General features: G+C 35.7%; 5 protein-coding genes across 6 annotated transcripts in view; 2 read left to right on the forward strand and 3 right to left on the reverse strand.

The window, feature by feature from the left end:
* Positions 1-2,925, reverse strand: part of LOC141832145 (uncharacterized) — a 5,590-nt gene extending 2,665 nt beyond the window's left edge. For both annotated transcript variants that reach the window (XM_074719633.1, XM_074719632.1), the window contains exon 1: positions 2,643-2,925. In XM_074719633.1, coding sequence (XP_074575734.1) covers positions 2,643-2,765 — 123 coding nt within the window. In that variant the 5' untranslated portion in view covers positions 2,766-2,925. The remainder of the gene's footprint in view (positions 1-2,642) is intronic.
* A 3,369-nt stretch (positions 2,926-6,294) lies between these two features.
* On the forward strand, positions 6,295-9,139 carry LOC141832586 (protein FAR1-RELATED SEQUENCE 5-like). The gene is made up of 3 exons (XM_074720069.1): positions 6,295-8,475; positions 8,799-8,927; positions 9,038-9,139. Exons 1-3 carry the CDS (start codon positions 6,295-6,297, stop codon positions 9,137-9,139), a joined length of 2,412 nt encoding a protein of 803 aa, XP_074576170.1.
* A 1,908-nt stretch (positions 9,140-11,047) lies between these two features.
* LOC141831587 (protein ENHANCED DISEASE RESISTANCE 2) lies at positions 11,048-42,948 on the forward strand. Its single transcript, XM_074718977.1, has 22 exons — positions 11,048-11,445; positions 12,016-12,090; positions 12,280-12,333; positions 12,778-12,843; positions 13,802-13,857; positions 13,975-14,051; positions 14,853-14,975; positions 16,610-16,644; positions 17,553-17,653; positions 17,723-17,818; positions 20,146-20,210; positions 20,645-20,716; positions 25,238-25,405; positions 25,667-25,869; positions 25,967-26,027; positions 30,797-30,972; positions 32,151-32,255; positions 32,767-32,814; positions 39,114-39,257; positions 39,347-39,442; positions 40,684-40,785; positions 42,642-42,948. The coding sequence occupies exons 1-22, from the start codon at positions 11,203-11,205 to the stop codon at positions 42,738-42,740; spliced, it is 2,265 nt and encodes a 754-aa protein (XP_074575078.1). The 5' UTR covers positions 11,048-11,202; the 3' UTR covers positions 42,741-42,948.
* A 1,224-nt stretch (positions 42,949-44,172) lies between these two features.
* Positions 44,173-54,334, reverse strand: LOC141831561 (26S proteasome regulatory subunit 6A homolog). Its single transcript, XM_074718944.1, has 10 exons — positions 54,187-54,334; positions 53,950-54,066; positions 53,087-53,194; positions 51,266-51,457; positions 50,874-51,065; positions 48,360-48,478; positions 46,844-46,931; positions 45,455-45,574; positions 45,073-45,213; positions 44,173-44,386 (listed from the first exon to the last, which is right to left on the reverse strand). Exons 1-10 carry the CDS (start codon positions 54,292-54,294, stop codon positions 44,309-44,311), a joined length of 1,263 nt encoding a protein of 420 aa, XP_074575045.1. The 5' UTR covers positions 54,295-54,334; the 3' UTR covers positions 44,173-44,308.
* A 1,281-nt stretch (positions 54,335-55,615) lies between these two features.
* Positions 55,616-57,655, reverse strand: LOC141831375 (brassinosteroid-related acyltransferase 1-like). The gene is made up of 3 exons (XM_074718729.1): positions 57,188-57,655; positions 56,718-57,116; positions 55,616-56,113 (listed from the first exon to the last, which is right to left on the reverse strand). The coding sequence occupies exons 1-3, from the start codon at positions 57,653-57,655 to the stop codon at positions 55,616-55,618; spliced, it is 1,365 nt and encodes a 454-aa protein (XP_074574830.1).
* Positions 57,656-69,197: the final 11,542 nt, after the last annotated feature.

A 69,197-nucleotide genomic window follows, 5' to 3' on the forward strand; every position in this document is an offset into this window, starting at 1 on the left:
CATCTTTAAGAAGGAATTGTAGTAAAGCATGTCAATCGAGTTTCCTGTGTCCATGGGTATCCTATTTACCAAGCAGTTGACAATCTGGAGTGTGACACAAGAGTATCTCTGTGATTTGTCATTTAACATGCACTGTCTTCTGCCGAGAAAGTGAGATCACAACTATACTCTGATGCCACACTCAAGGAGATGTAGGTAGGCCTCTTTTTTCATAAACATTGGCCTTCACATTGCTCGACCTGTCTGCTATCAAGCCCTATGATCAAATCAGTCGTCTTTTGGACCGGCTCTCAAGTTGTCTCCCCCTTCCTCAATGCCTCACCCTTGAGGAAGTGGTGTAGGTTGATCTACTACATTTTTAAATCTTCTGCCTTGGGCGCATGCAGTCATCAGTGTCATATCCATGTTCATTGTGTTCATGTTCAATTGTGGAAAAAGCAAAAATTGGTGTGATCTTTCTTGTCCTTGATCTCGATAGGATTTCTGACAATGTAGCAATCAATGAGATTCCCTCTGCTTTCTCAGGCATTAGGGGTCTTGCTCTAAGTTCTAGGACTGTATGTCCAGTTGTGGACTCTGAGGCTCCTCCAGCCTATGAGGCCTTGCTTCTGACATCTTGGAATTTGCAACATCATCTGTTGTAGCAAATCGACTCACTCACTCCAGCATTTCTACATAGTTTCACAAGGGGTTCTTGTATTGTGAATGCAGGAACTGTGACAAGTGCAAGGCAAATTTAAAGGTTGCAATTAGCAATTTGGAACTTTAATTGTCTACTCGCCAGGCTTTGTTCAAGAATTTCTTCAAGATCCTTATTTGGGACTCATTACCACCTTGCTTTAGAGACATCAGGTTGTTGACAAGTCAGGCAACTCATCGGCTGCCAATGAAGTAGGCTTTAAAACTTCAAGTTAACTCCTCAAAGCTGACAATTTGTCCCATGAGTCAGTGCACAAACAACTTTTGAGTTACCCCTTGTAATGAAGTTGAGAAGACTAAGCACATAATGACATATGTGATACTGGATATGGACATTCTCACCCTAAAGGTGTGCATATGTTCAATTGGGTCACTATTCTCATCGTATGTATCCATACTAGGCACCTGAAAGTTCTTCAGATTATGCTCTTCCTAAATAGCCCAAGAGTAAAATTTCAATCCTACCATGGCCCTAGTTCCTTGGATCAACTAGTTCTGGAGTTATGACTTGAAAGATTGCTCAACCTGACCTTCAAGAGCAAGTTTTATCCATTTACGTGCTTCTAGCCTCTTCTTTGACCCAGAACCTAATAAGTTTCCTAGAGTATTATTGTTAATTATGAAGAGAAATGAGGGATCATCAACTCCCATGTTTCTTTATCAATGGCCATCATTTTCTTAACCTCCTTTGTGAAATCGAGGAGGTTGGGTCCTCTGCCCCATTAAACTTAAGCCCCCCACAGTGGCCACTCGGGTTAAGGACCAAGGTGGCTTCAAGCTTGGATGCTCGCTAGAATTATGAGATTCCATGCCAGGCTCCCTCTACCTGGCATACCAATCTACTAAGGTCGAGATTAATAAATAGTTCATCGCTTCGAATTGGATTGCCAGATTATGTCAAGTATAAGGTTGAGCTAGAGGAAAATGGCTGAGGGATGGAATCCATGGTGAATGGGTGTTAGAGAGAGTTTGATTGAGACAAATCGGTTAGGGCCATCCTTCAGGTTCAACCAAGGTGGTCAGGAAGAGGCTGACATAGACAAGGTAGATTCATGAGCTGAGTCTATTATCTCTCACTTGGGGAATAGAATCCCTCTTCCTATTGCCTAAGGCCCGTATTTATAAATCTTCAGGTTCACATTGTCAGATGTTGTCACGTGCCTGAGCCATGATGTCAATTGGGTTGTTGCTTGTCCTGACTTTGTCATTAACCTGTCCTCACAGATTGATGACCTGGGAAGGCATTACAAGGCTTTCATGGTAGCGCCTATTACACTGATCAAACAGGTGGGAGCACAAAACAGGTCACATGTTGGAATCCTATTTATTTTTAGATCGTGGGGGTGTAAACACCTGTGTAATCATCATATTCAGTTGGCGGAATCCTGTCAACTAGCAAATGAATAAGTTGATCGTCATTTAGGGTAAATCAACTAGGCTCTATCATCGACAGCATGGAAATTGTAGCCTTATGTCCACAGTGCTGTTACAGACCATTCTTATTGTGAAACATGAAGTTCCAACACCAGGGAGACTTGAAGCTGGTTAAAACCAAGATTAATCAAATCTCTTTTTTCAGAACAGTATTGAAGGGAAATATAGCTGCTAATAAGTTGCGACTATGCAATAAAATTGAGAATCAAAATTGCTTCCCATGGTGGTACACAGAAGAATAACCCAATAAATTCATTGTTCCACGACTTCAACACTCGGATAACTTGCAAAACTGATGTTACAAATCCACTAGCAACTTGGTTCTTGAAAAAGAACGACGCAAGTACCGTTGCATTGGATCTCAGCATACTAAAACACAGTACAATCGAGTTCGTAACAACCGGATAGCAAATGCAAACATGAAAGAGACAAAAGAAGACGAACTTGAGCACATGCCCTGAAATTGTTGAGAAAGAAAAGGGGGAAAAATACGAAAGAGAGGTGCTTACCGGGTTCTGGCGGTGTGCATCGAATTGACTCTGGAACGCGCCCTTGACGAATCGCTCGCTGGTTTGAACAAACCCCTTGATACCATCCAAGACGGAAGCGATCTGCTCCATCTCGGAACGCATAGAACCCAGAGAGATTGGCAAAAAGGAGCACTAGCAATGGATTCCTTCTGTTTGGAGGAGGAAGAGGAAAGGAAGGCCCCGACGCCTTCTACATGCTTCGGTCGCCCTTTCTCTCTGCTCGGCCGCTCTACTCGCTCCCCTCACTCGCTCCCTACGCCTACTCGAATCCCTAACTTCTAGCGAAATAAATAAGACAATTTTTTCACACTAAAATTATATATTTTAAAAATAAATATTTTTGAAATTGATGATCCCAACGTTATTATACAGTCGATCTCATCATTTATAAAATCACGATCATTTATAAAAATAAATAAATCAAAAAATAAAAAATAAATCAAAAAAAATATAATTAAAAAAACATTTAACGCCTCGGGCAATGTTCAACGGTAAAATGTGAACCTATTTCAAAATTAATTGATCCTGAAGTTAAATATTTAAATTATAAAAAATATATATTGAATAAAATTTTAAAATAAAAGTAAAAGGGCATCTTTTATTAGTATTTATATCAGAAGAATATTTTAATTTTAAAAATATTAACATAATTCTCATCTCATTTTTATCCTAAAATTATTATTATTTTTATATTAATTTTTACCAAACTATGATAATATTAAATAATTTTATCCAAAATTAGGATAATGTATAGTGATTTTGATTTATAATATAAAATAATTTGAATAAGAATATGGCATATTGAACAACACTAAATAATATAAAAATATTTCATGTGCAATAATTTTAATAAAGTAAGAGTAATTTTACTTTATGTTTTAATTTTGGCTGAAATTTCTATAATCAGAAGTATATTTTAGAGACGAAAAATGAGTCTACAACTAATCATCACAAACATTCAGAAGACTAAATAGACCTCTAATATTATAGAAATTAATAAATAATTAAATTTTGACCAAAACTTAAATGAATACCAAATTAGAGATAATAATATATAAATTGTTAACATGGGACTATAAAAGTAAAATGAATAGTTTTAAGTGAGTGATTTATTCTACCTATTTTTAAAAAATTATAATAATTAAAGTATTACATTTACAGCTCTACTCATTCCATCAAATTCATCTTCTAAACTTTATAACTGCAATATAGAATCACTGCCGTGATAAAATGGTCTCATCGAGCATCCATATGAAGGGAATAAGAGTAGAGTCAGATATTATTCTATCTAGACTTTAGTTTAGAGGTCCTACGGAGTTAAATAGGAACTATAATTAAAATTTATGATAAAAAAATAAAAAATATGTATGAGAAAGGAAGATAATTTGGAAATTTTCGATCAATTCAGATTTAGCTCAAAGATTATAAAATTCTTGACTCCACCATTGGAAGGGAAGGGATCATTGGATAGCCATCGGAAGGGTAAATGATAGATCGACAAAGATTCAACTAATATGTGATGCATGGGGTTTGAGTGATAGGCCAATAGAACTTCTCGTCGACTTAGAAGAAAAGAATCCCAAAGATAAATCATCCACATTACTAAGAGTAGAAAAGTTAAATATACAAGCATATGAAATAAATTATTTAAACACATTTATGTCATCACTCGATAACAAACTTGATAGGGATTTATTAGAGTCTTAACAAATTTAAAAGTTCATAACAAATTTACTGAAACAATAGACTTAATAATTTATATTGCATATGTTTCTTATTTATTATTTAATGTATGAATTGATATGACATTAATTAATCAGAAGATTGGTTCAACTAGAACTCGAATTTCCTAATTTTTTTAAACGTCTTATTTTATAAAAAACACAAAAGGGGGAAAGGCTTAATGGATCTGGATCTCCAATAGAAAACAAACATCTGGAAACGGGCTCAACGTCATTTTAATTAAACCGTGGGTTTCTGTCCAAAAGCACTGTTCTTTGTTGACTTGTCCTTGTCCCGGGGTAATGGTACAACGGTAGAACATCCGAATTGTGATCCAGAATCCGCGGTTCGATCCCCAACTACGATGTATTTATAGGAATTTTCTTTCATATGGGGAACACAATCAAAGGATGTTGGACATCTGGATTGGCCGTCGTATGCGCTTCTCGATTTACCCTGGTGGTCGGTGAAAAACTTTCGTGAGACTGAATCGGCCACCCTAGGGATTGAGTCCATGAGACTGATTGAAATTTATCAATTTTTTTTTTGTTGACTTGTCCTTGCGTTTTGGAGTTGGATTGGTAATGCTCTATTAAAGCAACTCAACTAGTCATCTCGTAAGGTTTCCTACTTTCCACCTAACGTTTTTTTGTAAATTTGGCATTCGGTATAATCGGAAAGTGAAGATAACAACGACATTTTTAAGTCCATTATTTATTTGAGAATTTTTTAAATATAAATTTACTGTAATAGTTGAGTTTCGAATTTTAGATATTAATCTATTATTAATGAATTTAATCATCTCATTATTATCTCTGGAACTAATATATTTTTTTGAATCGAAAAATAATACATGAAAATGTAATATGAAAATGTAACATGACATACTATACTGCATGAATGTGAGATCCATTGCATGGATGTGGAACCCAAATCTATAGTGTGTCATGTTGCATTTTTATATGGTATATCATTGTTCTTTTGAACCTAGATGAGATTTTACAATTGAGTTGTGAACTTTAGATGTCCGATCTATTATTAATAAATCTAATTATTTTGTCATTGTCTTAACAAAAAAGCTACTTGTCACAATTGATTCCCGTCACAAATTTGTGACGGGAATCTGCACCGTCCGATCTTAAAATTTGGATTAAATCTAAACCATAGATTGAATGGATGATTTACGTGAGGGAACACAAATTCGACCGTCGATTGAATAGGTTTCCCGTCGCGGGAAACCAGCAGCAGCGTAGCACGCCGTCACCCGTCGCGGGAAACCAGCAGCAATGTAGCACGCCGTCACCCGTCGCGGGAAACCAGCAGCAGCGTAGCACGCCGTCACCCGTCGCGGGAAACCAGCAGCAGCGTAGCACGCCGTCACTGAGAGAAGTAGCCGAGATTTGTTTTCCGTATTCTTTTCTACAACGTAGCACAGGTTTCCCGTCGCCGGATTTTTCCATATTCTCGTTGAGAAATCAGTTTCAGATCGCATTTTTGGTTTAAATCGGGGACGATTTTCACTTGATGAAGCTTGCAACTGTATCGTTTTTTGTTAATTTGATTCTGATGTTCATGTACTTCAGAAACCGTAGTGGTTGATATGTGACTTTGTGTTCTTCAAGAATATCAAATCATGCTATTGCCCTTTTTTTGTACTTTTCCTGCTGTTTTCTTAGTCTTTTCTTTCCTGACATTTAGTTCATTTTGTGCCTAATTTTGATATTGTTCTTGCATATGGTTATGTTAGTGAAACTGTATGCTGTAGATTATGTTATTGAAACTGTATGCTGTAGATTAGTTCGTTTTGTCAAAGTGTGCAGTTTTCAAGCGCAGGCGCTTCTGCAAAATTACAACTTCAAAGTTCATTGGATGCTCTTTCTGGTGGCTGGATTAAGTCTCTTGCAATTTCATGGAAGACGCGAGTGATTCTGTTGAACAGATTTCGGTGGAAAAGCCGTTTGAGACAGACGAAGAAATTGAAAAAGAGAAGATAGAGGAGCCCAAAATTGGAATGCTATTTGATTCCTATGACGAAGCTTACTTGTATTATAGCCGATATGCAAAACAAGAAGGGTTTGCTATTGTGAAAAAATCATTCACAAATGGAGCAGATGGGAAGTTAAAGTATGCATGTCTGTCATGTAATCGCGGTGGAAAGGCAAAAGTGACAAGTAACCCGGTGAAACCACGTCCCCAAATAAGGATTGGTTGTCCAGCACGTGTTAATGTTGGCTTAGGACATGATGGGAAGTGGAGATTGAACCAGACTATCTTGACTCACAATCATGGTCAGAGTCCATCAAAGGTCAAGTACTTAAAGTGCAATCGGATCATTGATGAGCATACAAAAAAAAGGCTTCAGTTGAATGATGCAGCCGGGATAAATCTGAATAAGAGTTACGATGCCCTGCAAATCGAGGCAGGGGGACCTGGTAGCCTATCTTTTTCTCAAAAAGATTGTCGCAATTATTTGGATAGACATCGACGCTCATTGCTCGTTGAAGGAGATGCTGAGGCAATGTACAAGTATTTCATAAAGATGGGAAAAGATAATTCTGATTTCTTCCATGCAATGGATATGGACGATGAAGGTCGACTAAGAAATGTATTTTGGGCAGATGCGAGGAGTCGGGCAGCAGCGAAAGAGTTTGGTGATGTTGTTACATTTGACACAACATATTTGGTTAACAGATATGACATGCCATTTGCTCCATTTGTAGGTGTTAATCATCATGGGCAATCTATCTTGTTAGGTTGTGGATTGATTTCTCATGAAGATACAGAGTCATTTTTGTGGTTATTTGAGACATGGAAGACATGTATGTGGGATTGTCCTCCGAATGCAATCATTACGGATCAATGCATGGCCATGAAAAGTGCTATCGAAAAGGTGTTCCCATTGGCACGACATCGGTGGTGCATTTGGCATATCATGAAGAAAATACCTGAAAAACTGAGCAGATACAAGGCTAGAGAAAAAATTAGTGGTTGTATGCGTAGAGCAGTGTATAATTCACTGACAGTCGATGAGTTTGAGAGTGTTTGGCATGCATTCATCCAGGAATATATCCTTCAAAGTAATGCATGGTTAGATGGGTTGTATGCAGAACGGAGAAGATGGGTGCCAGCTTATCTAAAAGACATATTTTGGGCAGGGATGTCTTCTACGCAAAGAAGTGAAAGTATGAATGCATATTTCGATGGTTACATTCATTCAAAGACGACACTGAAGCAGTTTGTAGGACAGTATGAAAATGCATTGGCAAAGAAGGTTGAAGCTGAACATCAAGAGGATGTGAAGAGTTGGCACAGTTTCATCCCGTTGATACAAGAAGCGGATGAGTTGGAAAAGCAATTTCAAAGTGTTTACACGAATAACAAGGTGAGGGAGTTTCAAAAAGAATTTGTCGGTAAACTGAATTGTTTGTGCTCAAAGATCATGGAAGGTGTGAATATGTCTGAGTTTGAGGTAAAGGAGTTGATTATGTTTGGCGAAGGTGAAGAAAAAGTGAAGAAGGAAGTGGCTTACAATGTTCATTTTCATGCTGAAACGAACGAAACCTATTGCACCTGTCAACTGTTTGAGTTCAAAGGAATGGTCTGTAGGCATCAATTGTTGGTATGGTATTATATGAGGATTCAGAAAGTGCCTGACAAATATGTGTTGCGGAGATGGTGCAAAAATATCAAAAGAGCTCACTCTAAAATTCCGATTAGTTATGATAAGTCATCGAGGGGAATTGAAGCACAACGTCGTGAAAACATGTGCAACCTCTTCAAGGAGGTTGCTGATTTGGCAGAGGAATCAGTAGAGAAGTATAATTTGGTGATGACACGGGGATGTCAACTAAGACAAGAGTTGTTGATAGATTCGCTTGGGCCTGACAGATTAGGCTCAAAAACACCTGATGGTTCATTTTCACTTGAAGCGGACCTTACAAGTACCCAAGGGAGTGCCAACATACTTGATCCGAAAGTTGTGAAGCGAAAAGGAAGGCCACGTTGTAATAGGATACAGGGTTCGGTTGAAAAAATCATCAGGAAGAAAAGGGAAAAGAAACAAATGGCAGTGCTCAATAAAAAAACCAAGGTACAAGTTCTCATCTCTTCTACTATTATGGTTCGTTTGAACATCTCTTCAACTTCTCATTTTTTTACCTCCATCTGATTTCATTCATGCATTCACTTGGTTTATTTTGACATATTTTTCATTGTTTTGAATTTTGAATTTATGACATATGATTATGTGGCTTTGATTCTTTCATTCCGTGCAAAGAATGTCCGGAAAGAATAAAATGTTGGACTGACAATGTTGAGCTAGACTTTAGTGAGAATGACCAGAAAAAATGTTGCATCTCTTCATTGTCTTTCAGTTGCATTTTAGTTAAATTCCTTTTCCTGTGCTAATTACAGGTGGTTCAGGAATCTCAAGACAATATGTTTAATTCTCAAACTCAATCAAGTTATGTGGGACTATCAATGTGTTCAAATATCATGCCCCATAGTGATGCATTGAATGAAGATTATGATGTCAATACTCAGGTAACTGCATTTTTATCGAAGCTTCGAATTGAGCATCGTTCAAAATGTTTAGTGATGCACCGAGTCTGAACTTTTCTGCGAATTGCTATGCATGATTGAATTTCAAACAGAGTGCTGGTGATTTTAGCAATGGACAGAGTGCTGGTGGTTTTTCAGGCTTTGGTGGGACTTGTGGACCTGCTTCTGAACTGTTCACACAGATGAGGAAGTAACTGATGTTTCACATTTGCAAGCTGACCAGCAGAGAGCAGGTTATGGTTTTCAGGAGACAGACACTAAGTCGGTGATTTCTCTTAACAGAAGCTGTTGTCGATGTGAGTTTAGCTGTTCTCGGTGTTTATTAGTGTTTATTAGTTTTTAGCTTAACAGAAGCTGTCGGATTCTCAATAAAAAATTTTTGTGCGTAATTTTATCTCACATTTCAAAAAACATCTAAGGAACACCACGAGATATATACTAAAATGTAATTGAGAACAACAAATAAAGAGTAATATCTCCATGTAAAACAATGGAATATGTCATATGAGAAAGAGTTACACTTTCAAAATGAAAAAAAATAAAATCAAGGGTCGTGGTCCAGGCAGATAATTCTGGCCGTTCGAACAGCAGATGAAGTACTTGTCATTACAGTAGACTCATGGGTACTTGCCATTATCCGTGCCATCAAGTACATCATTAGCAACATTGTAGTCTCTGCTCGCGTTGGCCTCGGAGATTTAATCTGCCCGAGTAATCTGCGCACTTCCACTGAGTCTAAGACTTTATGAACAAATGAAAGAGCAATCATATCAATTTTTTTGGGAACTCCCTTAAGATATCCTCTTTGTCTTTCTCTGTCCATGTAGGGATATCAACCAATACGCCTGGAAGATTAACATTCTTTATCACATTCAAAGACAGAGAAAGTAATTGTGCCATCAGAACAGAGAATAACACTTCCCGGCTTCACATCATCGGCTAGCTTCTTGTAGCTCATGCAGATCATGTTGGAAACGCCTTTGATAGTGTAATCAGTGGGAACGACGACCTCCCAGAAATGTTTCAGTTGTACAGGTTTCCCGTCTTTCAGGAAACCAATTCGAATCTCCACACCCTGCATACAAATAAAGCGGAGAGTCACTGTCTAAAAGACCAAAAATCACGAGTAAACAATAAAAGAGAACAACAAAAAAGAGATCGACGCAACCGCAAAGAAATAGAAATCGGTGGAAATGAAGAGAGTGAAGAAGCTTCTAGCCTTGGTGTCCAGCACGACGGCGCAGAGGAGGCCGGTATTCTCCATGCTGCGGTGAAGGTTATCGAGGGTTTCCTGGTGGTACTCATGGGAGTCGTGGGAGAAATTGAAACGGCCGATCGATGTACGCAGCGAACGCTGCTGCTAGGTTTCCATCTCTCTCGCCGTCTCCCAGTTTCCTCAAATAAATCACTCATTCAAATCGACGGTTTAGATTAATCTTCTATTTAAAAATTAAACGGTCCAGATTCCCGTCACAAATTTGTGACGGGAATCTGTTGTGACAAGGATGACTTCTCTTGTCTTAAAGCTAATATATATTTTTTAAATAGAGGAGATCCGAATATCTCACACAGTTAGGTCTACATTCATACGTAAAGAGGTAAATTAGATAGGTTGACAGGAGAGATGATTTACTTCGTGGGATCAATCGTATGGAACTGTTAGGACAATGGATTTATTTTTTATTTTTATTTTTTGAATGGTTGAAGAAGAGAGAGAAACTTACTTGAGAAAATTGCTAAGAATCGATTGTCCAATCCTATAAATAGACATGAACCAATTGGGTTACGCCACGATGGCATGTGGGGGCATGCATCTCTACCCCATGCGACTATGCAAAGTAGTGTGGAAGTAGCGAACCGGGCCGAATGTAATCAAGGATGGTCCCCCTCCGATCGAGAGGGATCCCAGATCTCCTGTTTCCTGAGGACCATGCACCACCGGATTGCCTCGAACGATTGGTCGAAGCATGCATGTAGTCTTTGAAATGACTCCTACCGTGTCATTCTCGACGGCACACGTATCCCACTCGGTTTTGAATCGTATCAATGACAAATGGCAAGTTGGATGTGACAACGGCTTCTACCCGCTGGCGGAAGAAGAATACTAACGCCGAAAAGGAAGAATCAATTATAAAATCTCTCGGTTCTGATCTCTTTCTCCGTCGAACCATCCTCCGTGGTTTTCCTCGGTCGCTCCGCGAATCGCCCTCCGTAGGGCTTGTCGGCGCCAGGGGGAGGAATCGGGATCGCTGCTGTGATGGAGGAGGAGAAGGCGACCCAGGCGGCGGTAGCCGCCGAGGCGTTATCCGACAAGGAGGGGCACGGATCCGACGGTAGCCCCCTCGTCGGTGGAAGCGGCAGGGAGATCCACTATGGCGGCTGGGTCTACCACCTGGGCGTGAACACTGTCGGCCATGAGTATTGTCATCTCCGATACCTCGTCCTCAGAGGGACGTACGTCGTCATGTACAAGAGGGACCCCGAAGAGCACCCTGGCATCGTGAGTGGAATGAACTCTTGATGGATTCATTCATTTTCTGTTCCTCAAGTTTTCGTTGTTAGGATTGTTATTTTGCCGAGTTAGTGTTTTGGGCTGATTAGCTTTTCTGCGGACGGAATTGTTTCTACAATGCATTTACTGTCGGTGAATAATTGGACCGCCTTCGATGAATTAAGTAACTTCTGTTTTCTGATTCTTTAATAAAAAGTGAAGTAACAAGGAAATTGATACTTAATTGTGATCTTGATATGGTAATATGCAAAATCCTGTGCCAACCCGAAGCGTTTGCTATCGTCCGTGGAAGTTTGGTAAAAAGTCTGCGGTCACCCTGCAAACAAAAGCTTGTTGCCATAACTTATGCTTCGGTTAAGTCCATGAAGGAGCTGTTCTTGGACTTTGCTATCTGCTTTGATATTCTACTGTTGAGATGACATTAATTAGTAGTTAGATATGAATCTGAAAGTGAATCTGACTACTATTTTCTCTCTTATTATGCTCCATGTAAGGTTACATTAGGTATGTAGTATCAGTATATTTATGTGTGCTTTTCCTTTTTTGTTTTTGCAACAGAAACCAATTAGGAAAGGAGCTATAAGTCATACTCTCATGGTTGAGGAGGTAGGGCGCCGGAACATCAGTCATGGGGTAATCCTCAAACTTTCATCTTTCACTCAAGGGACAATCAGCGCGTGGTCTTAGTGATTTGCAATATGTTTGAAAAATGTGCAAAACTCCAGTATGCCTCATGATATCTGTTTCTTTGGTTGATCTTTTTCCCTATGTGAAGTCACACAATTTTTCAAGATCTCTAATCTTAAGATTACCTTCTAGCAGGAACTGTATGTTCTGAGGTTTTGCAATCGGTTGGAACAAAGAAAACTGGGAGAAGTAAGCTAATGGTCTATTTAAATTGATTTTACACAATGTGTATATTATGTATATATAATGATATTTGTTTTTTCAAAATGCAAAATTGCAGTAGGAAATCTAGTTTATCCTTCTAAAACTCTATGGCTACAAAAGATTCCATGACATTGAACTAGCCACCTCAAACAGTGATCCAACCTTGTATACTGTAGTTTTAAATGAAACAATGGCAGAAGTGTATTTCTCACTATATATACATTATTCTTGGTCTTATTTTTTTTTCATTTTCAAAATGTTTAGTTCTTCACAAATGTTACCTTCTTTACCTTCTTGTGTTAGCCTATTCTCCTATTCCTATTCATTTCAGCTGCATATGTTTCTATTAAATGCTCTTCACAGAAGAAAAATGATCTGACCTAGATATTTGATGCTGACTGTGCAAGTTGATTTGTGCCTTCTTACTAGATTGCTTGTGCTTCTGCTGGAGAATCACATAAGTGGATGGAGGCATTTGAACAGGCTAAGCAACAGGTATGATAATACGAATGCTGTTCAGTGTTTTGTTTGCTTATATACAAACTGTATTTTACTGACATAACATGATTATTTATATTTTACAAGTAAGCCAATCTTGTTCATCGAATTACATATTAGTCCTCCACACAACTTGGCGATTCATGTAACTAAACCAAATAGATGGAACAATCATGAATTGATGACGACGACGACGGTATTAGTCTTTGCACTTTTTTAGGAGCATAATGTATGTTCCAAACTTGTTATAACTGTAATTCATTGATGGATCATGCAGATATTTAGTGAAAAAATCAACAAATTTGTTCTTATAAATCACGGAGGCTCTTGCAAATTTTCAAGAAACCAATTTTGTTAAAAAAAAAAGTCATGATCAATCTCAATTTTGGGCTTTTGATATGCCATTTTATATAAAACCTGAAACTTAGAACTACCAATATGTGACTAACCTACTATGCCAATAACACTATTAACTTTAATACACTTAGCTGTAAGAAATGTAAAATTTCTTTATGAGCATATTTGTATTTCCATCTTAATGTTTGAATTAAAGTGGCATATGTATAACTCATAAAGTATGTCAAGAATGAGAAGTTAAAGATTCTCAAGAGACTAATATCTCAGCATCCACATTGCATTTACATAAATAATTTGTAGCACTATCTACCAATTTTTTTTGACTGAAGATTCAATTCATTTTTGAGAACTTGGAAATTTCATGCTAATGCCAGCCCTGAGCTTTAGCAGCACTTCACAATCAAAAGTCATAATCCAAAGAAATTACATGGCAATACTATTATTCATTTAAATTTAGGCAGATGGGTGTCTTCTTCTCTTCTTATCTTGCATGCTAGGAAGAATCATTCCTTAGATAAAGTTATCAATGCCGATATAGTCCTTGCATTTCTTTTTACTTTCCCCCCTTGTTCCAATGCTCGCATTATTTCTGTGGCAGGCTGAGTACAACTTGTTGAAGGGGAGTACCCGCCAAAGATTCAACATGGATGGGGAGTATGTTTCATTTTCTTATGTGACATAATTTTAACAATTGTCTGTTTCTAACTAGATCTTACATTGAAGATATTTCCTTCGTGTTCTCATGTCTCATAGAGTTTTTTATTCAAATAGGTTTAATCTTGAAGGGCATCGTCCCCGAGTAAGGCGATATGCAAAAGGCTTGAAAAAATTGATAAAAATTGGTAAAGGTAAGCAAAGCTTCTGGATGTAGTTCTTTACTTTTCTATAGATTTTATTGTAAAATGGAGTCCTCGCCAAATGATCAATTTAAAATGCATTCTGCTTCATATATATCACTTTAAACATTTATCATAAAGAAAATAAATAGATCATTCTGCCAAATGATCTTTGTATCATTTATTCAAATCACACATGTTTATATCCACAATATCACATTTAAACATTTTTCATAAAGAAAATAAATAGATTAAGAAGTGAGTCATTGGAGCCACTTGCTAGAGCCAAGTCCATAGATATGAATATTTTTTAACACGTGAGCTGAAACCCTCACCAGTATAGACCAAACCCATGCATCCTGTGGCGGACAAAAGTTTTGATCATATAGCTAGACTCAAAGTTTTTACCTTAGCATTTGTTTAATCATTTTTATAATAGTCATTTATTCAGTTTGGTATTCACATTTGAAGCAATTTACATTTAAGATATGGTTAGTTTGCAGGACTAATCTATGTACCATTTAGTAATTGTCGCACTAACTTAACAATGTACTAAAACATGGGTTCAAGATCTCAACTATAACATAGAAGAAACGTAGTATATGAATAAAATCAATATTAAATATGGAAGGTGAAGAATTCTTACTATGGACATACATTCTTAGTGAGCTTGGTTAAGGTCCAATTTTGTTGTACAACAGCCATCAGGAGCTTTGAGCATTTAAGCTATGCATGTGAACAATAACAATAATCACATATCATATGTTTCTAATGCTAATTTCTTCAGTACATTAATGCTATTTGTGGTTACAGGTCCAGAAATGCTTATTCGACAATCGTCAAGTCTTGGAAGCAATACGAGAAGAGGGGCATATTTTGAAGGAGATATGGATGTGATTGAAATGCATGATTGGAAATGTGTTCGGACTGTCAATGGTACCTTTCTCTGTCATTGCTGCATTCATCTAGAGACAAAAAGAAGCTTATAATAGGTACCATAGGTAATAACTAATGAGCTTGGAAGTTTCAAAATGGATTCAAGAGATATATGCATAGCTCAATCCTGTGATGGCATCTACAGGTTAGGATCTTAAAGGCATATTAGTGGGAACTAGGATTAACCCCTATAAAAGGAACACAGATTAAATTGGCAAATGATTGTAAGTATATGAAATTTACTAATTAGAGAACATGATCAGTTGGAAATACATTGATGGAAAAAAATTAAATGAAATCTTAAAGAAAACAAAAGATGAAAAGAAAACACTAAACCATAAATAGAGAAAATAGATGCTTGATGCAATGAGCTAAATCCAACCCTGAAAAATTATAGAAGGGGACAACTAGGTTTGTACTCTAGTTTAACATGAACCATTTATCAAGCCTTTCTATGCACCAATTTTATGCAAATTCTATCAGTTAAATCTTGTGGCATTTTTTTTTCATAATATGGAATCTAATTTAACTTGATTTAATGATTCTTTCATTAGCTTATTTTTCTTTACCGTTAAAATATTATCCATAAATTGATTTATAGAGTTTATCTAGTTTGAATTCTTAGATCTACAATTATTTCAATTATTGGCCTAAAACATGCTTCATTAGTTATTTGAAACAAGAAGAAACTAAAATGATTGATAATTATTGACATTAAAATTTGCAACTCTATCGATCAAACATCTACATGCGAAGGGATGTGATCAAGCCTGACTATGCACTTCAAGTGAACCCTACATGGACAAGGAGTTTCAAGGAAAGACGTCAAAATAACATCAGAATAAGCTTCTAAGTATACCATAAGTCTTAATTTTGACCAATTCAAATTCACCAGGCCCTAAATTTACCTAATTAAACCTACATTTGGTCCAATCAAGCCCCATACTTTCTCAATCAAGACCAATTAAGATTGAACTTTGACTTGGCGAACATGTTTAAGACTTAATTAAGACTTGGTTGATGTAATCATAATCCTGTGGTCTGATCAAGAATATAGTATAGCTTTATGAATATGATCCTAATTTGAACGTTAACATGACCAAGCCCCATCCTAACTTGTGCTTCATCAATATGATCTTATTTGGACTTTAACCAAATAACACATGGCAATTTGTCGATATGGAAATATTTTAACACCAATGTGGCACCATGCCAATGTGAACATGACATCATCAATGACAACAAGAAACTTAGAATGACCAATAACAAAAGAGGATTCACCAAGATGATAAAGGTACTTTAATGACCAAGTAAAGTCTCTCCTAAATGTCACCATGGCATCAAGACAACAATTGACCATGATAAGGTGAGCTTACATGAGATAGGCTATATAATTAATTCCAAGCAAAAAGTCTATATATGACGCTTGCCAATGCTTGTTTTTGTGAGTTATCAGCAAAATAAATATCCTTGATCTTGTTCCATTTTGAATGAAACTTCCCTAGGTCCTTTGAATCTTGGTGTAGTTGTATATGTTAATCATTGAAATATGTACTTGAAATCAATTTGCACGGACCTTCTTTCTTGCTCCTTCCTCAAAGGTTATACTATCTCATTGTCCTCATTTTGTGCAGGCGTTAGAATCTTTGAGGATGTCTCCAATTCCAAGGTCTGCTCTTCCTTGGTTCACAGTTATGGAATTTTTTTAAGTTGTAAAAAAAAAATCCTTGTTTGCTTTTTTATCTCATCTTGCAAAATTGTTGATATAACGCTAAGTGTGTCTCGAGGTAATATTGGGGTCATGGCATATCATTTTGGTTGTGTTTTTTTTTTGTTCAAGATTTTAGATGATACTAGAACCACCTGCTTTGATGTCATTGTGAGAAATAAACACTAGCTATGTATTTTCAGCTAGAGCTAAAGCCAAATGGTTAGAATATGCAATGGGCAACCTATCTTTGATCACTATTGCTGAGATTGCAGAAATGAAGTTTCTAAGAATCTCTACAAGCCGCTACCATGTGTGGTTCCAGCAAAATTGTGTCAATGGTACTAGTATTTATGGATTCCTATGCTACCTGCTTCTTGCATCGATCTTAGTAGAAAGTAGAGAGCTAGGAAAACTTGAACTGATTGGATGAATAAATTATCATCAATGGTTAAAAATTTCTTTTTTGGGATTCACCCTGTTTGGAGGCCTTTCACCATCAGATAGTGAGGCAATCACAATTTTTGAGGTGATAATCCTGAAAGCTTGGCTATTGCAACAAATCTGTGGCAGAGGTGAGAGCCCATAAATTCATATCTGTGACAGAGGTGAAAGGACATCAGCAAAAAACAAGGACCTGTGGCAGGGACAATGGATTCATAACTTTAGTAACTGTTGCAATCTAGGAATGAGAATTTCTTGGTTTTTGCATAAAATTTCTATCTCGAGTTCAAAACAAGTTCTACATCTTTGACGTTCAATTCTTTTGCTATGAAGGAATCATTTTAATATAGAACTGACTAATAACTCTGAATGGGCTAAACTTTGTTAACAGTGTCAGTAAACTTTGAAAATGGTTTTATAAGCAGGATGCAAAAAGTTTGCTTCTAAAATCTGTCAGCATCATCGAAGCAAATGCAGATACTGTCTTTGAAGTTGTTCTCAGCCTTGATAGGCACAAGAGATATGAGTAAGTATTTTTTTACTTGTGCTTATTTCCTTGTCTTTGGAACACATTCTAAGAAACCACTATATGCAGATGGGATTCGTTGACAGGTGATCTTGAGCTATTGGATTCTGTGAATGGGCACTATGATGTCGTTTATGGAACTTATGAACCCACTCGTCTTAATTGGTACAACTCCTAATTTTTCATTTGCAATTATCATGACATGTATACGCTGCATGCCATAATTGAGCTGCTGATATAAATCTATCAGTTGTACTTTGCAGTCTTGTGCAAGATTAAACGAAGAAAATAACTATTCAATTATGAGCTTGAAAAATCTTGACTGTTCACACAAATGGATAATGGACAAATTCTAATTAACACATTATCTGACCACAAATAAAGTGGTCCAATAAGAAAATTATAAGTAATTGACTACCGGTTAAGAGCATTGAGCTCATTCATATTCTGTATATCATCAAATGCAAATGGATTTAAACAACCTACTCGTGACCTGTTTGTACTTATTAAAAGTGGAAATTTCAATTCAAAAGTAGGTTTTATACCTGCTGTATCTTAGTATTACAAATAGGTTGATGCCATTGGATTCTGCCTTATATTGATATAGAAAATTATGTTTGCTTGGCATGTCAACAATGCACATGATTTTCTCATTTTGATAAATATATCAATGGAGGAAAGATTTAACAGGATGTTTTCTGGTAGTTGGGTGTAGGTTGGATTAAACAAGTTGCTTTCATTCTTATGATTTGATTTATGCCAAGTATATGGATGTTGTAATGGCTTCAAATAGTTTCTAAAATGTCATATTGAGCTAGTTAAAATTATTCTTACAATCTAGTTTAATTGACTATTCCTTACACCTCATAAATGTAATGCTCTAGCCTAACAATCTTTTAGTTGTCAACAATGTAGGTCATCATTTTTGTTGTTGTTGCTGTGCTTATCCCAACAGTTTAGGGTGTTTTGGGGGTCAACTACATGAGTCTTAGCTCTCTATTAAGCTCTATACAGTACATGCATATATTTGTCACAATCTTTCAAGAGCAGATAACATGTATATTTTTCATGCTCAGCTTGTCACAAAAACATAATTTGAGTCTTATTCAGCAACTTAATAAAAGATCAACATTCTATTTCTTTGGAAAAAGTCTATTGCGAGCTAATCTCAAATGAAGGGATTTGCACCAACACAATCTAGTGATTTTTTTTAGAGATATTACATGCATGGTTAGAAAAATGGACACACGCTATCGTTATGAGATCAATAAGGGTATTGAATTTCTTAATGGGTAGGATATGGTTAGTGTGCATTTGATGAGTATGTGCATTCAATGAGTAGTCTACCCATCGCCATCTTTGTATAGAGCGGTTTCACTCCTATGACTAGGATTTTCTTCTACTTGATCTTTGTAGGATCGGGTTCACTCTTACGGGGTTCTCCTCTCTCATCTCTTGTTGTTGATGTTTCCTCCTCCTTTTTTTCCTCTTAGTTAGTGTATCTCCCCCTTTTTTCTTAGCAAAAAAGTACCCTTCTGTCTCCCCTTGTTGCATCCCTTGCCCCCCTCTCACAATTTTTTCTATCATCAAGCCATGAAGATCTGATACTAGACAACACAACCTCTTCCCTATGCCAAAGCACCACTAACATAACCAGTATCATTCTCACCCATGTCTGTGTCTCTGTTCTGAAACATGATAAGAATTCCCCCTAGCCCTAACAAGTTTAACCTTACCACCTCCTTGCCTCATGAAATTTTCTGTTTTGTGCAACAAGTTGGATATTGATTAGTATTTATGTTCTAGCTTGAGTGAGAAAATTGGATTTAATAGTTATATTAGTTGTACTAAATGTGGTACTTAGTCATTAGATACTATATTGGAGCTATATGTGGATGTAATTAGATTTTTGTTTACTTGAATAATATTATGTTATTGCCATGGTTTGAAATCTTGTACCGTACTGAGCGAATAGTTGAAATGTATTTTCTAATAAATCACTAAAACTCAATACCACTCGACATCAAGGTTCAAAATCTCATATCTTGCCATAGTTTCAGTCTTTGACCAGAAAGATTTTGTTTCAGAATCATGTCAATGCTTCGATGCATGGTGCCGGTGACAGATTAGAGGTTGAAGGAAGAAGGAGATGAAGCAAAACATTATCATATGCTGAATGATATTGAGTTTCAGTAATTTACCGGAATGATATGTTTTGATCGTTTCACTTGACATGGTACACAATTTAAAACCATGCTCAGCATAGACTCCTTCTTCAACTCCAATCCATTACTAACATGATACATCAAAACATCAGTAGGATACCGAAATAATATCGTTTCAGTCAAAGATACCGAAACTTTAGCACGGTTCGAGATTTTGAACCTTGGTTATTATACAAGTGATTTTAATGAATTTAATCTCTTGAATTTCTTTTACATAAAAAAGTCTTGCTCTTGTTGTCGTTGTTATCTTTTTGTCCTGTTTTTCAGGTGGCATTCAAAAAGGGACTTTGTATTTTCTAGGCAGTGGTTTCGTGGACAAGATGGTTCATATAGTAAGTTTTACATTGATTAGTTTGTGAAGCAATTTATTGTGCAATCTTCTTTGACTTATAGAAAGATTTAAATATACATTAGACATTTTGGAAATTAACAATTATTAGCCTCTTAGAAATAACTGTAGGCCTGGTATTTCTAGAAAATGATCATTGGAAGAAAATTATAGTTAATTTTGCTTGATTTATGTCAATGGTAAAACTGCAATACTTGTAGAAAGGTGTACTGTTTGCAATCACATTGTAGAAAACACTTTGCCTAATCTTTACGTAATGCAAAAGTTTTCTACTACATCTTTACAAGTGTAAGATCCTTATTGATACCATGGTTCAATGGAATTATTAAGATAAATGGTTGATTAATTTGATTTTCTTTGTCTGGTAAGATATATTGTTTTAGGTACTCAATCATTGTTGTTTCCAAAATATTGTAGCAATTTTGCAACTTCCTGCTCCTGACAAAAGACGACCTCCAAAATCTGGGTATCGGCGTATGAAAATCAATCGTAAGTGTTGTCTGCCCTGTATATATTACTCATGTTGGCATTAGTTGTGTAATCGTCTCTATCAAATTTAAACTGGGTAGCATTTTTTGGTTTTTCTATGCTTGACAATTCTTTGCATTCATGGTAGTATCAAGTTATTCTTCTCTTATTTGTTGCTTATTATTATTTTACTCGCTTCCAACCCCTATCTTATCAAATGCTAAGGTCGAATGAAATGGTATGTACCGCCAATAGGAGAAATTAGTGCTTACAAGATTATTTTTCTCAAAACGCCAATATAAGAGTACCATTTTATGCTGCTTGATGCTACGCTAATTGTTTTTTCCAATCTCAAGGTATGTTTGATTCGTAATAATTTGAAAAGATTCCACAATACTACTTAGTTCATGTTAAATGCAAGGTTTTAAATTTCATTTTTGCTCGGGCAATAACTGGTGAGACAACTCGATTTGCTTATATCTGACACTAAAAGCTAGTTGAAACATGATAACTTTGTGGGTGCCCTGATGCATGAATAGAACCATGGATTTTGGTGTAGTGGCATGAATAGAATTTACCATTTTCTCTGCTAACTGACATGCGAGATAACTTCGACATGGTGGAATGATTAGAAACAAAGGGAGAGAAAAGAGATTGAGAGAGAGAGAGAGAGAGGAGGAGGAGCAGGAGGAGATGGAAGAAGGAGAGTAGTGTGGCGATGATGGAAAATAGGGAGAGGGAGAGTGGAGACTGGTAGGATAGGAAAGAAGTAGAGGGAGTATCAGAGGCTGTGGGCGCCGACAATCAATCATGATGATAACAACATGGCAACAATTGGCTATGGTGGTGAATTGGCATTCTTGCGAGAGAATCAAGGGGAAAAAAGAAATGCATGAGAGAGGAAGGAAAACATAATTCAACAATTCCTAATTTTTTAAATATACTACTAACCTAATTCAATACGATTGAACCGGAATATCATATATATATATATATATATATATATATATATATATATATATATATATATATATATATATACATCATCAGCTCTGATACCCTGCCCGACGCCCCCGCGCGACCCCGCTGCGCGATCAGCCGACCCTTCGCCGTTCATCGTCGCCGTTCGTCGCCGTCCGGTCACCGCCGGCCGCCATCCCGGGCTCGTTGGAAGCGCAACTCGATGGCGCACACACCGGCATCGGATTCCGGCCGGATTGGGTCGGAATCCGGCCGGAATTCCGGCCGGATTGGGTCGGAATCCGGTCGGAATTCCGGCCGAAACAGAGCAGACAGTGTCTGCCGGCGATTTCGCCGGATTCCGGCCGAATCGGGGTCTAGACTCCGGCCGCGGTCGACGCGCCGGCGCCGGGCGCTTCGACCGCGGCCGGATTCCGGCCCCGATTCGGCCGGAATCCGGCCGGATTCCGGCCGAAATCGCCGGCAGACACTGGTGGCCGGCGGCCGGTTTCGGCCAGATTCCGGCCGAATCGGGGCCGGACTCCGGCCGCGGTCGACGCGCCGCGCCGGGCGCGTCGACCGCGGCCGGAGTCCGGCCCAGATTCGGCCGGAATCCGGCCAGATTCCGGCGAAACCGCCCAACAGTGTCTGTTGGCCGGTTTCGGCCGGAATCCGATCGGATTCCGGCCGAATCGGGGCCGGACTCCGGCCACCTCCGGACCGCCGTCGAGTTGCGGTTCCAACGGGCCCGGTCCGGAGGCCGGAGGTGGCCGGACGGCGGTGAACAGTGGCAGAGAAGCGGCGAAGGTCCGAGGAGAAACACTGTGCAATCGCGATAAACGGACGGCTGTGGTTTCACGCGATTCGGCGTGGACGGCAGGGATCGATCGCGCACGAGTCGGGCAGGATACCGTCGCGCAGTATATCAAATCTATATATATATATATATATATATATATATATATTAATTTGGTTCAATTTTAAATTCACAAAATAAATTTAAATTAAGCCTTGTTTGAATTCATTTTATCCTAATCTCCATGTCTATTCGATGAACTCCACCTAATCTTAAATAAACTTACACTCTCCCTCTAAAACTTAAAATATTGGTTCAATTTAGATTAATTAGTATCTATGTTTTAAAAAAATAATTTAAAATAAAAAAATAAATAGGATAAACTTTAGTATCTAATATTAGCAAAAAAAAAATTTCAATATTCTCTTTTATGATGGTGAAAAATCATAAGAGCAAGTGATGAGAAAACTAGGATTTGATGACACTTAGATTAAATAAAAATAATTTTATTTATTTTACTATTGTAAATTTATTTTAATGAAACATTATCGAAGTTTTCTCAACGGCGGTGATTACAATAGATATGCATTAAATGGATTAGATAATTTTTTTAAAAAAAAACTCTATCCAATTTAAATTAAAAGATAAGAATTTGATTTTATCGACAAAACCTTGAATTTACAATTTTCAAATTTGATTGAGTTAAATTCAATCAAATTTTTATATTTTTCATTTTTTTTAAATTTATATTTATAAAATTAAAGAAATTTAATTTCAAAATTTAAAGTCTAATTTAAGCCTATAATAAATATCTTACATCAAAAAATTTAAAATCCTATATCTTTATATTTTCATCCAAGCTAATAATTGTAGATATGTGAAAAAAAACAAAATTAAATTAAAAACAAATGACATAATTTTAAATTATTTCACTTCATCAAAGTTACATACGTTTTATCGTACAAAATACAAGAAACAAAATGATATTAATGCCCAATCTTGTTTTATTAAATGCTAATGAATAAATTTCAAACACAATTACATAAAACATAGAAATATACGTTTATTTCTACAAAGTTACATTCTTAATAAAAGTCTTTCACCTCTCAGATCTTTAAAACTAAAATTACTCCAATCTTAGAGAATTTGAAAGCCAAACATATCCCGATTTATAGAGGGAGGTCTCATTTTTTTCGTTTCTCATTCCAATAGTCTACCTGCAAAAATCGAATAGATTTTGTGTTAAATCATTATGAAACAAACAAAATATATAATTTGTAAATGACTAAAGCTAAAAACTAATAATTTATTTGTTGTAAGCATATTAATCTAAAGACTGAAGTGATTAAATAAATATAAACAAAAGAATAAGTATGGATAACCAATCTAAGTAAATAATTAATTATAATAAAAATTATTATTATGATTAATAATTGAGTTAAATAAGCACTGAATACAAACATGATGCAATATGGTACTAAAACCTTCTAGTTACAAATAAAATTTTGGCATGACTTGAAATTTTAAACTTTTAATCAAATTTTAAAATCTCGAGTCGTGCAGAAGTTTTGGTCTTTAACTGAATAATAGTGTTTTGGTATCATGCCGTTGTTTCGATGCATGATGTCGGTGACGGATCGGAGATTGAAGGTGAAAGAAGATGAAACATAGGAATGAGACACTCTCTATGCCTAGTGGTATCAAGTTTTGGTAATTTACCCGAATGATATGTTTCGATCATTTCAGCCAACACGGTATAAGATTTCAAACCATGGATAATATACATGGTCATTCAAGAGATTGCCACAACCTTGAAAGGTTGGGTGATTGATCATTGACAGTTGCTTATATGTAGGAGAGAGGAATTAAGGAGGGGCAACCAGTATGTTGGTCATTCAAGGGGGAGCAATCGATGCGATTGCTGGTTGTGCAGGATAGGAGTAAGGCTATTTATCAGCTGCACAAGAAGGGGGTTGACTGCTAAAACAGTTGAGGTGGAGAAAGCAATAAGAACAGGCTCTACGATGTGTGGTGGCAGGCCTTTCTTTACTTCTTGGTTAAGGAAAAGCTAGGAGGAGCTTGGCTCAGCAATGCAGAGAGGGAGAGGGAAGGGAGAGGAGGAATTTGGAGGCAGAAGAATGCTCTCTGGCAATGGGTAGACATCATTTAGATCACCATAGAGATCACATGGTTGCAGTCCCAACTAGGGAGGTGTTATGGTGGTCAAGAATCATGGGTAGCATTCATCGTGGACGCTATGTAGTCCTCTTTATATAATTGAATGAAATAAGGCTTTTTTATTGCACTTGCATGTATTATTTGCAGTTCCTATGCAATCCTCTTTAAAGTTCACCTAAATATTTGGTCTCTAAAACCATAGTAATTTTAAAAAGGATATTCACTTTATATTAAATGGTCCATTCCCTCTGTCCGCACTTGCTGTGAAATCACTTGTCCCAAAATAGTTGTTTATTTAATAATAATAACATAATTGTTTAAATGAAGTTTCTCATCACGTTCAAATGAGATTGTATAACTGCACGGAATGAATGCATGGGTGTTAGTATTAGATTTTAGAATGCTTTCAGTGTTAGGTGTTCCTGACTTGCCATGTCCTTTGCATTTTCCTGACTTGCTGACTTAAATGACATTTTTCTTATGTTCATTGACATTTAATAGATGTCGACTGAATAACTCCTTGATTTTACGTCTAGCTTAATAGCTCCCATTTTGTTTATCTTTATTTAGAAAATATTTCCTAGAAAATGAAATAGCTACTTGTGCAGCTTCAACGTGGGAAATCAGAAGGCTAAAAACATCAAACTTTTCGACGGAAAAATGCCTTGTAACTCATATGCTGGAAGTCCAATATTATTCTTGGGGTCGATGGTGGAGAAACCAATTCTCGAACTTTGATAAAACCATTCCATATGCTTTGCTTTGTCAAGTAACAGGTTGGCTTCACTATTTTTTTTGTGCAAATTGACATATTTCTATAATTTTATTCTTTATGGGTAGTTCTAAAGATGTGCTATTTCTGCTTGCGCAACTAATAGGTACGAAGAAAATTCCTCATACATTGAATAGTAGCTTCTGAATTGCCTAGTGATATTGCATGTGGCATAAGAATATTCTTTCAGTTTCTGAAAAATTGTACATAGCCTTACTTGTGAATTATCTTACTTTAATACACATTTATCATTTCAACTTTTCAGGACTAAAGGAATATTTTGGAGCAAATCCTTCCCTAACAATAGATACTTCATTGACAATTGTGGAACCAAAAGTATCTGATGCTTCAACTTCTGAAACTGAATTCAAGGATTCTGAGATGGCAGATGAGTTTTTTGATGCAACTGCTGGTAGTGATTCCTTGGATGATGAAGATAGTGATGATGAGATTGAGATTCCTAAGGGGGTAGTTATAGAACAATTTTGCTTACATTACTCGCTTGCCTAGTGTTTAATCCTTCTAAATGACTAAAAACTTTTATTTGTCATGTGCTTTTCTTTAGGATGGAAATCTGAAGCTGAAGAATGTGTCATGGGCAATCTTAGCTTTAAGGAGAAACAAAGGTTAAGTTTACAACATAAGATTGTTTAGCATAATCAATTGCGCTTTAGATGTTCAGCTTAACTATGTATTGTACTCAATTTATTGTAATGGGGAAATAACTAGGGTTAATTCACCTTGGAAGTCTCCTCCACCAATATGTTATGTTATTACCATTTTTATGAGTTGTATGTTAAGAGGTAGACCCACCTTCTCATAATCAGGTCCATAACACTCCCGTCAAACTAGTTTTGAAAAAATTATGAAACTCAAGGTTGTTACCAATACATTTAGTCTACAAATCTACTAATTTGATCATTTAAACTAAGAAATGCAGGTAGTGTCCACTTGTAGGGACAAGAGCCCAAAATGGAGGTGAAGAAAAGGATGAATAGCTTGCCAGCATAGTGCTCACATTTTGCATTCACAGCACTCCTTTTCCACATGAGTCCTTTCTTTCATGTAGAACACTGCTGATCTAAAAAGGTTTCTCCTTCAACATTGATCTCCATTGTGATTTCCTTCATACCTGCCATTCAAGCAGGATCCTACAGATCTCATTGCTGGCTCTATGTTGTCTGCTAGACTGATTTGCCTTATTGCGGTCTGCTCCTACCCACTGCGAAATCCAGCAGATTAATCCTTCCTCTGCCCATCATCAATTCAGCACTCTGTTTAGCATCTGTTATTTGGTCCAGCAGATTTAATCTGGAAGATTGTATATTCCATCAATCCAACAACCCAAGGAATCAACCTTCAATGCCAAAATGTCATTATTCAACCATATTGCTGCTTGTACTGCTTGTTCAGTCTATTGCTTCCTTAAATCTTTCATCCCATGGCTATACCATGGAGATGCTTAATTGGAAGAATTATGCTTCATGGGATTTAGTGGTTTGGATTGTTGCGATTCTTTAGTCTACAACAGCCTCATGCAAGTGGACTAATGTCTAGTTATTCGCCTTTAGCATTTCATTCAACTCGTCCTTATGGGCATTTTTTGTGGCTTCTTCTCTTGTTATGGAACTTCGATATGAGCTACGAATCTGTAAATAGGTGATGTCTCTTTGGTCTATGACATAATTGGTAATCTTTTCTAATTACACTAGGCAAACACTGATATGACCACTCAACATTGGTTGATTCTAGATTTTTACAGTTGATTTTAGAGATTTTCCAAATTACTTCGGATGTTAAGGTTATGTAAGAGCACTTTAACAAGCTTCTCAATATGTATTCATTTTCACTATTCATCATTAATTACAACCAATGAATACTTAAATTTTTACAAGCTCTTCCATTCCATCCCAATTGAACATCTATATACAGATGTTGCAGGCTTCCACCATAGTCCCAAGATCCCTTAATCTAATGACTGATTAATTTGCTTTATTGATTTAAATGCCATGAAGGGGAGTTTTGTCGCAATAGTAAAGTTGTTGATGTGTGACCTTGTGGTCACAGGTTCGAGTAACGGAAACAACCTTTTGCAATGCAAAATAAGGTTGTGTACAAAAGACCATATGGTCCAACCATTCCCTAGGAACCTGCATTGACGGGAGTTTCATGCATTGGGCTGCTCTTTTCTAAATGATTTAATTGTCATCTAGAGGATCACATAACAATAGAGGAGGCTATCAATTAGGTCGTGGTAGATGATCTAGTGGATAGGGGAAGTAAGTAGTCATGCTGTGGGAAATTTGTAATTTTAAAGACGTTTGCTACTCTATCCATGGGTACCCACCTAACCATCCTTTGCGCAACTCATGTAGGCTAGTTAGATGCTTGCTTCTCTTGTGGGTCCATCAACATATGTCTATTATGTGCCTAGTTCAACTTTGTAATTTCTATCATATATTCACTCTTCTTTTAGAATTTCAAGTTGTTGCCTGTGCCTCAACTAGTTAACTCTATAGCCCATTGAAGTATGTTGATTGTCTACATTTGGATTATTTCCCATTGATTATATATTTAGGGACCTCTAAACACCCTTCTAGTAACATCTCTTCTTTCTTACTCTTAAGCTGCCATTATTTCATGTATCAATGTTAAAATAGTCTATCATCTCGCTCGTAGATTAAGAGCATTAAGATTGTTTCTCTTTCACCTTTATGGTTTTTATCCTTTATTTATATATTTGAATTTTTATTGAGTTTACTGTTTATTAGTAAACTCACTAAATAGTTGATAACATTTGATGTCACTTTTTTCATTTAGATCCAAAGATGAGCAAAGCCATTGCTGTTAGTCATGTCTCATGAACCTCTAGATCATATGGGCACCTTTTGATTTAGACCATTATGTTGTTTAGAATTTGAGTCGTATCCTAAATTCTACTTTTGAATTAATGATGAGTATTCACGAATGGCATGGTGGTTTTTTTTTAATGAAAGTATGTTTTGTTTTATTTTATTTTATTTATATTATCCTCTTTCTATAGTAAGGTCAAAACCTAGTTTGGAGTGCCTATTAAAGATTGTCACAATACTAATAAACAACACTTTTTAATATTTCTAGTCAATTTATTCTAGCTCTAACTATTCACTAGTCTTCCTGCCCTCATGACTAATAACAAAATGGTGTAGAAGAAAGGAAAAATTGACACTTACTGCTCTAATTCAACATATTTATATTCTTTTTCCCTTCTAGGTTAATGTGTTTCTTACCTATCCATCCTCTTCTTCATGGTTGGTTCCTTATAGTCCTCTTTCTTTGGGATGCTTTGTATGCTGTTTCTCATGGTTATTCAATTGTACTTGCATTATTTATCTTTTATCTCAGGTGAAATAAGTTATCTCTTGATTTATTGTTTTTTTGGGCTACTCTTGTTTTTGGAAGAGTATTGTTGCTTCTCTATATAGTCACATCGTATTTATCTTTTCTTTTTGAGTTGACTCTCTCTGTTCGCTTTTCATGTCTCTTTTTGAATTTGTACATGTGGTGTTTCTTGTTCTTACTTTATTGACAATTTGTATACCTCTTACCACAACTTACATCCTTAATGACCTACCTCTATGGGCGGTACAACTAGTGGTTAGGATTTATGGTTTAGGATTTTACTTCACACTAACTTTTTTACTATTATCTCATATTTCATTGTTACTCAAATGTTCCACAATTGTATTCTCTTGCTAAGTGTCTTAGAGGCACTTCTAGGTCGAGTTAGTGATAAACGACATTCAACAAAATGGATACTCTCCATGTTAATGATACTAGGAAGTTGGTTCCTCTTCCTCTAGGAAGTGTATTATAGCATGCAAGTGGCTTATTATTCTTAAATGACCAAGGTTAAAGGTATCATTCCGTGTCAGTTGGCATGAGCGAGAAACAACTCGACACCTTGTAAGTCTTTGAGCCTTTCGCAAGCACTAAAGTGGCACCAAGTCACAAGGAGAGTAGAATATCTTAACCTAATGCATACTTCAACAACAAAAGGGGGTAGCTGTCCGAATATATCAATATATATGTACTGTTATACATTATATGTTATATTATTGATATATCAATATTATATATATATATATATATATATATATATGATATGGTACTATAAAACAACATCATATATTATTATTTTGGACAAAGACTGCACAAATCAAGATTTTATACCTTACTATAGACAAGTTAAAACTCATCTAGTCGTTAAGACACTTATAGACTATTTTGACACCTTTTTCCCATAGTCCACATGACATATGGTTGTATCTTTCTCATCTTGAAAATTGTTGGTCACCGATTTTCTCTGTTACTCAGGCTCAATTCATTCTCCACCTGTGTTGGCATGACGCAACATGGCATGGGTAAAAGTATGAAAGATGAGTTTGACACCTTAAAATGGAGATCAAGCGCGAAGGGGAAAGAAAGAAAAAGAAAAGGATCACATGGATAAAAAAGAGTGGGAGATGAGCTTACTTTAATAAGGAAGATGAAGCGACATTGTAGGATACTCGTCTTTGTCAGAGGAAGCTAGCTAGTGATGGCGTACCTTGGCAATGGGAGCATAGAGAAGAGAGTTGCAATAGGGTTGCGCCACATGCCAGGATATATGCAGGGAGTGCAAGGCACCAATTCACATTGTGGATGTCACACAAAAGCTCCCACGTGGATGCAAAGGTGATAATGTTGTCATGTGGACATTGTTGGTGCATGATGCACAGTAAGATGCAAGCAAACTGCTTGCTGCTGGAGTCACAGACATTCTTTTCACGCTAGGGATCTGTTCAAAGAATTCCTTGCAAATGGGAATGATCAACACCCTAAGTCACAAAGAGGAGGATGGGGCCTATGTATTATGGTGGTTATAATACCATATTACATACAATGACTGTAGAAGTTATTAGGGTTATCTAGGTAGTCCTCTCTATCTATATTCATATTCAATTATTGTTATTGTGCACCCTAAATTTCTTATTTACACATAAATCTCTAATATATGTACAATGAGGTCCCTAACTCTTTCTTAGGTATTGTTCCAATTCCTTGTGAACATCTAGTACGCACTCCAGGCAAACACTGGTCTCTTGGCTTGTGATCAATAGCTACCAAGGAGGATATGGTACATTGAACTCATGAAATTATGTGCCAATATTAACATCCATGGAAAACATTATTATGCTATCATGCTAGTCCACGACTCCTGTTGTATTTATATATATTTAACATATGACCAACAAATGTTAATTTTTCATAATTTATGCACAGTTTTATTGGAGAGAAATTAATGCTGGTGTATTTATATATATATTTGACATTTGACCAGCAATGTTTTTCTTATCATAATTTATGCACACAGGTTTATTGGAGAGAAGTGAATTAGATGCCAACTGTCCATCTGTTAGTATTGACCCGAGCCAGTTTCATGGATCCATGGTCCAAGGTAAAGCGCAGACAGACACCAATTGCTGGAACTCTCCAAATGGACATGGTTTCATGATAAGAGGGAAGAACTATTTAAAGGATTGCTCTAAGGTCTTTCTTTCTTCATGTTTATATTTCCTAGAAATATATACCTTTTTCTAAGCACTAGTGTAGTAGAACCTTGACGCAGACCTAATGGATAATAGAAAATGAATATTTGGTTATTTTCTTTCTTCTGAATGCAGTGAACCCTGCTCATTTATGTTTCTGTATATTTTTTTCTTTTGCCTCATCACCTATAATGTTTCATGATCATTATATTTAAGTAAATGGAGATTTAGCACTTGATTTCCACTAGCTAGACTCATGGTTGTGGGATTGTTCTTAGCTTCTATACTAAAATTACTCTGGGGTTGAATCTTTTTTCTTGCATTGCTTCTTAAAGACCAAACTTCCCTGATTAATAAATTGCTGACTTTTTTATCTCCAAATTCTTCAACCTCAATCTTATATTTCCTAATGGATCTAAACTCTTTAGTTTTAATATTTGGATATAATTCTGACAATATGTAATTTGTAGATTCTATTTCATTTCTGTGAATGATCTCTTTCCATATCTTTGTACTGCCCTTGTGCTAATGTTTTGCCATGCTCTGACCCTTGTGGAGATTTTTCTATATTTCTAGTTCACCCTTCCAACAATCTATATCGATAATTATTTTTTGATATTAGTATTACCCATTTCTTTTTGATCTTGTGAAAATAGAGAAAAACCATTTAACTGACTTATCAACCTTATTCTCTATTACCCAAGCTCTTCAACTAGCCTTCCTATACATGTTTCAGCAAACAATCTACCACTGACATTTTGTGCCAAATAATGGCACCCCTATTGATCATGCCTAGAACTTGTAGAAAATGAGGTCCTGAGCATCTAAATTTATATCTGTTAGATATGTGGAATCATGTCCAAGTAATAGGTGATCAATGACCTTTTCTACAATGCCTTGGCAATTACATATTAATGGGCATAGTATATAAAGCTAAGAATTGCATTCGTTTCAGATCCTAGATTGATTGCTTATTTGCAAAGATATAATGCATCCATTCTACTTCCCATGGTTCATGGATATCATTTTAGTGGTAAAAGTTTTGCTGCTGTTAGCATATTTGATTTGTTTCTCTGATGTTGAATGTATACATACACTAGAATCTTCATGATTCATAGTTTTTCGCTCTTCTATTTATTTCTGTTTTCAGTGCCTCTAACATTGTAGTGCCATTGACAGATTGTAGGAGGAGATCCTCTTTTGAAGCTTATTGCAGTTGACTGGTTCAAAGCTAATAATAATAGCATTGATAAGGTTGCATTACATCCCAAGAGTCTAGTGCAGGTACTAAAATTACCACCACTTCTCACTTTTTCAGACTAACTTTTTTAGTACTAATATATTAAAATAGAACTGGACATCCAATGTTATTTTAATCATAGAGAAGATCAAGTTGATGAGTCATATCATATCATGAGATTTTGGTGAAGGGCTTATTGAGATGAGGAAGAATAAGAGATGAAATAAACATTTTTGAAGATTAATTTTGTTTTAGTTTAGTTTTTGAAAATAATTAATAGAGCTTATCAATTAGATAAATTAGATAGGAAACTAACATAAAAAATAGTGTAGAAAAAAAGAAAAATGTTTAGATAAATGCAGATAAGTTGAACAGTTTGCCATGCTGAAATTTTCTGTGACTTCGGAAAAACATCTTGTTAGAAAACACATTCCTGTATTAGTTCAATTAACATAATGAGACTTATTTTTTTAGCCATAATTATATTTTTTTGGATATTTTATGTTCCAACACTGAAGCCTGGAAGAACTGATCCTTAGCTTCTTTTCCTATCAGTCAAAAGCTGGAAAAGCTCTTCCATTCATCCTTATTGTAAACTTAGAGGTGTGTATGCTCTTCTCAGAACTTCTGCTGCTTTCTTTCTGATCTTTTAATTGGATGCGTTCTAACACTTTCCTTTGAATTGCCAATCTACCTGGCATCTAGAAGGGTAATGTTATACAATTATAAAATGGTTTGTATGGTGGTGTGTTGGTCAATATTTCTAAGCTGAGCCTTTGTTTTAATATATTGTTGTTCATATATGAAGGTCTAGTGTACTACAGGTTAGTAGACAACAATCCAGTAACATTCGCTTATAGACTAATACTAGTGTATTGCAATATACTAGTGGATTATCCATTTCTCTTTGGCGATGACAACCAAATGAGAATGCTGTGATGTTAGATTACTAACCAATTTTTAACTATTCTACCAGATACACTTGGAGTATGGTAATTATCAAACCTTCACACTTGTTTCAATTTACCAAAGGGCATCCTTCTTGTGCTCTTCCACAATTGGGATTCCAAAAGTACCCTTGCACCCGCCTAAACACTTGTAAAACTTTCAAAACTATTTTGATAGAGTTCTAGTGGTCAAAATTATGAAGGTCATGAATATATTCTTAGGAATACTGTAAACACAAGATGGCGGTGGCATATCGTCAGTTTAACTAGTAGAAACGTTAGCACCTTAGGATTACTGGGAATGTCATGAACACAAAGATGATGGTGTCATATTACCATTTTGACCATCGGAAAGACCATCTAAATTAACAGTAAAAACTTGCCATAACCCTAAAACCTACCTTGTATAGGAAAACCAATGTTCTTCTAAAAGGACTTTGATTGTCTTTTTAATGGTTAAAATGATAAAATAAGACCACCATTACATTCATAGTGCTTCCAGGATTTTATTTGTCTTTTTTATTTTTACTATTGGAAAACTATCAAAGTATTGTTTGGACAAAAACCTTAATTAATGGTCTTTCTATGGTTTAAGGTGTCAAGTCGTACTATGCAAAACCCCAAAATATTTCATTTCGATCGCACATCAACACTGGAACTCATTAGCACAAAGTAAATTGCACCTTGTCACTTATGTTGCATGACCTGTCGTCGATCATATAGGGTCTTGGTCAACATGAGTGCTCACGGTCAACATGGGATGCAACAAAAGAAATCCGATTTGATTCCTTAGCATCAATCAATGACCACGTGCATTGATTGACGAGTAGAGGGCTATTAACAATGGTGAGAAGTGGCATGGAGGTGTTGGGTTTGGGAGGAGTAGCGATCAAAGGCAGTGTGATGACGAATTAGGTAGGAAGTAACGATTGGAATTGGAGCAACGGTTGTTGATAATTGTGAGATTAAGTCGAAATTGAGAAATCGTTGTGGTTGGGTAGGAGCAGCATGGTTGAGATTCACGTTTATTATAGCAGGTTTTATTATAATATGTGTGTCCATATATATCTAACAATAGCAAAACACATCATCCTCTTATTATATAATAGAAAATTTAATTTTATCTACATTGTTAAATTAAATTTAACTTACTCTTTTAAGTATTCTCTAAAGAAACTTATATTAAATTCAATGAATAATCTGAAATTAAGATATCTGGATAAATATAACATAAGCCAAGGTTTGAAGTTGGATGGCTTGGGAGGAATTCACTATTTCATCCAACAACCAACGTGTGAAATGCTCAGCGCTGGCCTAGAAGTAGGAGTTGTAGAAATTGAGAAGGAGAGAGGAGAGAGGAGAGAAGAGATATTGAGGCAAAAGAGGAGAGAAAGAAGTTAATTGAGGAAGCAAAAAGGAAGAGGAGTGTGGGTGTGGTAGTGGCGGATGCGGCAGGTGCAAGACTGCTTCGGGTGGTGAGCACAACTGTTGCTTTAAGCAGCAAGCATTGCAGGTGTTTGGGTGGGCAAATGTGATGGCTACGATAAGCAATGTCCAAAGGGAAGGGATGGGCAAGGCATAAAAAAAAGATTGAGTGAATAGAAAAATTAAATAGATAAATAAATTTTAACCTTATAAAAATACAACTAGTTAAATATTAGTGAACTATATTATCCTATATATAAATTTAGTTTAGTGTTAAAGAATCAAAATAAATCCATATCACCATATCTAATTGATAAGCTCTATTTAACTCTAAATCAACTTTCGCTTGACTCTAAAATTCAAAATATTAATTTAATTTAACTTAATTAATTACTAAAAATTTAAAAAATAATTTGAAAATATACAAATTAAATTGGATAAAGTTTAGTGGCTAACATTGAAGATCTTTTTTTTGTGTGTTCTAACTTTTGTGATGTCAGAAGAGATCGAGAGAGAATGTGCAAACAAGTGATTGAAAACTATTGTTGAGTGAGTTCATGTCGAGCTTCTTTTCCTCTTTTGTGTTTTCTCTTAGCTTTGATTTTAGCATATAGCAAGGGTTGGATTAATTGAAATTTTTTTAATTAAAATTAAAAACATAATTCTTTTTTTCTTTTACCATTTTTTATTTTTAATTAATAATATATTATGATTGCGATAGGTGTGTACTGATTATATTAGATTAGTTTAAAAAACGTTATTTTCAAATTGAATGTGATTTTATTAAAAAATTCTTCAATCTAATTTTTTAAATTTAATTAAGCTGAGTCCAAGTCGAGTTTCTTGTTTTCTTTTTTAGAAATTTTATACTTTTAAAGTTAAATAAATATTTTCAAATACAATTTAAAACTAAAATATAATAACTACATCCTAAAATATAAAAAATCTTGAATCTCTTTATTTTTTGTCCACTCTAATAATTGTAGTTATGTGGAAAAATAAAACCAAATTAGAATTAAACAATAAAATTTAGAATTATTTCACTGCATCCAAGAGATTTTATTTAAATTTTATCAAAGTGATATTTAATGCTCAACATTCTTACCAAATGCTTATAAATAAATTTCAAACACAATTACATAAAATTTCAAAAATATCAATGCATTCCAAAGACTTTAAAAGCAAAGTATGCCCATGTTTATAGAGGACTAGAGGTCTCATTTTCTCTATGCTCATTCCACTGTTCTATCCAAGGTATAAGATCTCGAGCCGTACCTATCAACACGGATGAAATTTATTATTCCACCAGCTGACCGACATGACATTGAACTTGGAACCACAAGGTCATGGAAGCCTCATGGCGGATCGCGGAGGCGCTCGCAACCTCGCAGCAAGTCACAGAGACTGTCGCGACCTCCCGGTAGGTCGCAAGGTCATTTTTCTTTTTTTTTCATTTTTAAAATTATTTTAATAGATTTCTTTTTCGTCTCTTAATTTCTTCTCCCTCCCTTTGTTAATTTTTTCCTCTATCCATACATAAAGGATAGCCCGGTGCACAAAGCTCCCGCCAATGCGGGGCCCTAGGGAAAGGTTATTGTACGCAGTTTTACGTCACTTTGCAAGAGGTTATTTCTGAAACTTAAATCCGTGACCTCTAGGTCATACGACAACAACTTTACCGTTGCATCAAGGCTTCCCTTTCCTATATCCTTACATGAAAGAAAAATATATAATTTATTTTCCTTCATTCATCTATGGTTTATTCATCCATCTACGAGAGGTAAATAAGGAGAAAAAGCCTCTTTAAGGATGGAAGATACATATTATTAGAAAAAAATTAAATAAATATAATTTCTAATCTTATAAAATATACTACTATCAATAAATTAAATTATTTTATATATATATATATATATTTAGTTTAATTTTAAGCTGATCAAAATAAATTCAAATTAAATTTTGTTTAAACCTAGTTAATCATGTCATGTTTACTTGGTGAACTTCAATTAACCTTAAATCGACTTTTACTCAATAAGTATAAAATATTTATGAGATAATATCAAATTTAGCTCAATAGTAAGTATCTATAGCAATCAATTAATAAAATATATTTTTAATTAGTATATAATTTTAAAGTATCGAAACTGTATCGACACGACATGATATGGTATCAAAATCGTTCCAGTCATAAACTGAAACTTCAGCATGGTTTGAAATTTTAAACCTTAATTCTACCTATAAAAGTTAAATAAATTATATGTAAATTATTCTAAAATGTAAGAAGTATAGAAGTTTACACGGGAATAAAACTAAAAATTAAAACTTGAATGGTTGCAAGCATTTTTTTTATAAGTAAAATCTATATATCAAAGTAAGTCTAGAGCACAATACTCAGTAATCAATAGCGTCTCATGTTTGACGTACTGTCATATCAGAAAACACTTCCAATGACGGGTAAATATGGATTTGTATATTTCTAAAAGTCTTCACACTCTCCAACTGTCCCTCATTAAAGATACAACTGTTCTTAGCTCTCTATACCAAGTGTATCAAAGCTGACATCGCAAGGTGTTTGGCTTTAGTCAAGAGACGACCTCCTCTAAAGATATGTCCAAAGACTTGCAGCATCCACCAGTAGGTAGACATCTCCTACCCCATATGTAACCACTCTCGGATCCTCCACCATAAGACCGCTACAAGAGGACACCCAAAGAACAAGTGCTCCTGCGTCTCCATCTCTCGCCTACAAAAGTCACAACACCGATCCTCCAAATAGTCCAGTTTGTCTCTAGTGGGAAGTCGCTTTTGAGCCATCATCCAAAGCGTAACTGCATGGCTAGGCTAGATGTAGGCTTCCACACTGTCCGCACCCAAGGCTTCTTTTAATTTTAAAGACAATTGATTAAACTAATCAATAAAGATAAATAGTAGAATGAACATGTATTAGCAAGCTAATTAATTATTAACATTATGTTCTTATTAATAATTCAATTAAATAAACATAAAAAATGTACCAGTACAGCATGATACAGTATCAGAATCATATTTTTCGATCAAAGACCAAAACTCTTGTAGATTCGAGATTCTAAACCTTACATAAGCAACGCCTATGATTAAATCTCTAAACTAGTAGCAAATTGGATTTACTATATATCTAAAGATGTTAGGCCAGAGACTAATCTCTATGACTATTCTAGGTGTGATTTCTTAGATGCAAAATAGAAGCAGTAGAATAGTCTAAAGAAGAAGTTGGTCATGATCTCTACAATAAAAGTTCAAGTGATCAACACTTGGAACTTTCTCAAATTTTATTATATATAATAATAATAATAATATAGATTTTAAATTTAATCCTTATTTACTAATAGATGTTGTAAAAGATGCAACAGACACCGAACATCTCACGAGTGTTGAAACATGAACTTAGCTAACACCTAAAACATAAACTCAATAGTCAACATCTAGTGCAGTCAAATATTAATAAAAATAATTCTTTAAATTAATATGCCGATATATTTAAAAGTAAAAAAGTATTGAAATCATATTGGTGCAAACATAATGTGGTACCAAAACTGTATCATTTTAGTTAGAGTCTAAAACTTCAACATAACTCAAAATTTTAAACCTTAGACTTTGCAATAGTCAAAATAAAAATACAAAATATCTTTGGAATCCATTCATATCTTTCTTGATGTTGACCGTTGAAAAGGCCCTTAAGATGAATCTAGAAAAACTCCTTGATGAGCTAAAATAACAAATTGAGGCCACCATTCAATTTGTCATGCTCTCAGGAATTTTTCATGCCTTTATTAATTTTGACCATAAGAAAGACCCTTGATTTTCTAAAAGCACTTTGATGGATCAAATGACACTATCATTGAATCCATTATGCTCTCAGAAATTGAATTATGCTCTTGCTTCTTGATTTTCATCTCTGTATTATTTAACATTTTAAAAAGTTTAAAAGGAGTTGAGACAACTAGAAGGCTATTTTGGGAATGTCAAAAAGGAAAAGCAGGTTCTTTGATAAATTTGAAACCATGGTGCAGTTTGGTAATTACCAAACTTCAAGTGTGCTCTTTGATAAAATATTTTTTTAAGAACTCATGGAATAAGCTGCCAACATTACTTAATAAAACACATTTTGAATTCAATTTTTTTCTGGATAAAAAAGCTAGGTGGAGTTTGCTAGAGAATTTCACTAAGGTTGTATGAACTAGTACAAATATAATAGGGATTTTGAGTTCAATTTTGAAGTCACCATTGAAATTGACAAATTGGAAATTTTCTTATCATTTTTATTAGTCTCAATGTGATCTCTAGATTAACAAACACAGGAGAATGGTAATAGGAATTTCTTCAACATCTCAAAGCTGTGGATAGTTTGTTAGACAAAAATGTTGGTGGGATATAATGTCAATGATTTTAAGCCAACTTATGGATAATATTTATTCTACATTTGTCACTGTAATCAATTTCTTATTTTTCTTTAGTTTCTTTACATCTTTCCTATGTCTCATTGAATTGCAGATTCCCTCAAAACCAAACTACAGCTTGGTTCTTTATTATGCAGCAGAAAAGCCGTTAAGCAAAGATTCTTTATTAGGTAGATTTGTAGATGGAACTGACATGTTCCGAGACTCTAGATTCAAACTCATTCCCAGTATTGTAGAGGTATGCATTGATTAACATCTAGATGCTATTTTTTTCCTACTTTCAAGTTTTTTCTAATCTTGTTGATGATGGGATAATAAATTTCATAGGGTTATTGGATGGTCAAGCGTGCAGTTGGAACTAAGGCATGCCTATTAGGAAAAGCAGTAACCTGCAAATATCTTCGTCAAGATAATTTTCTAGAGGTGAATGGACTCTGGATCTTTGTTAATTGTTTTTCTGTTTAATTCTGTTGTTTCTGAACAAGTTCAACTTTGTTTACAATTTGTTTGAAGTGACTATACTCCCACATATATCTTTGTATGTTTTGTATGTTAATTGCCATTTTTATATCTTGTAGATTATATAAGTTGTAAACTGCACGTGCATGAGATATAAAGGGCAATATTTAAGGAATGGTGGCATCAGAGGTACGTCCTTGAGAGATCTCTTGTTGTGTTGAGGCTTGCAAAGAGAATTGGAGGAGCATAGAAGAAAAAGAGAAGATTGGAGAGGGGAAACAGTGCTGAAATATTTAGTTGAATGGGATGAGAGAGGAATTGAGGAAAATTGGAGCTTTACAATAAGGATTTGAATGGATAGGGGAAGCAATGTTGTCACATCACGGTCCTCCCATTAAGGCCCTTGTAGAAGAGAAACCAAATCCTAGAAGAGCACCTAGGCTTTATACCAGTTGGGAGGAAACATATTGTGTTGCATTCTTCAAGAAAGAACTATGAAGTCATAGTTGGGAGGAAACATATTGTGTTGCATTCTTCAAGAAAGAACTATGAAGTCTATATATAGGTTGTTGGCATAATATTCAAAGACAAAAATGTTTTGTAGCTAATGACTATTAAGTCTGACTTTCAATATATGGTGGGGAAAGAACAGGTATGATGTCTGATTATCTATCCAATAATTGCTCAAAAAGCTTTAATCAAGAACTTGGTGAAGCTTGCTAGATCAGATAAAGATTTGCAGACATGGAGTTTTACCTATATCAGCTAAAGTAAGATCTGAAAAAAGTGTGCTTGTTGATGCACTTTATCTTGATCCATGGTAGTGGAAGCTGAACATGTGGATGGTTGAAAAACCAAATTTTGGTTAGTGTCAGATTATAGAGTAACCGTGAATGTGGTGCAGCATTAGATATCACATTAAACTGGATGACAGATCGATATTTAATTTTTAGTTTCATATTTGGAATAGCTTTTCTGTATGCATGTGTAGCAGCGGAATCTTCTAGAAGAAATATAAAGCAAAAGATCACTATAGAAACTATGAAATGATGAAGATTTCTAGCCTGTTTAATCTTGTCTTGTCTCCTAATACTGATATACTATATATATATATATATATATGTCTTAGTTTTTTTTTTTTTACTTTGCACTGACTGGTATGCTGTTTGACTACTGAAGAATGCTAACAAGGTTCTTATCTGCAGATAGATGTGGAAATTGGTTCCTCATCTGTTGCAAGAAGCATAATCAGCTTAGTTATTGGATATATCACAAGCATTGTTGTTGACCTTGCAATATTAATTGAGGTATGCATTACAACACTGATAACTTCACTTCATTCAGAATATTTGGGGATTCAATATCTTCTCAATCTTGTATATAGATTGATTTGAAATTAATATTGTATGAGTACTCTCTTAGTGTTGAATTGCAGTTGATCTGAAATTAATATTTTATATGTACTCTTTTAGTGTTGAAGTTGCATTGTGTTGAAATTAATATTTTATATTTTATATCTTCTCAACTGTGAGTGACTTATGTTTACCTTTCATAACATAGCCTTTTTCTTTTTGTAGCTCTTTTTATATATATATAATTTGTTGGACAATCAGTTCAATTTCAACTTGACTTCTTATCATCCTAGTTTTGGTTTTACTTGCTTATCTGATTTGTATTTCTTTTTGAGTAGAATTACATAATTAAGATTTAGTAAAGACAGCATATATAAGGGGTGATACCCTGCACACACCATGATTGGCACCATTCATGGACGATTGAGTGTACTTCCGGACGCCCCGCGCACTCATTCGCCCATGCTAGGCACGCAGGGAGGCGCCCAGCATAACAAAACCTCTTATATATATATATACACTTTAGGCTGAGAAATGGTTGGAGGGGAAAATGAGGTAGCAAAAACAAAATGTATTCGAAGCAGGGTTTGATATCTCGTACTATATTTAACACCCTTTGACATACCATAAAACACATCAAGATAAATTAAAATAATAATTTCTATACCATTCCATATGAGAGTTAAGTATATAGTTACATTCTCTTATTATTCTTGTTATTTTATCTCCTTCCCCATACAATTTCCCAAAGCACCATACATCAGTATTATTCCAGTCAAAATCTGAAACTCTGGCAAGAGATTTGAGCCTTGATTTGAGGTTGAGAAATGGGTACTTCAAACAAATGGTGCAGAGATTCTTAAAATCTCAGTTGGCTGAGGTTTAATTAGAATATCTGATCTATCTCTTTCTTATAAGCCTTTTTTTTTACTTGTGATTCATGCTATTAGACTATTAATCTCAAGAAAAGCAAACGTTATTGTTAAGACTGTCAAAAAATGCCTTCGTCTTTTAAATCGAGGCTATCTGCTTGCATAATAAGCACACCAGTTGGATTAATGGAATAGCTGCTATAATTGTATGACTCGTGATTCGTGTTGCAAGATGTGATACGATTCAGATGAAAAAAACACAACTTCAAAATATATGAATTTAAATTTAACAGAACCGTGGTAATTCAATTTGATTAAATATGATGTGATATGAATCAAATTTTACACAATTCTTGAGAAAGTTCAACATAAACTCAAATTTGACCACTGAAATTATGCTTAATTCACTAAAGCCCAGCACATAGAAGATTAAAAAGTAACACATTGTAATAAAGGCAGCTAATAGAGAAATTTTATTATATTCCAGAATTGAAGAAGTTGAGAGTGTTGAATCTGGCATACAAGTAATTTTGTGATGTGGAGTTAAAGTCGTCAATCAGGGTGGATGACACCTGAAGACTTTGTTTAGGATTGACCCAATATTGGCTCATCTTACCACAATAAAATCACCTTACTCTTTCTCATTTGTCATATTCTTCCTTTTCCTCTTTTTAGTAGCACGGATAGTATCAGAATCAAAGTCAGTGTGCATGTGGGTGGGTGTTTAAATTATTGGATTTATCATCAAGATGCAAATGTGAATATACATTTGAATTTGGATTATAGCTTCATTGGTCATCTCGCGCATTTGAGAAATGAACCCTTGCTATTCAACAGATTATGTAGCAAGTCATGAATTGACTGATATTCTGAATAATTTAAATGTGAGAAACATGTAACAATTCTAAATATGCTTTTTCTTCTTTCTTTTTTGTGCAGGCAAAGGAAGAAAATGAGCTTCCTGAGTACATTCTTGGTACAGTTCGACTAAACCAAGTGAGGCTGGAGTCTGCAGTACCTTACTGGGGAGAATATTGAACAGATTCTGATGCAATTTTGCCTGGCAACAGAAACATTATATTATTTAGCATTTCCTTTTTTCAATGAAATGTCATTTCTGTCCATGGGCGTACATATTCAAATCGTCACAAGTGGCTTATCTCATACTTTATGGTTTGATATGATAGCGACGAATGTTTGTCTTCATGTAAGCTTATTAGAGAAAAATTAAATTGATTAGCGTGTAGACTGATGGCTTGCTAGTTTCCATTGTCAGGTTAAACTGGCCCAATTTGGTTCGACCCGAACTGGATTTACTTCTGGTTCCAGGTTTACAGGTTGAAGCGACCCGTCCAACTGCAATAGGAATGGCTTAAGTTGAACTGAGAAGTGAGAACCAAATGCATATCTACTGGCATTTTCTTTTAAGCATACCCAGTAGGTTTCTAACTCAGTGTGGCAATGCTTTTTTCATTAAAGCAAAAGAATAAAAAATCAGTCCAAGTGATTTTGTTTTGTTTTTTTAATGTTGAAAAAGGCACACTTTTATGAGTTTAATATATTAACATATACTCTCATCGTGCTTCCCCTAGTGCCATTGTTGTTTCGTAATTTTGTAACAAATTTAGACATCCTCAACCAACAAGTCAATCAATCAATGAATTGGCTATTAATTTTCCAAACCAACTGTACCTCAACGCAACTGAGAACTTCAAGTTGTTGTTCCGATCGAGATTAGCATAAATGAAGGCATAATAAGGGATGGTGGGGTGGTTATTTGAGTTCTTCCAAAACAAAAAAATGCACATTATCATAGACAGGGAACGATTAAATATGATTAAAAACATTTTAAGAAGAGAAGGATTCACTTACAGAGAAGTATAACTTTGAACAATAACCTTGTCATTGAGAGCATGAAGGTTATCATAACAGGGCCTCGAGGAACGTTGCCCCCAACTACAAGACGATAGTAGATCGATGTAGGGCCCTTGAATAGCACGCATTTTTCTTCAGGAAAGAAGCTAGATTTTGATTCTTAAGGATGATCCACTGAGCTAGGTCGGGACATGGATATTTTCGTTGAAATAATTTGAAGCTAAGTGACGTTCCTCTTTTCCTTTCTTTTCTACATAAGAAAGCTCAGTTCAGCCTGTTCTCATCATGATTGGCGGCCACACGTTGATGCCGCAGCATGACATATGACAATCACATTCTTCAAGTTGTAGGCATGCAAATTTAGTTCCGCTGCCACTTATTAGCCCGATTCCGGTGATCGGACGTCAAGCCGGACCGTTTCCAAAAATAAACCGAAAGTAACAATTAAAGCATAACAAGTCCCACCATGTTTGAATAAATGAATGTGTTTAGCTAAGTTCTAAAATTAAAAAGGTTGCTGCAATGTGCACTTTTGTTATAACATTTGACAAAAAAATTGAACGAATAAGGTAGACTTCGATGCAGAACATTTAAAAAAAAAAAATCAAAATAGTTATCTTAACAAGTCTGGTAAGCCCTAATCCTAATTCCGGCAAGTTATGCAACACAGGATCTGAGAAATACAGAGGTACCCGTCTAGGATTGTGCTTTATTTATCTGGCTGCCTGGAACTAAGCATAATAATTTAAACTGGATTTCTTCTTCGCTTGAACTTGAATGATCCCTTCATTGAAATCTTCGTGCGTCACCTGGATCAAAACTAGCATTAGTTTGCTTTGTTCATTGACCATATAATGGAGTCAGCAATATGAACGATTAGAGAGTATTCAAACACTTTCTGACTGCCTGATAGCCCAACTGACTTGTAGACAACGCAATCAAGATGTATACAATGTCAACTAGATTAAAAGAGCATTCATGAAGTATTGCCTCACTTTTCTGTATTCAATTAAACAGAGAATCTAAAAATACCAGAAGACTCCCTATGGATCAAGGTATAGAGGGAACAAACGGCAACAATCATAGAATGCAAATATGCTGCTGGAAACCCAAGCTACCAGTTTGACCCGAAGAATTTAAAATATATATATATATATATAATGGATCCTGAAGTTTCAATTGTTGATATTATAAATGTGCATCGATTTGAACCTTGATTTTCTCAATTTGGCCCCTAAAGCTATACAGAAATTTAGCCTCATCAAAGCCAAATTGACTGAAATGATTCAAACGTAAAGAACACTAAATTAGGAGTTAACTTAGGAGGCACCGACTTGTATTCTACCAGTATGTCAAATGAAGTGTAGTTATCAGTGCTCTGAAAGTTAATACTAGAAGACTTTGTAAATACAATAATTGAACAAGGATTAAACTGCAGGATTAAGCTGTTTGCAAATGTAAATTAAAAGCAACAAAAGCAGGCACAGAAGAGAACCTCAGTTGCATCCCGACGCAAGGCAAGCATGCCGGCTTCAACACAAACTGCTTTAAGTTGTGCTCCATTAAAATCATCTGTTGATCTTGCCAGCTCCTCAAAGTTCACATCAGGGTGGACATTCATCTTCCTTGAATGGATCTAAATTTAAAAGACATTGTCAACATGGAGTTGACCACTTCCAGATAAGATAATCTTATCTTAAGCAGAATGATTTAATTTAATTTAATCTTTCTTTTTGAATCCGTTTTGCCAATGCTGCAAGAACAAAACTGTAAATTGACCAGTGGGACCCATACCGACTGGAGTCTGGCAGGTAATGACTGCTTTTCCAAAGAAAAGTGTAATGTGATTACTTGAGAAAAAAAATACTTCATGTTACCTGCAATATTCGTGCTCTTGCCTCTTCAGTTGGATGAGGGAACTCTATCTTACGGTCTAGACGTCCAGAGCGCATAAGAGCAGGATCAAGAATGTCAGCACGATTAGTTGCTGCAATCACCTATTAAGCATACAAGTCCACAAAATTAAGGAAAGAACCACAAGTTAAAAAGTGGATTGTTGCTTTCTTACATTTAAGAGAACAATGACATGCAACGCATAGTGTGTAGTTTACAAATTTGAAAACTTTTATCCAGCTGACTCAACAATATGAAAATAAATCTTCTTCCAATCATTATCATATACCAGAGCCAAGAATGAAGAACCAAAGAGAAGTTAGTGACCAGTAGCAAGGAGCAAACACAGAAACAAATCATTCCAAGCTTAGCACAAGAACTATTAGCTTGCTTAGATTCCATTGTCACCCTCAATCCTCACAATGTGCAATAAAACTACAATATGAAATGTATGTATCACTTATTAGAAATTTCAAATTGCTTGTAGAAATGGAAAATAACAATGTCACCAACAAGCATCGAATGTGATAAGGTAAAAATATTGCATTTAGATGTAGGAAAACTAAGGGGATGGAATAAAGAAGTTATCTTCTCCCTTGTTTATATGAACAGAATGATGAAGGATGAGAGGGCAGATGAGAGATTAGTTCCGTCAAAATTGGGCAGAAACCGAATGTAAGATGCGACAGGTATTTTTTTGGATATTTGTTATACCCACATGATTTATTAAACCCACGACTTCTCATGTGCCCGATACACAAGTTGTTGCAACCCATAGTCAAATTTTGTTCCTCCATGCTGTGACTGTTGCATGCTGTTCCATGGAGTTCACATGTCTGTTTCCTGCTCTCTATACATCATCGATTTCATTCCTCCTTCTTGTCGTAGCCGACACTTGCTCAAAAGGATATAGAAATAGTGTTCTGCTGTTACCTACTCTCAATACCTTCTAAAACTTGATTGACTCATGCTGTTTCCTTGTATCTTCAATTCTATGCTTCTCAAGTTTCATTTATGTTGGATCTATTCACTGCCCTTTTGGCTTCAGATATAGTTTAGCAATCTTTACCTTACGCCAATATTGAAGGACCATTACTGCTATGACTAGTTTATGCAAGAAAAAATGACAGATCAGACAAAAATCATGGACTGTTGCTAGACATATGGATGTGAGTGCTTTTCATATGGTATGTATAATCTCGTGTATAGGAAGAAAGGTATATAAAACCAATTGAATAATCAAAGAAAAAAGGAGTTAAGTAGTGAATCTGTTGGAGATTAGTGATGACTAATTCAACATATCTGATTATCAAGTTACATGCACTCAGGTATAGCAAAATTGAATCCACCATAAGCTGAGTAATAATAATGACCTTTATACGCTCATCACTGCTAAAACCATCAAGCTGATTTAGCAATTCCAGCATAGTCCGTTGCACCTCCCTGTCTCCACTTACTTCACTGCAAGTGTTGCAAAAGGAGCATTTTTCAGTGTCATGAAATAGTACTGATATAATTGTGGCATGCAATATGATGCAGAAAATTTTAATAAAATAAAAAAAACTTTTAAAAAAATTATTGCTTCCACTACAAAAAAACAAACTATGAGAAGCCCCTAGAAAATGCATAACTTGAGTTTGAGACACTAAATTACTTTATAAGCAGTAAAGGCATATAACACTGACTTTACATCAATCACCAGTGAAATCATCAAGAATGGTCTCTTGAACAAGTGCAATTAGTGATTCAGTCAAAAGTCAAAACTATAAGTTGACAGTAAAGGCCTGTTAAGAATTATGATCCTTGAAATGAGAAGCAAATTTCTGATGCTTGAACTGATAAACATGATCATTGGCAAATAAATGTGTCATGTGACCCTGAAAATTTATTTCAAGAGAAATACCTTCAACAAACTCAAAGGACAAAGTGCAGCTACTTAAGTGACATGACAAAGATATTGTGTTTCACAATCTAAATCATAGTTGTCAAACTCAACCGATCCAAGTTAGATCAGGATCATTAAGGGCCAAACCAATTTTATCTGATAGGCATTGTGAGTGGGAGAACAATAGCGGGTACATTTGGAAATCACAATGACGGACCAAGTGAGAATCGAGAGGAATCAGTGATTTTCTTCCTCAAATCAACTGATTGCACACCAAATTTGTTTCAGATCCGTGAGCAGAGAAATTAGAAGAGGAATCAGCAAGCTGCCCAACATGGAACAGACCTAGACAAACTTGTGTTTACTAACAGGGACCAGGGACCTTTTCAAGTGCATCAGAGAAAGTTCTATCATGACAATGTAGTGCAATGAAATTGTCAATCTTTGACAGGACCCCCGTAGTCATGAAATTGGCAATCTTTGACATATCAACAACTAAGTGCTTCAAAATGACAACAAAAGTGCATTCAAATGACAAGAAAGAACACCCTCAAAGTGCAACAAATTGACAATGAGTTTCGGTGCTTTAAACTGGCAATCTTTGACATATCAACTCATGAAGTGCATGAGAATGTCAATCTTTGACAGAGCTTAGCTTATAAGAGAAGAAGAACTCCTTAGACCCGAACTCCAGCAAAGAAAGAAGTAGCTACGCTCAACGAAGCTGCTCTCAATGTAATCACTGAGCCCCTGGAACTAGGAACCATAACTCGTAACCAGCTTCACACATGGCACTAGGTGCATGCCAGTCGGTCTGGCTTACTAGGTCATTTTTATACCCATAGTTCTAAATTAATTGCTTAATATAAGTTAAATGACTTGCTTAAAAAACATTGCATTCTGTTCAAATCAGCATGTTACATGAAGAAGAAATATCTTGTTGACCAATAAACCCAATAAGTGCAGTCCAAGATGGAGAAAGAGATAAAAAAAAGGTATCATACCTGTCAAAACGTTTGGTTCCTATAGCATCTATCTCATCAATAAATATGATACACGGAGATTTCTCTTTTGCTAGCTGGAAGGCATCTCGAACAAGTTTAGCTCCATCACCAATAAACATCTGCAAAAATTGGCTAAAGAATGAACCAAAACTCAAGCTGATATTTCGAGAAGGAAAATAATAAACAAGAATCTAATTTCTTTAAGAGATTGAATCCTTTCTTTGCCAATTATGTTACTTGATCTCAGGTATGCAAGATGGGTATGGAAGTGTCAGACATGGGAATTTTTCTAGTCCAAATTTAGGATATGGTACAGGGAATAACAAACCTTAAAAAAATTATTAGCATATTGTAACTTAGAATAAAATTTAGTAAATACTAAATAACCAATTAGATAAACCCTAATATCATTAAATAACCTTAACTCACCAATTCAATGTAATGTTATTAAATAGATAACATAATCCCAATTCTTAAAATTATATAACTCAATCAATCCAGCCCAAAGTTATTGAATAACCCTAACATAACCAAAATGTTACATAACCCACCCACCCTAGTATCATTGCACAGCCCTAAATAAGCACCCAGCCACTCCCCAACCTTTGCAACTTGCAACAAACAGCAAGTCAACCACCTCTAAGCACCCCCCCCCCCCCCCTCCAAAAAAGAAAGTGAGCGCAGCTGGCATATCTTCCTATGCACTATCCCAACGTGGTGAGCAAGTGCTTGTCCTTCTCTCTCCACAACATTGCCAATCAAATTCTCCTCCCTCTCTAGATGATGTGATCCGCTCACAAAGTCCAGCAGTAGGTAATCAACCTCTTTTGTCCTCCATAAGTTGTTCTTTCTTAGACAAGTCGACTGCTCAGACTTCTATTCATACTCATGTTGTCTTGTGTAAACACAAGTACAAGAGGATATCTGCCAAATTATCATTGCCTACCAAATTACCTAAGCCTGAAGGGGTGCAATATACAATAATTTTGACCAAAATGAATACAATTTATCCATTATGGGCATGGTCTTCAAAGCCCCCACTTGAGCCATATAAGCAGCCACTTAGATTTTGAGGGAACAACATAGCATATAACATTAGCAGTCTACTTATTCAGTTTAAAAAAACTTATTTAATTTATTTAAACTAATTCAAACTAAATCAAATATTTGACTTAAAATCATAAGTTGGCCTATTTAGTAGCTTATAACATTAGCTTAAATAGTTATTTTCCAAGTGATAAATATTTTAGATATCAATATAAATGTTTTTTAATATTCCAATAGTGACTACATTATATATCTAATCATAAGTTGGCCTATTTAGTAGCTTATAACATTAGCTTAAATAGTTATTTTCCAAGTGATAAATATTTTAGATATCAATATAAATGTTTTTTAATATTCCAATAGTGACTACATTATATATCTACATATGGCTTGAATACCGCTCCCACGAGCTAACTCAGATGGTTCTTGAATGGGAGCTACCACAACAAGGTCCAGGGGTCGATTCCCAACGAGTGTGAAATGCCCCGCTGGTTGCCTCACCCCCTTATGCAGTGGGCTACTGGACCAAGGCGAAGTCCCCCGTTATTTACCTCCCTTCCAGATCGCTTGGAGCAGCATTGGAGAGGCCCCCAGGGTGAGGGTATCACCTTTTGCCACAATATGGCATGAATACCGTATATGGGCTATGCAATGGTCAACCAACATACTGCCTACATATACTTGTTGAAACCTTGATTATAGGGGGAATGGCTTGGCCAGAGGACCCTGAATAGTGTTCTCACTACCTACTCAACCACATAGAAGATCATCTGGAGGACAATGCAAAGCACACTTCCTTTGTCTGTTCAACAAAGACCATCTGTGGGAGTTTCAACGTCTTTAACAATAATCCCTCCATATAGATTCCTTACACCCTTAAGTTTAATATTACACATAACCCAAAAAACTTAGTTAATCTGATATATTGCAGCTAAGCTTTGTTGCAAATTGCCATAAAGATAAGATGTATTTGATGATAGTGAATGGTGTACCTTTGTCCCAAAGTCCAAAAATAGAGAAGAAAACAAATATTAGCATGTAAATAAGCTCAGTTGCTGTTAAGTGCAAACACAGGAAGGAAAAAACTATTGGATAAATGCTGAGAACAGAACTGGAATATCGCAACTGTAAACAGTTATGTAAAACTAGGAAAGGAAATAATACCAAAAAACAGCAAATTTATTACTGAAAAAAAAAGAGTATAAAGAGTTTAAGTGATTTCTTTTCATCTCTATAAGCATGAACATTTTAATTTATTCTATTATTTGAATTAATTTATTTATTTAAAAGCTACCTTTCTCATATAAAAGAGCATACATGTTTCCTATTGAATTGGTTGTGCAGATCAAGCAGTGTAGAACTGTTAAGTTCTTCACGTAACCTTTTAGGTAACTTTCATCAAAAGATCAAGCTACTATATATATTATTAAATCAAATAAATAACAAGAAGAGGAAAGCGCATGTTACCTGAACCAGTTGAGGTCCTGCCAATTTCAAGAAAGTTGCATTCGTTTGTGCAGCACATGCACGCGCCATCAATGTCTTACCAGTTCCAGGTGGTCCATAAAGAAGCACTCCTTTAGGAGGACGAATTCCTAGTTTCTGGAAACGGTCCTTGTGAGTCATTGGCAGAACAATAGCTTCAACAAGTTCTTGGATCTGAAAATTTTTGGGAAAATCAACAAGTTGATTTAGACAAAACTTCCTACCAAATTTTTTGTCAATGTTTTTTGTTAATTATTAGATCAGAAGAACATAACTAAGGAATCAATGTAGGAAAGGAGTTCCGCAGAGCAAAATTTGACTGGATTATGAATTTGGACTAGTTACTTGCATTGACATAAACAACGTTGTAGTACCTGTTTTTCAAGACCTCCTATATCATTATAATCTTCTGTAGGCTTTTCATCAACTTCCATTGCCTTCACTCGTGAGTCATATTCTGAAGGAAGAGTGTCCAAGATCAAGTAACTATCTTTGTTGACCCCAACAAGATCACCAGGTTTTAGTATATCAGGATCAACTAACCCAACAACAGGGAGAAAAATTGTCTGGAAGGAAAACAAACAAAAAGAATTAGCAGACAACATTCTTCGAGAACTGAAACAAATTAACAAAAATTGTCCATTCTATGTAAATAATCATGACCCAATGGCATTATTCATGAACAACTTGGAGAATGAACCTTATTTTTTGCACTATATGGGCAGCAGAAAGAGGTAGCCAATCAACTGATTGCCCTACTACAATGCTCCACTAGATTAGATCTAACATAATGTTTTAATTCGATCATTTTAAATTTTAAAAAGGTTGGTTAGAGAATCAGCTTTATCACCATTCTAAAAAAATGGTTAGGATCCCTTGTAATGCTTCATCTTTCAATTGAATAATCCTCTTCAGTGAGTTGAGTTGCTTGAGTTTTTATAGCGGAACTTTTCATGTTGCATCAATTGGTACAGGTGACAAAGGTTCTTGTTCTATTTGTTTGGTTAGTTCATCTAGGAGCCCCACAACTTGTTCACCATTGGTGTTTATTGCTTGGTTTGCATCTACAATTCACTGCAATTCATCCATCTCCCTAACTAAACCGTACATGATGTTCGTCGCCGAACACCCTTGAACAACCACCTTTCAGGCTACTTTCCCTGCAGCATGGACTGCCCCTTTAGCTTCTTCCCAGTTGAGATCAAGGATAGATCATGAGCCTCATGCATAACAACCCCACAAAACAATCTCCACTGCAACACCCATTCTTGTCTTGCAGCACCACTGCTTCTATCACAAATCTTAAGCTTATACTGGTATCACAAACCACCTTAGTCACCTCCACCAAATATGCATTGAACCTTCAAGCGGATCCCCTCCATAAGCTTATACCGGTATCACAAACCACCCTTAGTCACCTCCACCAAATATGCATTGAACCTTCTTGTCTTTCCCCTCCACTACAGCTTCAATGGTTGTAACCTTTAGGATTTTCCCACCACTAGCATAAGATTTACACTAAGCCGTTGAGGCCATAGTGTTCACCACACCATCCTTACATGAGCGAACTATAGCCTCCACATTCCATCCCCCTCCTGTATCCTCTGTCGTCAATCTCTCTAAAGGCCATAACACTACTTGACTGACATTGCATTCTTCTGCAATGTCCAGCCAACACAAACATGGAAAATTTTAGAGGATAGGCAGAACTCACAAGAATGACTAAAATGTTCCCACGTATAATTTTGTTTGTGAATATAAGTTCATATCCAATGTTATAGGTATAAATATATTTCATGTATAAATTAAATCAATTATGGTTTAGAGAGAGTTTGGTTCACCAAGTGAATTAGAACTTAAATCAGTATGAAACAAGTTTATCAAGCCACATAATAACCACAATTGTTTCCTTTTCAGACCGACTTCTGGCAGAAAGACAAAAGCAGTAACACCCTAAAACATAGACCATAGACACAAGTGCCATGAGAAGCGTGAACATCAAATAAGAAGAAAAAGATGGAAACTTTACGATTACATATAATTCATTAAATTTCAGAGCCAGTAGAAGCTTTGTGAAACTTTCAATATGCCTTTCCAGATCTTATGGAAAACTCTTGATTTAACATATATTGCACATGCGCAAATGGACACATCCACAAGAAAATAGTTGAAACAAGCTACAATAGTTATCTTACTTGTCGGGTGGAAGTTTTTAATACAACACATTTTCCCTTTCTTTGAGAATCAAGATCAATGTTTGCACCATCTTCCTCTGCCTCTTCTTCTGGATTCATCTCCAAAATCTGGAAAATACTATAGGGTTAGCAATTTCATCAGTTTGTCTTAGTTAATCTACCTTTTATTTGTGTCTATTAAACTAAAGGGAAAACTGACAAAATGGGGGGAAAGGTAAAATAATTGAGACAGTTTAAAATTGGATCATTTGCTGAACAAAAGAAAAGAAGGTTCTCATAAAAGCACAAGATAGAAAATACAAGAAAAAGCATTTACCTTAACTCCCCAAGGATCATGCTTTAGCCATATCTCTGTCCCAAAGGACAATTTAAAACATATATTCTTTAACTAATGTAAATAAAACAATAAATATAACAGTTTTTTTATAGAGCAGTGATACTAGTTCAATCCAAACTGAATTATCTAACTATAATAATTTATCTGAAGTTGCACGAGCATCAATAGGGGAAGAGGAAAAGGGAACAGAAAAAAGGAAGGAAAGAAGAAAATCGAGACATCAAGGAAAAAATTTAAGAAGACGGTGCATATTACAAATAAGCCACGTGTCCTGAACAAAAAAATAAAAATAAAAATACTCGGAAGAACAGAATTCAGCAGCAATTTATCTACAAGCTACAGTGATAGTAACAAAATGGAATGCTTATCACAGAAAAATACATTTATCTTAGAAATTAAATGGACTGGGAGAAACCTTTGTGCATGCTTGAGGTAACTAAATGATCACAAACCTTTCAACGGGATCTAGATGAAGATAAGTAGACAAGCTAATCCATACAAGAGAAATAGTGGTTAAGCAGCTAACCTCGACAATGTTGCCGACGAGGTAAGGCAACTGCTTGTTGAGCTTAATTTTCTCTTGGTTCTCCTTGATTTTTTCCTTGAAGGACTCGAGTTCGAGATTCGTCCTCTGTATCTCATCCTATGACCAACACCGTAACATGACATAAAAAAAATCAAAGTAAAAAACGAAACACAAAAAACCCTATGTTGTGGGAAAGAGAGAGGCAGGGAGGATCAATTGTGCGCTAGGGTTTGAGACCTTGAGGATGCGGATCTCGTTATCGAGGAGGCGAGAGGCCCTAATAATGTCTTCGGTGGTCATGGACGCGATCTGATCGTCCTCGAACGCGGCGGCATCTTCCGCCATCGCTGTCGCCGTAGGTTGAGAGCCAAGGGAGCCTCCTGCACCGGCGAGTGGATTCTTCTGCAAGGAAACTTGCTTTCGGATGTTATATAGCGGGAGGTGCTGGCGATTCGGATCGGGTGAAAACTTTGGCAAATCCGTTGACCCGCTCCTGAGTTTATGAAATGGTCGCTTAATTTTGTAAAAACCCTATTTTTCTGCTCCTTTTTATTTGTTCAGAATACTCTTAATTTTAGAGAATCAAATATCAAATTATTTCCTATTTTAATTTGTTTAGAGTTTCAAAAAAATCATTCTAAAAATTTATTATTTATAGTGTAGAAAATGTCGATAAAAAATACACAAATGTTGAAGTTAAAAGTTTATATTTTTTAAAATGTGGTTGAAAAATTCTATGAATTTTCTTTTTAAATACAACTAGATATATATAGAGAGGGATGCTATCCTGCGCGATGGGAAATCCGTGACCCGTGTGCGACACCTGCGATCCATCGTTGTTGTCGCCGCGCCGTCCGGCCACCGTCGGCTGCGATCGATGCGCCAATCGCCGGCACTCCGTCCGGCGTCGGATTCCGGCCAGATAGTGGTCGAAATCCGACGGAATTCGGTAAAACAGGGTCTGCAGAGGGGGGCGGCGTTTCCGGCCAAATCACGGTCGGATTCACGGTCGGACCAAATCGCGATCGGATTTCGACCGTGATTTGGCCAGAAATGTCGCCCCCACTGTGCGCCATTGGCGGAGCCATGTTGTACGCTACCCAGGCTATAGCCCGGTAGCTTTACGGCCAAAGGCTTAAATATATGGATGAGAAATTTTTTTTTTAAGAAAACGAGAGAGATAGCCCGGGTTATCTCGTCAGCACAGTCTACAGCGGAGATCAGCCCAGGTAAATCACCCGGGCGGCTCCACCATTGCTTTGCGCCACTGTCGACGACGATCGGGCCGGATTCCGATCGAATCGCGGCGGCATCGATCGCGCTGTGCGCCACTGAGGTCAGTGCTATTTACTCTGCGCCAGCCGAAGAGGCGGTGGTTGCGACCGGTGGTTGGACGGCGCGGCGAGAGCGGCAGCAGCGATGATGGAACAAGAAGTCGCACACGATCGCGCACGAATTTATCGCGCAGCATAGCAAACCCTTATAATAGAATTTCGAAACTATCTGCTTCTATCCCTGAAGCAGAAAACATGACTCGTTCCACGGTCTGAGCTCCTTATTTTAAGGTACATAATTTCATCTCATGCACCTCTGCTGATATTATTTTCTTATATAATAGCTATATATATATATATATATTATGGTATTTTTATGAAGATGACTAGACTCAGAATCCAGAGAGGAAGTAGCTTTCGAATGGTCGGAGGCTCTTCTCCGGCAGCCCAATCCTGACGTCCACCCTCCCGGCCTCGCCGGGGCTCTGCAAGAAGTACGCCGTCTGCGGCATCGGCGTTGCTAAGGGCGCCACGTAGGCCGCCTCGCCGGCGCCGAAGTCGACTCGGTGGTACGGCGTCTTGGTCCAGTCGGAGACCATGGTGAGCTCTGGCAGCGGCGGGAGCGAGGTCCGGGGCGCCTCGCCGAGAGCGGCGACGTAGCGGGCGACGTAGGCGTGGGTGACCGCGCGCTTGGCGGCCTGGATGCGGAGGACGAGGGCGGCGAAGGGGAGCCGGTCGAGGTCGGCGGCGGTGGAGAGGAGGGAAGAGAGGACGAAGGCGTTGCCGGCGAAGGAGGGCGGCAGCGGAGGGCGAATGCGGTCGCGGGCGTCGACGGTGAACTGCAGGCAAACTGTCTTGTGGCCGGCGATGTTGAGGGCTTTGGTCCGTGCCTGCAATGGCAAAAAAATGCTAGAATTGATTAATAATTATTTTTAATTAAAAAACCAAATTAAATAAAATCTGTCTTTAATTATCTCAGATCAAATTAAGTTATTCATATCGTTTTAATGAATAATTATATAATTCTAAACTCAACAATTTGATGGAGTTCAAAAAAGATGAACGATGTATTTGATAGAGTTATTAAATACATAAAATCAAAAATTTTGTCGTTTGAAATTCATAATTCTTACTTCAGAGTCTATGAACTTGCAAGAAGGTGAAAAAACCTTTTTATAAATAATACTTTTACAATGATAGTAAAATAATTTGCAAAACTATATGAAATTTAGAGATAGAAATCGTATCTGAAAAATAGAAATAAGACAATAAAATATAGAAATATATATCATCATAAATTCTGATATCACTAGTTGTTAGTCTGCAGTATACTCCTTGGAAAAGCACTTGGAAGTAATTCACAAGAACTTCTAAATAGCTATTAAGCGTATACTTAATTATCAATTAATTAAATTCTGTTAACTGATAAATACTTGATAAACTAGGAATACAGCTGAGAAAAACATAAATAAATTAAATATATAATTAAATTACCTTCCAAAGGTGAGCTGCCACCACCTCGAAGGAAGTGCAACTGGAAGCAGCCTTGTTCTTGAGCCTGTTCACCATGGCACACCCCACAGAAAATGTCCTCAGCACCATCTTCTCTTCAGGGCTCCTCTCCCCTTCACGCACTGCCTGTTTGATGAGCTGATGGAGGTGGCCAAGGGCCATGAATTCTTCTTGATCGTTAGAGTCGCCATGGTCATGCTGATCAGGCAGTGCCAGAAGCCTGCCTCTCTCGTGCACTGGCTCATGAGTCTGCTGCCCTCCTACCGCTGCCCTAGCCCTACTCGCCCATGCATTCAGGAAGATATAGTTGGCCACCCCGTCGAACAAGGCGTGGTTTGTGCCCACGCCAATGGCGTACCCTCCGCACCCAAACCTCGTCACCTTCGCCGAACATATAACAGTGAGCTTTATAAGTATTTGACAAAAATAAGACGAATCTAGAGCAAATTAACCTGAGCAATGACTAGAGGTGTTTCTTCGAGTGGGGCATGGACAGGAGGCTTAGAGACGAGACGATCAAAGAAGTCCTTGGGCTGGGAGAGGTCTCCGAGATCAGAGATCTTCGCGGCGGTGGCGGCCTCGACGAGGAGTGCACCGGCGCCGGTGCAGGCCAGGGCGAGCTTCCCAGAGGGCAAGGAGAGGCAGAGGCGGCCCGCAGCAGGGTACCAGGAAGACAAGACCTCCTCCAGGCCTCTTTTTAAGGAAGAGAAAAGTGAGGAGGAGGAGGAGGAGGCTGGGGCTTGGGTTGGTCGGTAAAAGAAGACCAAGTACATGAGAGCTGGGCACTTTGTGTCGAGGTTGGAGAGTGGTAGGAGGGTGGAGGAGGCAGCCATGAAGGGAGGGCGAGCTTTCGGGTGGACTACCACCGTCTTCGTGGTGAAAACCCCATGGTAATCCTGCTCACCTCGCTTGCTGGCCATCGAGGAGATGATCGAAAAATGGAACAAGTACGTACTGGAAATTATTGAAGAAGAGAGCTAGCTAGAGAGCATGCATGGAGATGAATGGCACCTAGCTAAAGATCATACATATATCATTTCTTCTCCTCCTCAATTATCTCCTAGGGTTCTTGAGGTAATGCTCGTGAATAGTTAATTTTGTGGCTACTTGCTTTTGCTACTTGACTCAAAAGTAGATGCTCTCTTGGAGGACGTACACTAGCCATTCAATCTTAATTTACAGTAAACTCACAAGATTTCTGGGACTGTTTCATGATGTTTCTGACAAGTAGGTTAATGAGGTTTCAGAGGTGAATTCTAATCGATGATGGGCTCATATTCATCAATTAAGATCGAGTTGCACTCTCCGACCAAAAGTTATGCAGAGAGATTTGTTTAGCAATTACGTGGTGTCTCCTTTCAGTATTATAATCAGCAAAATATGAGACAAGTTGACATGCATGGACGTTGAGGGAATTAGAAAGAGAGAGAGATCATGATGCCTCCAATAAATTAAATTAAACGCATGGGAGTGTCCATTGATTCTCCAACTTTGAGCCACGGCCACTGCATTCTGTCCTTTATTGCTTTTGGTAACTCCACTGATCGTCAGCGAAGTAGTCCTCAGAGGGAATTGCAAAAGGATAGCTATTGTTTGTAAACACAAGGGGCCTGGCTTTTGTTTAGACTTATGTTCGATCTTAATTAGCTAGCAGGCCATGTTATAATCTGGCCTGAAACATTTACTTATAATATGATTTGATTAGCTTCTACTTTCTCAAAAGATAAAATGTTGTGTTTATGTAGAACCGTAAACGAGACTGTTAAGTCGAGTTAAGTTTTATATTGTCGTTTAAACTTATTTATGAGGTAATTGAGTCGAGTTTAAAATAAATTAAGTCATTGATTAAATGATTTGTTCAAGTATGTTTTTTTTTTAATGAGTTTGAGTTTTGATTAAATTAGTTTTGACTTGAGTTTGATTCCGTTTAGATATTATCGATATCTCAATTGGCAATTTTGTTTGATTATTTGAAATTTATTGACGAGCTTGATTTTAAGAATTATTTATTGATTTACTATATTGATAAATATAATTCATAAATATTATTATTCATTAATGTTTTACAAGTTATGTTCATAAATATATAACAAGTTGAATACATATATACGTTAAAACTTATTTATTTAATTTAATAAAGTATTAAAATTTATTTATTTAATTGATCTAGTATACTAAGCAAACATATATATATATATATATATATTTTTATCTAAGTCAAACATCAAATTTGTTCTTGAATATTTAATTCATTTACAATCTTAATTTTATACTTACCTCGAAAGCTATTAATCATTTGTCGAGTCATAGTGAACGAAATTGCCGTCACTAAATTCGACTATAACAAGAATTTTCATAATGTGAATTCGGTCTCTCTAAATTTATTCATCATTCAAGTTTTTCATTCATACAAGACTTAGCAGATCAAGAGTACATTTCAATAGACAAACAAATTCTTTCTCTCTTGGGTAATATAGATATCTAACTCTTACAATCCGATTAATTTTAAAGATGATCATTCGTCCGACCTTATTGAAGTTTCTAATTAATTACCAGAAGTAAATTAAGAAGCACAGATATATCCTAACTGACGACCCAATATCATAAATTTTTAAATTCCTCTAGATATAATGTGTCATGGTCCTCATGGATAAGATTTGAACATTTGTTGCCTAGGAAGTCTATCTCAATTCTTACCAATATCACATCATAACCCTAGGGGTAAAGTGGGGTTCTCAATTTTTTTAGTTAGCATCAGCTTTTAGAGCCCTACTAAGCTCAAGGATGACCGGCCATACATACTCCATAGATTTTTTTTTTTCATCAATTATCAGAATAAATTCAGAATTATATTAAAATAAATGCTTATAGGAGACGAGCCCAACAACTTGATCATTTTCCACAAGAGGAAATTCATCCTATAGTACATCACAATTGAGATTCAAATCTCAAATACTTAAAAGACTACTACGTAAGCATCTTACCGCTGCACCGTACGTAGCCCAGGGCAAAATGGAGTTCTCATTAATCAAATGCTAAGTGGCTTTGGCAAGGGAAGTAACCCACACCCTTATTTATCCATCAAAAGTAAGGGCAGGCCAGCTGCGTGAAACCTAACTTTAGCATGCATGTCAGAAAAGAATCGAAGAGTTCTGTTGGTTCCTTGCTTGCATGCGTGCAGCTGAAGCTGGGCAATGTCCTCCTCCTGTTCCCTCCTTTCCTGACACTTTTCCCCCCTCTCACTTGATCACTCACCTAATCAATTAATCAATCTCTCGACGCTAGCTGCAGCTTTTCTGCCTGGCCTCCTCCCCCTTCACTAACCCTCAACTCCACTTAAACTATCTCTTCTTCTTTTATGCTCGTCCCCACCCTTGTATCTCATGCCTCATGCATGCACCTTCTATCATCTCCTTTACATATGTATACACGTTTAGTTACGTTGTTAACCAACTTGTTCATCTTCGGCTGCAGTTGCACTGACTTGACTAGCTGATCAGCTTCGTTTAGAGTGATTAGTGCTTTAATTCATGAAGAGTTAATTAGTGACATTTATAATAAACAGTATAACTGTTTTGTTTCTCAATTTATCTACTCACAGATGATTGTAGGAATCAACCGTGTGAGGTCGCTGGGGTGGCGGATTCCACCTTTTGCAGAAGAAGAGTGTAGCTGCTTTGTTTCGAATTCTATTTGCTCCCGGGACATAATTGAGTTGGTTACGACGGAGTAAACTTGTAAAAGAGAGTAAGAGTTCAAATCTCGACGAAGTCGAACAATATCCTCCTTCGTCGTGACCAACTGTAGTTCTTCGATTTACCTCCTCACATATGGTCGTGAGCCCGATCTTATGGAACCACTGGAGTGATGAATTTCGCCTTATATAGAAGTAGAAGACTAGTGTACAGCTGCTTTGAGTGACATATCGGATCGTAATTAAGCAAAATCCGACCATGCAAAAGCTATGGATGCGCACGCACAACCAGTGCAAAAGCTACAACACTCAAGGACACATCTCCAAATATAAAAATTTATTATTTTTTTCGCTATCAAAAAATCTCTCTGTAACTTTTTTAGGAGTCCTGTATTATCAAATCACACGTCTTTAATAATTATTTTTTCATATCTTGATGTATAATTTTCATCATTAATTAGGTCCAATTCAAGTTTTTTTATTAACTTTTTTTAATTTTATAGACCTCTCGAAATGTTACATTTGAGATGCCCTTAATTGCTTCTTTAACTCTGACACCAACTAAATAATAATACTCATACTGTTCTCTCCTTGTTTTAATAAAAATAAAATACTGTAAACAAAAAAATTAAGATCATGCCAGAAGTATAGATGAATTAGTCAGAGGAACTATTTTCAGAAGCATTTGTATTGAGACATATTCCTGATAAAATGGAAACTGAATTAATTTAAAAATTCAGCTTGATTTATTTGAAGTAATTTGTTTTTTTTAAATATTAATTATTTCGATTAAATGGATTTGATTTTAAATTTTAAAAACTGATTAAAATAATTAAATTATTTTTTATTAAATTGATTATCGATGATTAATAATCTTTTAATTTCAATAATAATAATAATAACTAATTAAGTCTTTTCATATTAGACGAGATCGATTATATATATCTTTCTATGTCATTGGAGTACTTCATATCTCTTATTATAATTTATATCATCATCTATATGATCAAATAATCTTTCAATTTATTTTCAATTGGTTAAATTCAATTAATTAATTTTAAATAATTAAATTTGATTGAATTGATTTTTACTAAATATTTAATTTTTTTATAATCTAGATATTTAGGTCTGACGATCCGATTAATTAATTTTGCCCCATGGAAGTTTTCATTGACCATTAAAGTAAATTTATTGTAAATCCATTAAACTGATTAATCTTAATTGATCAACTTGATCACATAAAAATTTTTCATCGATCATTAAAATAAATTTGTTGCAAATCCATTGAAGATGGTTATGATAATCTTCTCTATTAATATTTGGGGTTTCATCCATCTTAAAAATATCATCATAACTTGCTGATCTATGATAAATTATTAATGGCCATGGTCACACACATACTCTAACAAGGCATAATGTTCTTCCACAAACTAACTATCCAGCTTCTCCAATAAATAGACATAAACAAAACAACACTACCACAGCGTCGTTCCATCCAACAACAATATGCCAACTCATAATGATAGTTTAAACCTTAGATTAGAAAGAACTATCTAGGATTAATTAATAAAAAAATTCCCCATTTCATCCTTCATTGATATCGACAAATTCCAAGCATTTCCGCTTCCATAATAGGTAAGGATTGTTTCCGCCTAAATATAAACCATATCAGCACTATGAAAAAAACTTAGATTTATTTATGGATTTTAATGACAAAATAATTTTTCATAAATCAATAATAAAAATAGTGATGAAATAAGATTCATCGCACAACAATAGCAAAATTAGTAATAAAAATAAATTTTATCACTAAATTAGTAACAAATAATTTTCATCACAAAATCCGTAAATAAAATATATTACTGTCATAAAATTCATTGTAAATAAGTAATGAATTTTTAATTCATCGCAACTTAGGGATCTGATTTTTAAATTTAGCGACGAATTCTGATTTTGTCACTGAATCAGGGATGAATTAAATAATAATCCATCACTGATTCAGTGATGAAATGTTGATTTGACGCTAAATCAGCGACAAAAATCTAATTCGTCGTTAAATCAGCGATGAAAATATGATTCGTCGCTGATTCAGTGACAAATCCATATTCGTCATGCACTCATGCCGCCGCAACTCTTTTGCACTCATGCCACTGTTGCAGCTGATTCTCTCTAACTCGCGAAGCACTAGACTGGCCATTGGTAACAGGGGCGGAGGCAGGTTTCCACGAGAGAGGGGGGGGGTGCATTTTAAATATTTAATAATTAATTATTAATTTTAAAATACATATATTAAAATATTAGTAATTTATTTCAAAAAACAAAAAGCTGGGGGGGGGGGCGGTGGCCCCTACCTGCCCCCCTCATGGCTCCGCCCCTGATCGGTAATCTCCGATTCTCTTCCCTCTCCTTCCCCCTATGTTGTCTATCCCGATTTGGGTGCGACGAGGCGTGGCGATCGACTCCTCAGTTACCCGGGTGCGACCTCTCGTGGCAAAGCTGACGATGAGGCTGTGAACGTTGGCAAGGAGGCCACCTGCGAGAGTTGGTTGTGACTGCCGACGAGTCTCGCCATAGCCGGCAGTGAGTGTCGCCCGGGAGCACCACCACAGCTAGCCACGAGCACCACCGTGACCAAGCTCGAGCGCCGCCACAGCTGGGCTCAAGCGCCACCGTAACCTAGAGGTAAGTTTGGCGGTGAGCTCACCTTGTCGCGAGCTCAGCCCTAGTGGCTAGCTTGTCCGACTGTGACCTCATCCCCAACCACAAGCTCGACTACGCTAGCCACAAGCTCGGAGCCGTGAGCTCTAATTTTTGTGTTTCTTGCTCAGTTGTGCAAGATGATGGCAATGGCTATTACAATGGGGATTTTCTTTTAGGTTTAAGCATATGGAATTTAGAGGATCGATGAGGATGAGAAAATTTAGTAATGCTTAATTAGTTGCTATAGATGTATGAGATTGTTAATTTTGAGTCTTAACAAATGAGAGAACATCATTTTATAAAGTGTAATGTGCTTGTATTGATAAAATAAATTTTATTGCCTTTGTCATATCTTATGTTTATGTCAAATATTTGTTTTTGTGCACCTTTATATTTGATTGTTGACTTTATAATGTTGTTTGTACAACTTTTTATTTGACGTATATTTAAAGTAGTTGGAAACACTTATCTTGGTTCATCTATTTTAGGTATATATTTACAACAATGATTAATTTACTCCTAATGGATATTATTTATCTATAATAATAGTTACTTTAATATTAATTATTGTTATACCAATTCAACATCAATTAATTATGTTTCTGTTGTAATGAGGCCCATACTAGCTTTTATTTGTAATATATCAAAATTAATATTTTAAAAAGTTTAAATTTGAAAATAGAAAAAAAAATGTAGATAAAAAGAAGTTGGATGTATAAAAGGAACTTATTTAAACATCAGTGTTTAATTGATGAACTTATTGTTGGGTTGAAATAATTTTTGAAATTTTACTTTTAACAATGTTAAATTTATGAATGAGAATAAATTAAGATGTCCGTGCAGAAAATATCATAATAGAAAAAATTTTCGATGTGATATACTTTGAGAGCATCTTTGTATACTTTGATTTTACTTTAAATTACTTTAATTAGATATGCCATGTTAAACTGTTCATATCTGATGAAAACTATAGACGAAATATACAAGTCTTAGTTAGTGGGGATTAGAGTTATTATGATCAATTAAATCCATATCAGAGGATAATAATTGATGCAACGGATCAGAATTTTATTCTTGAACCAAGTGCTGTAAGTTTTGGTTTTCCTTCAACATTTGAACAAATGCTTACTAGTTATATGCAATACCGTTGAAGGAGGTAATACCACCAGGTGTTAATGAAAATGCAAATAATGACAATATCTTTAATTTCTAGATGTGCTGAGTGTTGTAGATGAATAAAACTGTTGAATATCAAAGTAGAGCATAATATATCTGAAGATTATTTTAATGATTTTGTTTAAGTTATTGAAGAAGTATTGTCACGTGATCACATAATACTGAATGATTTATATAATATGAGAAAATTTGTAAAAAAATTAGATCTTTCGGTGGAAAGCATTAATATTTGGAAAGATGGATATATATGTTATATTGAGGAGATGATGCAAATGCAGATATTTGTAAATTTTGTAATCAATATAGGTACAAGAGTATTAAGAGGTCGGGTCGTAATCAACGATGAAAATCATAAAACAAATGCTTTATTTGTCTTTAACTCCTAACTAGGTTACAAAGACTTTATGAATTAAAGATTACTGCTGAACACATGACTTAACAATAAATCATGAAATAGAAGAGGGGCAAATGTATCATCCATCAGACGTAGAAGCATGGAAATATTTTGATAGAATATATCATGAGTTTGCGAAGGAGACTTGAAATATTACGTTAGGTGTTTGTGTTGATGGATTTGCTCCATTTGGCAAATCAGAAATATTTTATTCTTGTTGGCTAGTTATTTTAACTTCATAAAATTTTTCACTTGTATGTGCATGAAAACATCGTATATGTTTTTAACATTGGTCGAACTTGATCTGTAATATCCGAAGAAGTTAATAGGTGTTTATATACAACCACTGATTACGGAGTTGAAACAACTATATAATGAAGGTTTTCCTATATATGATGTTCATATTAATCAGATGTTTGTAATGAAGGTTGCTCTTCTTTGGATCATAAATGACTTTTCGACTTATGATATGTTATTGGAATGGAGTACCGTTGAGATTTTAGGATGCCCAATATATATAGAGAGATCAAAGTCAATCAGATTGAAACATGGGAAGAAACTGAGTTATTTTGATTGTCATAAATAATTTTTAACATCAAATTATAAATTCAAAAGGAAAAAAAAGAATTCACAAAGCTTAGAATTGAAATAATACCACCGCCATTGAGTTTAATAGGTGAACAAATTTGGTATAGAGTGCATAACTTTTCATTTGTTATTGAAGAGTCACATGATACAATATATGAATATTAAAGTACATATAAATGGACTAAATAGAGTATATTTAAGGATTTGTCATATTTAAAGAGTCATTTGATTCATCATAATCTCAATGTGATACATATTGAGAAGAATATTTTTGATAATCTAATAAATATAATTATGAATATTACTGAAAAAATGAAAGACAATCTGAATGTAAGAAAAGATATGAAACTCCTTTGTAAACGACCTACTCTTGATGTCGATGAAAGTAATAAGGGAACCAAAACCAAAGGTAGCTTATACATTAAATAAAGATCAAAGACGAATTATTTATGAATAATTGAAAACATTACAATTTTCTAATAGGTATGTCTCTAATCTTGAGAGATGTGTCGATACGAAGAAATACAAATTAATCAGTTTGAAAAAGTCATGACAGTCATATATTCATGAAAAGACTAATTTTTATTGCTTTTAAAGAACTCTTATCAAATTTTGTATGAGCAGTTATTACAGAGTTAAATATTTTCCTTTTTGATATTTGTTCAATAGTGTTGATACATTTACACACGGAGATATTCAAAATGAAATTTCATATTGAAAGAGATGAGCGTTTATATTAGTTTTGTGTTAGTTTATTATTTTCTGTATTTTCATCTTAACCATCTTACTTTTTGTTATTTGTTTTTTGATCCAGGAAAAGAAGATTAAGAAGATGAAGAAGATCTTTTATTGATAATTTGTTACGATGTTTAATTTGACTTGAACAATGTATAGATATTTGGATGATTATTTCTTAGATTAATTTTGTTTTGGATTTTATTTGTGTACGATGTATCAGAATCGATGTATGTGATATTTGGTTTGTCATGTATGATGTTTGTTATAAGATCTTTGTTGTGATCTTTATGATACAATATTTATAGGTTTATATGTGGATGATGGATGAGTTTATATGTATGTATATGGTGTTTCAATTTTTAAATATGCTAAAAATTATGACTTTGTGTAAATTTTACAACAAAAACTTTAGTTGCAAAATTTACAAATCAACGATGAAAATCATTTTCATCACAAATTAATGACGAAAATCATTTTAGTCGTAGATTTGCCATGAAAATAGATTTCATTGCTGATTGTTGATTTATGAAAATATTTTCATCGTTGATTTACGACTAAAATTTTGCAATAAAATATTTTAAATAAAATCGTAAATTTTGCGATGAATTTCTATTTTTTGTCATAAATCATCCCAAAAATTTGCAACACACTACTTATTAGCGATGAAAAATATTTGTTAATATCAAAATTGCAAATAGTCTATCTACTATCATAAATAGAAATAACATATACAATTTTTCTGAGAATAAAAACAACGAACTTCTCTGTTTCTCATCCATTTCAGAGATAGGGAAAAGAAAACTCCCATAACAAACAACGCCTGAAGCTTAAAAGTGCTGTGATGATGCAGAACCAATTTGAATACAGGATCTAATCCCTCTTCCCCAAACAATAAAGCTAGCTAATGTACCTGATATGTAGTGTTCTTAAGTGAAAAACTGATCTTGCTTTGTTTACAACAGGATACCCCTCTAACAGGATTTAATAAAACATTCACAACATTTTTTGGTTATAAGTTGTCCAACTGAAAAGGGAAGCATCATTTCTGGGGGCACTTTCTATTATTCCCATAACTGTCTTGATGAATACGAAGCTAAACCATTGATATGTATCAGTAACTACTGTTGTTATATGTGTTTCTCCAGCATGCAAGCATTGCTTTGCTAAAGTTCTATTCTCAAGAAGATAGCATCCACCAACCAGGCTCATAGAACTGGCCAAAACACAAAGATAGACTTCAACATGAGGACAGGCAGACAACAGCCTATTTCTGCAAAGGTTTATTCTATGACAAGCATGGGAGAGGCTTCTCCATTTTCAGAAAGCACAAGGATTCTCTTCTTCCGTGATGCACAAAGCTACCGATCAGTGTTGGCAACACAAGTCAACAGGAGATATGAGTCGAGCTTAGTCCAACGCCAATGACGTGAGACAATATTTGATCAACTCTAAACACACATCCCTCTATAGTACAGACTAACCTCCACATAAATATGATGAACTCTTATGTACGGAACAAAAATTCACTAAAAGAGTTAAAGCGCCCCATGGTTAGGGGTATGTGATTCCTAAATGGTTGAAGCTTAATATTCCTGCTATCAAGCTGAACTAACTACAAACAAACTTTACTCTAAAAATTTCTAAAAATCTTTAGAATATTTCTATGACATTTCTAAATATTTTTTAAGCACTTTAAGGATTCAAAATACGGAAATTTAGAATGTTACAATTGATTTGCGATGAATTTTACAAAATATTTTCCATCTCAAATTTTACGATGAATTTCTTTTTTTGTCGTAAAAAATTTACGATGATTTATTAGTGACGAAAAAATATTTATTATAAAATTCATCATAAAATTTTTTTACAATGAATTTTTCACATATTTTCATCGTAAAATTCTTCACAATAACTTATTTTTTTTTTCAGGAGTGCAGGTTCATCAAAGTTCATATGTCAATTCTAATTGAAATCAAAATCATAAGGCCTCATTTTATGTACAATCTCAAAATATGAAGAAAAAAATATTCCTGGGAACAATATACAAAAAGAAAATTGTTTTGGGAAAACGAAATTCATGATTCTTCAAAAATCATATTTGGCACGCTAAATCATATGCAGGACTTTTACCAACAGTATTGTATCTAAGGTATCTTAGTAACTTTTGGTTCTTGAGGAATGGAACAATTAACAACCCATATCCAATCTCCTACACACAACTTTAAATATAATCAAATTCCATCTATGATGATAACCAAACAACGAACATCTCTGTTTCTCATCCATTTCAGAGATAGGGAAAAGAAAACTCCCATCTGAAGCTTAAAAGTGTTGTGATGGTGCAGAACCAATTTGAATACAGGATCTAATCCCTCTTCCCCAAACAATAAAGCTAGCTAATGTACCTGATATGTAGTGTTCTCAAGTGAAAAACAACTGCAGGATTCAAGTTCCCAAGAACTTTTTGGTTATAAATTGTCAAAATGAGGGAAGCATCATTTCTGAGGGCACTTTCTATTATTCCCATAACTGTCTTGATGAAGACAAAAACCTATATGTGTCAGTAACTACCGTTGTTATATGGTTTCTCCAGCAAGAAGTTGCTTTGCTAAAGTTCTATTCTAGTTGGCATCCACCAACCAGGCTCATGGAACTGGCCAAAACACAAAGATAGACTTCAAAGAGGACAGGCAGACAACAGCCTATTTCTGCAAAGGTTTATTCTATGACAAGCATGGGAGAGGCTTCTCCTTTTCAGAAAGCACAAGGATTCTCTTCTTCCGTGAGGCACAAAGCTACCTTCAGTGTTGGCAACACAAGTCAACAGGAGATATGAGTCGAGCTTAGTTTGCAACGACCAACACTACTCCGAACGCCAATGACGTGAGACAATATTTGATCAACTCTAAACACACATCCCTCTATAGTACAGACTAACTTCCACATAAATATGACGAACTCGTACGTACGTTTAAGACATCACTAATAAGGAAGAACATATAGATATGTGATTCCTAAATGGTTGAAGCTTAATATTCCTGCTGTCAAGCTGAACTAACTACAAACAAACTTTATCAAAGACTTCAGTCTTCCGTCCACTAATGAAAAAGCTTGACATTAATGAAGAAATGGGTTCACTACAACAGTGAGAAGTCTTGCATCCAATGATAAC

Source organism: Curcuma longa, chromosome 7 (genome assembly GCF_044706935.1).
Source record: "Curcuma longa cultivar G26 ecotype Majalengka, Jawa Barat chromosome 7, ITB_CL_G26_1.1, whole genome shotgun sequence".
NCBI lineage: Eukaryota > Viridiplantae > Streptophyta > Magnoliopsida > Zingiberales > Zingiberaceae > Curcuma > Curcuma longa.

Bases quoted from the DNA above. Each gene is read 5' to 3' on its own strand.
- LOC141832586 (XM_074720069.1), top strand. From the start codon at position 6,295: ATGGAAGACGCGAGTGATTCTGTTGAACAGATTTCGGTGGAAAAGCCG. The intron at 8,476-8,798 runs GTACAAGTTCTC...TGCTAATTACAG, and splicing joins TGCTCAATAAAAAAACCAAG to GTGGTTCAGGAATCTCAAGA. The intron at 8,928-9,037 runs GTAACTGCATTT...AATTTCAAACAG, and splicing joins ATTATGATGTCAATACTCAG to AGTGCTGGTGATTTTAGCAA.
- LOC141831587 (XM_074718977.1), top strand. From the start codon at position 11,203: ATGGAGGAGGAGAAGGCGACCCAGGCGGCGGTAGCCGCCGAGGCGTTA. The intron at 12,844-13,801 runs GTATGATAATAC...TTTCTGTGGCAG, and splicing joins TTGAACAGGCTAAGCAACAG to GCTGAGTACAACTTGTTGAA. The intron at 17,819-20,145 runs GTACAACTCCTA...CCTGTTTTTCAG, and splicing joins GAACCCACTCGTCTTAATTG to GTGGCATTCAAAAAGGGACT.
- LOC141831561 (XM_074718944.1), bottom strand. From the start codon at position 54,294: ATGGCGGAAGATGCCGCCGCGTTCGAGGACGATCAGATCGCGTCCATG. The intron at 53,195-53,949 runs GTTAGCTGCTTA...AGTATTTTCCAG, and splicing joins TCGTCGGCAACATTGTCGAG to ATTTTGGAGATGAATCCAGA. The intron at 45,214-45,454 runs GTAACATGAAGT...TTTTAAATTTAG, and splicing joins CAAGAGCACGAATATTGCAG to ATCCATTCAAGGAAGATGAA.
- LOC141831375 (XM_074718729.1), bottom strand. From the start codon at position 57,655: ATGGCCAGCAAGCGAGGTGAGCAGGATTACCATGGGGTTTTCACCACG. The intron at 57,117-57,187 runs GTTAATTTGCTC...TGTTCGGCGAAG, and splicing joins CACCTCTAGTCATTGCTCAG to GTGACGAGGTTTGGGTGCGG. The intron at 56,114-56,717 runs GTAATTTAATTA...TTGCCATTGCAG, and splicing joins TGGCAGCTCACCTTTGGAAG to GCACGGACCAAAGCCCTCAA.